The sequence below is a fragment of the Zalophus californianus genome, chromosome 6, assembly GCF_009762305.2.
Source record: "Zalophus californianus isolate mZalCal1 chromosome 6, mZalCal1.pri.v2, whole genome shotgun sequence".
Taxonomy (NCBI): Eukaryota; Metazoa; Chordata; class Mammalia; order Carnivora; family Otariidae; genus Zalophus; species Zalophus californianus.
Genome location: NC_045600.1, coordinates 96,042,242 through 96,114,330, shown reverse-complemented (window position 1 = coordinate 96,114,330; position 72,089 = coordinate 96,042,242). Strand labels below are relative to the sequence as shown.

At 39.0% G+C, this 72,089-nt stretch overlaps 1 non-coding gene across 1 annotated transcript; it reads left to right on the top strand.

Moving 5' to 3' along the window:
• Nucleotides 1–35,552: 35,552 nt before the first annotated feature.
• On the top strand, nt 35,553–35,664 carry LOC113910793. Its single transcript, XR_003516279.1, has one exon. It is a non-coding gene; the product is annotated as a small nucleolar RNA SNORA51 (small nucleolar RNA).
• The last annotated feature ends 36,425 nt before the right edge of the window (nt 35,665–72,089 follow it).

Here is a 72,089-nt window from a genome sequence, read left to right as displayed (position 1 = left end):
AGGGTTGTAATTATTTGGTTTTACTGAGACTGGATGCTTCTTGAGGACAGGCCCTGTATTTGATTTACTCTCGCACCCCATAATCTGGTTCATTGTCTGTTATAGATTGAGGGCATGCAAATATTTGAAGGAATAAATGAGGAATACCCATCTTCTACATCCCCTTCTTCCAGTAATAGCTATTCAGGAGATTTAGACCTATGGTTGTCAGTTGAGGTCATACATTGTCCTCCTGAAGGAGTAGGGGGTCCCACTTCATGTATCATGAGAGGCTGGGAATGGTGCTTGGGAATGAAGTTTTAAGTTAGGACCATATTTTTTGTTGATGGAAAAAGGGGTGTCTTCCAGATCAGTTCTGTGAGGTTCTGTTGTGCTGGCTGGTTCTCATTTTCTCTTTGATTGGTTTAAAAGCAGATTCAAGTTGAGTAGTACAGCAGAAACCCATAGAGCTAATTCCCTTAGAGGCAGCCAGCAAGATTGCTGTGTGATGATGCAATTGTATAATCCTTTTAAACATAAGATTTTCATTTGTAGTGATTTGTAATGATCAGATAAGCCAGTAAAACACCTAGTGTCCATTTTCTCTTCAAATGTTTAATGAAGTAGACATGGCATCAAAGAGGTATAATTAAACAGAGTTGTTTACAATGTATGTTTACTGTTTTTGGTCAGTTATTTCAGGGTCATTGTTTCTGCCAGATTATTTTGCCAGTGGTGTAAACCTGCTGAGACTGCTGTTGACAGTACTGGGATGAACTATGGATATGGTATATAGATAATAATTTTGTCACACTTGCAGGTTTGTCACTAGATTTCAATAATTCTCCTACCTTAACTAAACTTGGAGGTGGTCTAAATTCATTTTGGAAGTCCTTTAGAAATAGTTGATAGGGAAGCCTGAGTGGTTCAGATGGTTAAGCGTCTGCCTTTGGCTCAGGGCATGGTCCCAGGGTCCTAGGATCAAGCCCCACATCGGGCTCCTGGCTCAGCGGGGAGCCTGCTTCTCCGTCTGCCTCTCCCCCTGCTCATGCTCTCTCTCTCTGTATCTCAAATGAACAAATAAAATCTTAAAAAAAAAAAAGAAATAGTTGATGTTTTGTGTGGTCATAGGGGTGCTGAATGGTAGAGAAATCAGTGTAAAATATATGACTCTATCACCATTTTTGGTCTGATTGCTCTTGCTGTCAATTCATTTGAGTATTTCTATCAGATTGGTTAATGTTATTTTACCTTAGCCTCATGGTGTTTGATTTGTATGCATCCTAAGAACATTACGGCCTTAGGGTAGTTCTGAGTCAAATGTAGCAGGAGAGGATAAAAATAGCTTTACTTATGCAATTTACTTTCTCTCTCTTTTTTAAGACTTTATTTATTTGATAGAGAGAGAGAGAGAGCACACAAGTAGGGGAGCAGTAGGCAGAGGGAGGGGGAGAAGCAGGCTCCCCTCTGAGCAGCAAGCCCAATGCGGGGCTTGATCCCAGGACCCTGGAATCATGACCTGAGCCGAAGGCAGCCACTTAACCAACTGAACCACCCAGGAGCCCCACAGTTTACTTTCATAATCAACATTTATGGGTAAAAAAATAAAAAGACGAAACCATGAGTGATTCCCTGGAGTTTGTCCTGAGGCTTAATTTCTTAATCATTTGGTGAAAGTCAAATCTGAGAATTATCTACAGCAGAAAAATCCTACAAAAAGTGAAGTGGTTGGTATATGTATTAGTCAGGGTTCTCCAGAGAAACAGAACCAGTAGGATGGATATTTTTATATACTTCTAAATATATCTATCTATAACTATAATGTAAAACTATACAGAGATTTGTTATAGGGAATTGTCTCATGTGTTTATAGAGTCTGAGAAGTCCCAAGATCTTCAGCTGGCAAGCTGGAGACCCAGGAGAGTGGATGTGTATTTCCAAGTCCAAAGCCAGAAAGCTTGACACTCAAAATAGATCCACTGTTTCAGTCTGAGTCTGAGGTTGGAAGAGACCAGTGTTCCAGCTCAAGAAGTCAGGAAGGGAGAGGTCCCCTCTTACTCAGTTTTTTGTTCTATTCAGGTGTTTAGTTGATTGAATGAGGCCCCTCCACACTATGGAGGGGAATCTGCTTTACTTAGTTGACACATAAAATTAATCATCACAGGATGCAAGATGGCATTCCTTCAAGAATCCCCTGGTTCCACTAGAATTTGGTTCAACAGTGATCAAGAGCCTCACCTGACACAGATACTTTCTACAGAGTAAAAATAAGCATAGATCTGTACTTATCCACTTGTCAATTTTAACTGGATAACAGAAGATACCTGATGATCAGGCATTCAGTTAAGAAAGATGTGACAACTTTAAGATGCAACTAAAGCAAATTTAAATTTGCTTTTTAAGAAAAGAAGGCAGCTGTTAGGCATCCCTTCTGGGATGGCATTTGAAGAGTTCTGTGGATCTACTCCTCAGTGAAGCAAGGATAACTACTGGAAACTATAGCATAAAGCCCAAACATTTAAATTCTACGTATTTTTCTAAGGGCATACAGCTAATGAAGAAACGTTTATTCAAGAAAATCTCCTAAAACTGAGTAAGAGCCCTGAGAGTCTGTGGCACTTGAGCCATGACCAGTCTTCTCCCCATCATCTTGACAGAAGCTCTACTGCTAGTGGGTGTGGCCAAGAAGATGGGGCTCTCTTTCCCCTGAGTTCCTGATCAAGGGATGTATTTCATCAGGAGGGGAAGGTATACAGCACTTTTCATCCCTTCAAATTCTGAGTTGAAGAAGTTAACTTACTGTTGAGTGTGACTGGGAAATCAGAGAATTCCCTTCATCTACCCAATCACAACTCATAAGGCAGAAGATCTCTTCCCGATGTGGCAGACCAAGAATACTGAGGTCCCAAATGCCCTTGTCCCATTTCACTTTTTGAGCAGAGATTCCAAGCCAGGAGAGGTAAGCCAAGAAAATCAGAGTCTACCATACCTGCCCAGTGCTTGGAATACAAGCTTGAAAATTTTGCCCAAGGAGAGAAGCAATCCATATGGAAAGATGAACCTGAAGTTCTCTCCAAAGATATTGTTCTTATTTGAAAAAAAAAAATGTGGGGAAGTTTAAACCTAAGTATAGTCTCAAAAACAATGGAAATTTCTTAAAAATGGAAATTTTGGTGGCGCAGGTAGTTGCTCTAAATTAAGGGCAATAACACAAGTCACAAGCCAGCTAGTTTACCAGTGAGAACTGGAGAGGCACAGCTAAGAAAGAGCCTTCTTCAGGTTAGAACAAACCTCAAAGACTGGTCCTAAGCACTACTACTGCCTGAATTTAATTGAGTGAAATTATAGAACAATTTATGCCCAAGCGCACTGTTGAAAACAGTAGAGCCATCAGATGGCAATTAGTGGAATGGAACAGTTGGGAATAATACCAAATGAGATAGACATTTTAACAGAGAGATCAGGGAAAGAGACAAAGAGAGCCCTGCTAAAACCACTGTCATCCAAGAGGCTTTGTCTCTGGTGGGGAAATAGACCTTACTAAAATTGTCTATCCAAGTGTCTAAACATGTAAAAAAGCAAACAACAATAAGAACAAGCCCCAGAGAAGGGGGATAGGAATCAGTATCCAGGGTTTCTACAATATGTTACCTAAAACATCCAGTTTTTAACAAAAAATTATGAGACATGCAAAGAAATAGGAAAGTGTGACCCATGTACAGGGAAAAAAGTAGGCAACAGATGCTGCCTGTGTGAGGGCCCAGATGTCAGATTTAACAGACACACTTCGAGGCAGCCATTATATATGTCCAAAGAACTAAAGGAAACCATGGTTAAGGAAGTAAAGGAAGGCATGATAACAATGTTTCATCAAATAGAGAGTATCAATAAAGTATATAAATAATAAAAATGAATCAAATTGAAATTCTGGAGTTGAAAGTACAATAATTGAAATGAAAAATTGACTCAGGTTCAATAGCAGTTTTGAACTGGCAGAAGAAAGAATCATCAAACTTAGAGATAGATTGATAGAGATTATACAATATGAAAAACAGAGACCAAAAAAAAGAAAAAAAAGTGAACAGAGCCTCAGAAAAGTGTGGGAAACCACCAAGCACACCTACATATATGTAATGGGAGTACCAGAAAGAGAGGCAAGAGAAAGAAGAAAAAAAATTCCAAAGAAAAATGGCTGAAAACTCCCTAAATTTGATGGAAATCATTAACCTACATACCTAAGAAGCACAACAAATTCCAAGTAAAATATACCCAAAGACTCATAACAACACATCATTGTAAATATGATAAAATCCAGAGAAAATCTTGAAATTATCAAAAGAAAAACGATTTCTTATGTACAAGGGGGCACCCATAAGATTAACTGCTGACAGAAACAATGGAGGCTATAATAAAGCAACTGTCCTGATTCAGTAATGCCGAAGTACATAAGTCATAAGTTTATAGACTGCAGCCCCAGAAAAGAACTTCCACTTATGATGAATTACATGTCAATACTTCCTAATCATTGTGTGCATTGCAGGCATCACTAATCAATAGCAATCCTCTTTCCCTTTGAATTTAGTTTCAGCCTTTGAAGCCTCACAAATAACCATCCAGGTTCCCACTGCCAGTCAACCAGAGCATGCATAAGAGTTGAAATACAGTTTTTATCATCCTAGCTTCATTTCACAGGTGAGGAAATCAAGGGCTAGAAGTTGTAGAGTTAAAGGCAGATGCAGAAGTAGCTCCCAAGTCTCCTGACAACTGGTCCACAATACCTCTCTACATTTGTTCATATTCAGCCAGCATCATAGGTCCTTTTTCTATCTCAGGAGCTTTGTGAGCCAACCTTGTTAGTTTGTTCTATTCCATATAAATGAAGAGCTTGAGAACTAGAACATTTATGTTTGAAAAGAAATGATTAATCAGTACTGAGGGAAGTTATATTTCTCTCTCTCTCTCTCTCTCTCTCTCTATATATATATATATAGAGAGAGAGAGAGGTTATATATATATACCTTAGAAAGGTATATTCCCTCTCATATTTTGGGCTTCCCAGGGATTTCCCTGGGGTTCAAAGCTTTGTTCCTGAAGCACGACTTTCAGTCTTTCTGAAGGTAGTAGAATTGGCTGAGATAAGAAAGTAGCTTCCTGCCTTTCTCCCCTCGCACAGGGAGCATCCTGCCAGTGAGACTAATCTTTACTAGTACTTCAGAGGGAATTCTAAATTTCCATGGGTAAAGGCTTTCATTTGTCTGAGGTTAGCAAACTACAGCAAGTGTGTATTTAGTTCATACTTATTAATACACCTACCAACAGGAATTTGACAACTGAATGTACCTGTCTTTGGGTTTTTATTTATTTAGTTAGGTTTCCTCCTCTTGGTTTGAAGAATCCAGCTCTGAGAGCTCAGCTAGCTTGGTAAATTAGTTATGTAACAAAGAGCCTCCTGCCCCAGCCCAAATTGATGGGAGATATCAGTGGTTGAGTTATCACAGCTTCCAAGGATAATTCAACAAAGCCTCTTTCCACTATCTCCACCTATCCTCTTCTCATGCAGTTCTCTGCCTCTCCCAAACCAATCCCTGCCTCCTGGAACCTTTCCTCCTTTGACAGGCCTACCATCTGGGTGAGGTTGATGTTGGCATTCCAGAAAGCTAGGACTGCACCTGTTTTCTCTTGATGACACTAATGTGAGGTACTGCTACCACTGCATTCTACTCTCCAATCTCCTACCCATCTTACTGATTTTGCTGAGACTAGCTTATCGTGAGAACTTCTAGATAATATCTATCTTGAAGGATTGCCTTCAAGTACTTTGTAAACAGTTAAGTGTTATAGTTTATTTATGTAGCTAAATCCACTCAGATTGTTCCTACAAACACATGTGTGTGAAATTTGGTAGATGGAAATGTAAAAATTTGTCTCATCTGTTGGTTTCTTTTTTTTAAATAATTTTTATTGTTATGTTAATCACCATACATTACATCATTAGTTTTGGATGTAGTGTTCCATGATTCATTGTTTGTGCATAACACCCAGTGCTCCACGCAGAATGTGCTCTCTTTAATACCCATCACCAGGCTAACCCATCCCCCTACGCCCCTCCCCTCTAGAACCCTCAGTTTGTTTTCCAGAGTCCATCATCACTAATGGTTCGTCTCCCCCTCCAACTTACTCCCCTTCATTCTTCCCCTCCGGCTATCTTCTTCTTTTTTTTTTCTTAACATATGTTGCATTATTTGTTTCAGAAGTACAGATCCGTGATTCATCAGTCTTGTACAAATTACAGTGCTCACCATAGCACATACCCTCCCCAATGTCTATCACCCAGCCACCCCATCCCTCCCACCCCCCACCACTCCAGCAACCCTCAGTTTGTTTCCTGAGATTAAGAATTCCTCATATCAGGGAGGTCATATGATACATGTCTTTCTCTGATTGACTTATTTCACTCAGCATAACACCCTCCAGTTCCATCCACGCCGTTGCAAATGGCAAGATCTCATTGCTTTTGATGGCTGCATAATATTCCATTGTGTATATATACCACTTCTTCTTTATCCATTCATCTGTCGATGGACATCTTGGCTCTTCCCACAGTTTGGCTATTGTGGACATTGCTACTATAAACATTGGGGTGCACGTACCCCTTCGGATCCCTACATTTGTATCTTTGTGGTAAATACCCAGTAGTGCAATTGCTGGATCATATGGTAGCTATATTTTCAACTGTTTGAGGAACCTCCATACTGTTTTCCAGAGTGGCTGCACCAGCTTGCATTCCCAAAAACAGTGTGGGAGGGTTCCCCTTTCTCCACATCCCCGCCAACATCTGTCGTTTCCTGACTTGTTAATTTTAGCCATTCTGACGGGTGTGAGGTGGTATCTCATTGAGGTTTTGATTTGGATTTCCCTGATGCCGAGCGATGTTGAGCACTTTTTCATGTGTCTGTTGGCCATTTGGATGTCTTCTTTGGAAAAATGTCTGTTCATGTCTTCTGCCCATTTCTTGATTGGATTATTTGTTCTTTGGGTGTTGAGTTTGATAAGTTCTTTATAGATTTTGGATACTAGCCCTTTATCTGATATGTCATTTGCAAATATTTTCTCCCATTCTGTCGGTTGTCTTTTGGTTTTGTGGACTGTTTCTTTTGCTGTGCAAAAGCTTTTTATCTTGATGAAATCCCAATAGTTCATTTTTGCCCTGGCTTCCCTTGCCTTTGGCGATGTTCCTAGGAAGAAGTTGCTGCGGCTGAGGTCGAAGAGGTTGCTGCCTGTGTTCTCCTTTAGGATGTTGATGGACTCCTGTCTCACATTTAGGTCTTTCAACCATTTGGAGTCTATTTTTGTGTGTGGTGTAAGGAAATGGTCCAGTTTCATTCTTCTGCATGTGGCTGTCCAATTTTCCCAACAGCATTTGTTGAAGAGACTGTCTTTTTTCCATTGGATATTCTTTGCTACTTTGTCAAAGATGAGTTGACCATAGAGTTGAGGGTCCATTTCTGGGCTCTCTCTTCTGTTCCAATGATCTATGTGTCTGTTTTTGTTCCAGTACCATACTCTCTTGATGATGACAGCTTTGTAATAGAGCTGGAAGTCTGGAATTGGGATGCCGCCAGCTTTGCTTTTCTTTTTCAACATGCCTCTGGCTATTTGGGGTCTTTTCTGGTTCCATACAAATTATAGGATTATCTGTTCCATTTCTTTGAAAAAGTGGATGGTATTTTGATGGGGATTGCATTGAATGTGTAGATTGCTCTAGGTAGCATTGACATCTTCATAATGTTTGTTCTTCCAATCCATGAGCATGGTACGTTTTTCCATTTCTTTGTGTCTTCCTCAATTTCTTTCATGAGTATCTTATAGTTTTCTGAGTACAGATCCTTTGCCTTTTTGGTTAGATTTATTCCTAGGTATCTTATGTTTTTGGGTGCAATTGTAAATGGGATCAACTCCTTAATTTCTCTCTCTTCTGTCTTGTTGTTGGTGTATAGGAATGACACTGATTTCTGTGCATTGATTTTATATCCTGCCACTTGACTGAATTCCTGTATGAGTTCTAGCAGTTTTGGGGTGGAGTCTTTTGGGTTTTCCACATAAAGTGCCATATCATCTGCAAACCGTGAGAGTTTGACTTCTTCTTTGCCTATTTGGATGCCTTTGATTTCTTTTTGTTGTCTGATTGCTGTGGCTAGGACTTCTAATACTGTGTTGAATAGCAGTAGTGAGAGTGGACATCCCTGTTGCGTTCCTGACCTTAGGGGGAAAGCTCTCAGTTTTTCCCCATTGAGAATGATATTCGCTGTAGGTTTTTCATAGATGGCTTTTATGATATTGAGGTATGTACCCTCTATGTCTATACTCTGAAGAGTTTTGATCAAGAAAGGATGCTGTACTTTGTCAAATGCTTTTTCTGCATTTATTGAGAGGATCATATGATTCTTGTTCTTTCTTTTGTTAATATATGTACCACATTGATTGATTTGCGGATGTTGAACCAACCTTGCAGCCCAGGGATAAATCCCACTTGGTCGTGGTGAATAATCCTTTTAAAGGACTGTTGGATCCTATTGGCTAGTATTTTGGTGAGAATTTTTGCATCCATGTTCATCAAAGATGTTGGTGTGTAATTCTCCTTTCTGATGGGGTCTTTGTCTGGTTTGGGGATCAAGGTAATGGTGGTCTTATAAGATGAGTTTGGAAGTTTTCCTTCCATTTCTATTTTTTGGAACAGTTTCAGGAGAATAGGTATTAATTCTTCTTTAAATGTCTGATAGAATTCCCCTGGGAAGCCATCTGACCCTGGGCTTTTGTTTGTTGGGAGATTTTTGATGACTGCTTCAATTTCCTTAGTGGTTATAGGTCTGTTCAGGTTTTCTATTTCTTCCTGGTTCAATTTTGGTAGTTGATACATCTCTAGGAATGCACCCATTTCTTCCAGGTTATCTAATTTGCTGGCATAGAGTTGCTCATAATATGTTCTTATAATTGTTTGTATTTCTTTGGTCTTGGTTGTGATCTCTCCTCTTTCATTCATGATTTTGTTGATTTGGGTCATTTCTCTTTTCTTTGTGATAAGTCTGGCCAGGGGTTTATCTATCTTGTTAATTCTTTCAAAGAACCAGCTCCTAGTTTCGTTGATCTGTTCTACTGTTCTTTTGGTTTCTAGTTCATTGATTTCTGCTCTGATCTTGATGATTTCTCTTCTCCTGCTGAGTTTAGGCTTCATTTGCTGTTCTTTCTCCAGCTCCTTTAGGTGTAGGGTTAGGTTGTGTATTTGAGACCTTTCTTGTTTCTTGAGAAAGGCTTGTATTGCTATATACTTTCCTCTCAGGACTGCCTTTGCTGTATCCCAAAGATTTTGAACAGTTGTGTTTTCATTTTCATTGGTTTCCATGAATTTTTTTTAATTCTTCTTTAATTTCCTGGTTGACCCATTCATTCTTTAGTAGGATGCTCTTTAGCCTCCATGTATTCGAATTCTTTCTGATTTTCCTCTTGTGATTGAGTTCTAGTTTCAAAACATTGTGGTCTGAAAATATGCAGGACTAATCCCAATCTTTTGGTACCGGTTGAGATCTGATTTGTGATCTAGGATGTGATGTATTCTGGAGAATGTTCCTTGGGCATAAGAGAAGAATGTGTATTCCGTTGCTTTGGGATGGAATGTTCTGAATATGTCTGTGAAGTCCATTTGGTCCAGTGTGTCATTTAAAGACTTCATTTCCTTGTTGATCTTTTGCTTAGATGATCTGTCCATTTCAGTCAGGGGGGTGTTAAAGTCCCCCACTATTATTGTATTGTTGTCAATGTGTTTCTTTGCTTTTGTTATTAATTGCCTTATATAATTGGCTGCTCCCATGTTAGGGGCATAACTATTTACAATTGTTAGATCTTCTTGTTGGATAGACCCTTTAAGTAGGATACAATGTCCTTCCTCATCTCTTATTACAGTCTTTGGTTTAAAATCTACTTTGTCTGGTATAAAGATTGCCACCCCAGCTTTCTTTTGGTGTCCATTAGCATGGTAAATGGTTTTCCACCCCCTCACTGTCAATCTGGGGGTATCTTTGGGTCTAAAATGAGTCTCTTGCAGACAGCATGTAGATGGGTCTTGTTTTTTAATCCAATCTGATACCATGTGTCTTTTGATTGGGGCATTTAGCCCATTGACATTCAGGGTAACTATTGAAAGATATGAATTTAGTGCCATTGTATTGCCTGTAAGGTGACTGTTAGTGTATATTGTCTGTGTTCCTTTCTGTCTATGTTGCTTTTAGGCTCTCTCTTTGCTTAGAGGACCCCTTTCAATATTTCTTGGAGGGCTGATTTCGTGTTTGGAAATTCCTTTAGCTTTTTTTTCCCTGGAAACTTTTTATCTCTCCTTCTATTTTCAATGACAGGCTAGCTGGATATAGTATTCTTGACTGCATATTTTTCTCATTTAGTACTCTGAAGTTATCATGCCAGTCCTTTCTGCCCTGCCAGGTCTCTGTGGATAGGTCTGTTGCCAATCTAATGTTTCTACCATTATAGGTTACATATCTCTTCTCCCGCACTGCTTTCAGGATTTTCTCTTTGTCACTGAGACTCATAAGTTTTAGTATTAGATGTCGGAGTGTTGACCTATTTTTATTGATTTTGAGACGGGATCTCTGTGCCTCCTGGATTTTGATGCCTGTTTCCTTCCCCACATTAAGGAAGTTCTCTGCTATAATTTGCTCCAATATACCTTCTGCCTCTCTCTCTCTTTCTTCTTCTTCTGGGATCCCAATTATTCTGATTTTGTTTCATCTTATCGTATCTCTTATCTCTTGAATTCTGCCCTCGTGATTCAGTAGTTGTTTATCTCTCTTTTTCTCAGCTTCTTTATTTTCCATCATTTGGTCTTCTATATCGCTGATTCTCTCTTCTGCCTCATTTATCCTAGCAGTTAGTGCCCCCATTTTTGATTGCACCTCATTAATAGCCTTTTTGATTTTGACTTGGTTAGATTTTAATTCTTTTATTTCTCCAGAAAGGTTTTCTCTAATAACTTCCACACTTTTTTCAAGCCCAGCTAGTATCTTTAAAATCATGATTCTGAACTCTAGGTCCGAGATCGCACTAATGCCCATATTGCATAGGTCCCTGGCAGACGGTACTACCTCTTGTTCTTTTTGTTGAGGGGATTTTTTTCGTCTTGTCATTTTGTCCAGAGGAGAATAGATGAATGAGAGAAAAAAATGCTAACAGGTTAACAACATCCCCAGAAAATATACTCTAAACAAATCAGAAAAGACCTGAAACCAGGGGAAAAGAAAGGGAAAGAAAGAGAAAAGAAAGAGAGAAAAAAGAGAGATAAAAACAAAAACAGAACAAAATAAAAAAAACAGAATATGATCAAATATGATCAGGCTGGTGCATAGATCAGTGCCACACACTAGATTTTGGGTGTATTTTGGTCTGTTAGATGAACGTGCCTCCTAAAATTTTAAAGAAAGAAAGACTTATAAATGTATAAAATAAGGGTTGATATGATGAAGGGATGGAATATGACTGTAAAGATGAAAATTATAAACAATTTTAAAAAAGGAGTTGATCAGAAGGTGTTTGAAAAAATAAAGAAGAGGATTTAAAAAAAGGAAAGAGAGAAAGAAAAAAAAGGGGATAGAATGTGATCAGGCAGGAGACTGGAAAAAAGCCATACACTAGAGATTTAGGTCATATTTTTATCTGTTAGAAGAAACTGTATCTAAAAATTTTAAAGAGAGAACAACTTATATATATATGCCAAAAATAAGAGTAACTACTATGAAGGGTTAGAATATGACTCTAAAAATGAAAAATAATTTTTTTTTTAAAAAGGATTGATAATATGTTGGTTGAAAAAGGGAAAAAGAAAAATTCAAAAAAAAAAGTTAAAAAATTAACTTTGAAAGACTAATGAATCATGGTAAAAACCATGAATTCTATGTGTAGTATTCCCCTAGCGCTGGAGTTCTCCTGTTCTCCTTGATCAGTAAACTTGGTCTTGGCTGGCTGTTCATGCTGATATTCTGGGGGGGTGGGTGGCTGTTGCCATCGTTTCCAAATGTCTTTGCCGGAGGTGGAATTGCCCCGCCCTTGCCGGGTCCGGGCTAAGTACTCTGCTCGGGTTTGCTCTCAGGAGCTTTTGTTCCCTGCAAGCTTTCTGTACAGCGTTGGAGGACGAGAGTGAAAATGGTGGCCTCCCATTCTCCGCTCCGGAGGAGCCGAGAACTCAGGGTCCCACTCCTCAGTGCACCCCCAGAGAAGGGCAGTCAATCACTCCCGTCTCTCCCGGTCTCTGGCCGCACTCCGTGCTCACCCGGCCTGTGACCGAGCATTTCTATCTCTGGCACCCGACCCCGTGTGGAGTCTCCAAACCCAGCAGATCCATACGGTGTGCTTCTGCACCACTCCTCCTGGGGGAGGAAGGGGAGTCTTCTTGGCTCTGCTGCTTGTTGGGTCCTTGCTGGAGGAGCAGTGGCCCGACTGTTTCGCCGATCACAGTTTATGCTGACCCCAAGCTGAGAGCTTGCTCCTCGGCTCCGTCTCTGAAGCCGGCTTCCCCACCCCAATATCTGGGAGCTCTGCTGCACTCAGGCACCCCCCAGTCTTTCTGTGACTGCGAGGGTCTTGAGACCACACTGTCACGCGAGGGTTCCAACCCCCGCTTAGCCACTGGAGTGACGTCCCTCAGCGGAGCCGACTTCTAAAATTTCCGATTTTGTGCTCTGCAGCTCTATCACTTGCTAGAAGCAGCTGACGGAGGTCCCCTCCCCCACTGTCTATCCTCCCGAATATCGCCTCGGATTCACTTCTCCGCACGTCCTACCTTCCAGTAAGTGGTCGCTTTTCTGTTCACAGAGTTGTTGCTATTCTTTTCTTCAATCTTCTGTTGAGTTCGTAAGTGTTCAGAATGGTTTGATCCCTATCCAGCTGAATTCCTGAGACCAGACGAAATCCAGGTCTCCTACTCCTCCGCCATCTTGCTCCGCCCCCCTGCAATCATCTACTTCTGATCTCTTTATGCAAAGGCCAATAGTCATAGGATTCAGAAAAACATCTGGACCAAGGAATGATTTCCTAAAAAAATTCTAATAATAAAGCAGTCTTTTGATAATAATATTTTTATTGGGAGCAATTGAAGTTTTTGTCACTCTTTTTTGAGTGCTGTTTTAAACATGAACTTTAGTTATAAGTGTCAAACTTGTCTTTCCTTAAGTTCAAACCATGATGGAGAGGTGGCTGGAAGATGATCTAAAAATAAAACACTATATTTAGAAGTCATCTCTTGGTTTTGTTTGGAAGGCCATACATTTCCATACCTTTTTGCCTTTTACTGCTCATAGCTCCCTGGTCTGTAATTTATGCTCTGCCTAGTAGACAAGGTTAGGGTAGCCAGATGTCCCAGATTTTGATGTAGATAAATGGTGAGGTTTTACCCAGCACCATAACAAAGAACCACTCTCTGATTTGCAAAGTTATTACTGGGGGTCATAAGATTAGCAATTTTCCATAGTGGAGTTGAGAATATTCTCCCCTTCCCCCAAGGTGATTAACTTCTGAGGTGTTATTTGTTTGGACACTGTTAATAACCTTGAGCTAACATTTCCTCATGGATTATTTTAAATGGATAAAAGACAGCTGACAAACTGTGAACCGTGACCTCTTAGTTAAATAGGATTCCAAAAGGAAATGAAGAGAGGCATTCAGAATCTTCACAGATTATCACAGTGGTTTACTTATTCTAAAATTACAGTCTATTTCTTATTAAAAAATTTTTGCCTTTGTTTCTATCTTATTTGTTCCCCTTCCTGAAAGTAATTTACGACTTTTTACTTCTGTCCTTTTGACTCTTGTTGGGTCTTTCTGTTCTTACCAGCTCACTGTCATCCCACCTGCCCACTTCTCTCACTTTTTTTTTTTTTTTTTTGAGGCTGAAATCCCAATCCTGGTACAGTGCCCTAACAATTGACTGTTTATCATAAGGGAACATTTAAGAATTTTCATAGTCTGAAACCTGAGGAGAAAGAAAGGAACAGATTCTCTATTGGAGACTTTGTGGTGCCTCAGATGCCTCTTAAAGTCTGGAGACTGTGGCTAGGGGCGGGAAATCTTCCTGTGTCTTGGCTTGCTGTCTTTAGTCAGCTTCTGCCACTTCCTCTTGTATCATTTCTATATCTTGAAGTGAGTGGTTGAGAGCACTATTCATTTAGACAAATGGCAGCTCAAATCTCTTTTCAAGGTAAAAAAGAAAGTGAGATTTGTAAATGAAACCCAGGTAGGCAACGTAGTTATTGTAGTAGCAATTATTTCTATAGTTCTTAGAAGTTGGGAAGACTGTCAATGTGAATTTTATAGGATAGTCAGTATGTAACTGGTAATTTGAACTAGCATGATGTGTGGGATGTGACCTATGGCTGAGACACAACTTTGCTTTTGTCTCCCAACTTCCTTATAAAATTTATTGAGTGGGAGTAATCTGCACCTACACCTGGATGAAAATTCCAGCCAACCTATGGCTCTTCTGGTTACTCTCAGGTAATAACATTGCCATAGTCACTTTAAGTTGCAAACACAATCTCAATTCAGCAAATGGAATGCCTAATGCTAGCAGTTGGAATAAATCAAAATGCTGACAGTTTAAAACATAAAGTAATTTCACCTGTACCATTAAATTCTTATTATGGTGTTACATTTTTCTACCTTTACTCTCCATTTTGGCTGCTTGCAGGGGGAAAAGGGGATATACGTTTTCACTTCTCACAAAAGTGAAAGGTATTTATTTTTGTGGATAGTGCCCTTTTGCTTCCCAGACTCACCAACAATGTTTTCTTTTTGAGAGATCTATTTCTTGCTCCCAGAAAGGTAGAATAGTGTAGTCTGGTTAAGAATGTGGAATTTTGTGTCAGATTTGGGATTAAGCTTCTTACCTGGGGAAGTTTCTCTCCTCTAAACTTCAGTGTCTGATATGTTAAGTAAAAAACACCTCACAGAATTGTTGTGAAGATTAAATGAGTTCATGGGTAAGAACAGCCAAATACAATGTCTGGCAGATATTATTTACTCAATTAATGTTTGATATATGGTCACTCTTTGGGTTCCAACCCCAAATCCCTTCCTGATTGTGGTAGGTATTTCTAGTGCTCTTCATATCTGGTTTTTTTCTGTAGCATCATTAATCTGGGAAGATGATTCCACTCAGTCCTAAACTGGAGCAGGTATCTATAAGAGGACCCTGTCAGAGCCTACTCATATTCCACGGACACCTCTCATTTCTGTGTGCTCCAGCCCAACTGCTAACCAAACACCAGCCCCATGACTCTTCCTGAGGGCTGCTTCTGGCAGCTGCAGCCTGCTCTGATGTGCACAGGACAGGCCAGTTGTAGAAGAATTATGTCATCAAACAATGAATACCTTAGATCTTTTACTCCTCAGGTAAGATATTTGTGAGGCACATATTCCACATTGTTTCTCAAAGTTTTCTGGTGTGATTTCGCTCAATCATAGTGGTAAATTGCTTGATAATATACCGTATATTGGCTTCCTTCCTTTTCCTGTAGTTGTAGATGGGTTCATTAGCATGCAGGATGTTTATTAAGGGTTCTTTTGGGATCAATACCTATGGAAGGGAGGGGAAAGAAGTAGAGTAGCAGAGGGAGAAGTTGGACTATAATGCAGTCCAAACAGAGGCCTCAGTTGACCGTTTGGGGAGCTCTGGAGCTGGAATGCCCTTTAGAGTCATCCTGAATTGGGGGAGAAGTTTGGGCATTTTTAACCTCACAGCGATTAGTCACTGGGTGTGAGTTGTGCCTGGAAGGAACCTAACGTGGGAGAGGCAATTTTCTTTAGCCAAGGCAGTCTCCAAAGAGGGCTGATAGCTGAGGCTCTTTTGGTAACATCTGCAGCCTTCCTTTCTGAGGGAATCTGGATGCATCACAGTGCCAACCATACCTAGGCTTCCCATTCCTCCACCAGTGTTTTCTGAGCTAATCTCCCAATAAACAACCTGATCTTGAATCCTCGTCTCAGTGTTTGCTTCTAGGGGAACTGAAAACAAGACAGGGCTTTCACAGTGGAGAAAGCTCTAATGGGAGAGCTCACAATGTGTCCACTGATGCTGCCGGTATAGGAAACAGGGATGTGACTCCTGCCCAGGGAATCTGAAAGAATATATTGCTTTGCTGATGGGGGCAACAGAAATGTTACTGCCTAGAGATTAACCTGTACCCCATTGTTTACTGAGGCAAAGAAAAGTGAGTGTGAGTGTTTTCCATGGAGCAGAGATAGACCTTGGGTGAGAAAGGGCCTGTGTGGGCTTGGCTAGGTCCTGACCAGCTGGCAAAGGGACCCCTGTAGTAAGAAGCTAGGGATGGACACCAGATTCCTGGGGGCTATGGAGAGAGCACGTGTGCCTACTCAATGTAATAAAACCAAGAAAATTTAAAAAAGTCTCAAATCCAATTCCTCCTGCCTACATTAATTACAGAAAACCTAATTTATCTGCACTATAAAGTAACAGTGTCCAGGGGTTTATCTGGACTGCTGATCTTTTCACATTCATCACTCTAGCTATTTGCATTCTGGCAGCCAATCCAGACTCTTCTTGTGGAGGATTAACTATTCCATCTCAGGGCTATGCTTTCTAATTTTACATTCCCTTTTGACTGAACACACCACAGAGGATAATAGAATAATCAAAGTTATACTACCTCTGGTCATGATTGTATTATTTTCCTTAATCAGGGCACCATGAAAGACCATATTAATGATTTATATTTTCTACAGTAGATATCACCAAACAACGAATTTCGTAACAATCCAGTAATTCTAATTGTATATATTAGAATTGTATGATGTTCAATCAAACATTTGGCATCTTATTTTTCACCTGGGTTGGTCAGGCCGGGTTAAGTGGAGTCTTTAAGTGTTCAATCCTTGTGCATAATATGTGTTCATTCTGGGTGGTACTCCCCTTGGCCAACAGTTCAAATGTGTCATTCTGGAACATCATATAAAAACAAAATTCAGCAATGCCACAGAAGAAAAAAAATTTTTTTCAAGTAAAACTTTATTCTCCATCTCCCAAACTTTGGTATTAATGTTATGTGGTTTCCTGAGATTTTGATTTGCATGTAAAATTATATTAATCCCCAGATACATCATAAATGTTTAAAGATTTTAATGAATCAACTTAATCCCAGTTTGTCATTATATATTTTTTAAAGGATTTTATTTATTCATTTGTTAGGGAGAGAGAGAGAGTGCAGAGGGAGTGGCAGGCAGAGGGAGAAGCCGGCTCCCCACTGAGCAGGGAGCCCAGATACGGGACTCGATCCCAGGACCCTGATTTCATGACTTGAACCGAAGGCAGACGCTTAATTGACTGAGCCCCCCAGGCATCCCTGCCATTATATGTGTATATATATATATATATATATATATTTAAAGATTTTATTTATTTATTTGACAGAGTGAGAGAGCACAAGCAGGGAGAACAGTAGAGGGAGAGGGAGAAGCAGGCTCCCCGCCAAGCAGGGAACTGATGCAGGACTCAATCCCAGGACCCTGGGATCATGACCCTGAGCCAAAGGCAGATGCTTAACCATCTGAGCCACCCAGGCACCCTGCTGCCATTATATTTTTAATGAAAGAATACAATTTTGGTGAGTAGTTGAGGAAATGAATCCAAACTCCAATCATACCAGTATCCTCAACTTAAAAAAAAAATCTAAACAAAAAAGTGGAACAGTGCTTTTCAAACTTGACTATACACACAAATTGCCTAGAAGCCTTGTTACGATGAGGGTTTTGATTTGATAGATCTGGGGTAGGGTCTGAGATTCTGCATTTCTCACAAGATCCCAGGTGTTGCTGACGCTGCTGTTTGTGACTGTATTATGAGTAGCAAGGACCCAGAAGACTTTTTTAAGCACTTATGAATTTAAGCACAACATTCATTTTAACATTTCTCCATAAGCCAATTTGCTAAAGCTAGGCTACTTACCCAACTGCTCCAGGGTTAGGGACGAACTCTCTCATTAAACACTAAGATGCCATTGATTGTTAGATGAGTCATTATTTTAAGTGCTGCTAAGGGAAAATGCTGATAATTAACTATAATGCACCTTATTTCAGAAATGCTCAAATATGGTTTTAAAATTGAAGAAATATGGTGGTTTCTTTGACTTCTTTCCAGCTTCCAAAATGAGTGTTTATTCTCTAGGTACTTTTTCTACGAGGTAATTACTATGATTATCTAATTTTATAGATGCTTGGAGTGAAATTACTTTAAATAGCACAACTAGAATTTGAACCCAGATCTCTATGACTGGGGAGCCCATACTCTCAACTTCCACTGTATACGAAGGGCTATTGTCCCTGAGGAAGATGCTTCCCTGCGCTGTCTTCCATGGCATTCACTTAAGGTAACAGCACCTATAATACTATCTGTGACTGCTGTATTTCCTATTATTTATTTTTTTAAATTTTTATTGTTATGTTAATCATCATAGATTACATCATTAGTTTTTGATGTAGTGTTCCATGATTCATTGTTTGTGCATAACACCCAGTGCTCCATGCAGAACGTGCCCTCTTTAATACCCATCACCAGGCTAACCCATCCCCCACCCTCCTCCCCTCTAGAACCCTCAGTTTGTTTTTCAGAGTCCATCGTCTCTCATGGTTTGTCTCTCCCTCAGATTTCCCCCCCTTCATTCGTCCCCTCCTGCTATCTTCTTCTTTTTTTTTCTTAACATATATTGCATTATTTGTTTCAGAGGTACAAATCTGTGATTCAACAGTCTTGCACAATTCACAGCACTAGCCATAGCACATACCCTTCCCAATGTCTATCACCCAGCCACCCCATCCCCCCTATCCCCCCACCACCCCAGCAACCCTCAGTTTGTTTCCTGAGATTAAGAATTCCTCATATCGGGGGGCGGAGCAAGATGGCGGAGGAGCAGGAGACCTAGATTTCGTCTGGTCTCAGGAATTCAGCTGAATAGGGATCAAACCATTCTGAACACCTACGAACTCAACAGGAGATCTAAGAGGAGAGTAGCAACAACTATCTGAACAGAGAAGCGACCACTTACTGGAAGGTAGGACGTGCGGAGAAGTGAATCCGAGGCGATATTCGGGAGGATAGACGGCGGGGGAGGGGCCTCCGTCCGCCGCTTCTGGCAAGTGCTAGAGCCGCGGAGCACAAAATCGGACCTTTTAGAAGTCGGCTCCGCTGAGGGACGTCGCTCCAGTGGCTAAGCGGGGGTGGAACCCTCGTGGGACAGTGGGGTCTCAGGACCCTTGGGGTCACAGAAAGACCGGGGGAGCCTGAGTGCGCCAGAGCTCCCAGGTATCGGAGCGGGGAAGCCGGCTGCAGAGGCGGAGCTGAGGCGCGGGCTCTCAGCTTGGGGTTGCCATAAACTGTGATCCGCGGCCCAGTCGGGCCACTGCTCCTGCAGCAGGGACCCAGCAGGCGGCAGATCCGGGGAGACTCCCCTTCCTTCCCGGGGAGGAGCGGCGTGGGAACGCACCGCAGGGATCTGCTGGGTTTGGAGACTCCACACGGGGTCGGGTGCCACAGATACAAACGCTCGGTCACAGCCCGGGTGAGCACGGAGTGCGGCCGGAGACCAGGGACAAGGGAGTGACTGCTTTTCTCTGGAGGCGCACTGAGGAGCGGGGCCCCGAGTTCTCGGCTCCTCCGGGTGGAGATTGGGGGCCACCATTTTTGCCCTGGTACTCTAAGGCTGTACGGAGAGCTTGCAGGGAACAAAAGCTCCTGAGATCAAACCCGAGCAGCTTGCTTAGCCCGGACCGACAAGGGCGGGGCAGTTCAGCCTCCAGCAAAGACATTTGGAAACCACAGCAACAGGCCCCTCCCCCAGAAGATCAGCACGAACAGCCAGCAAGCCAAGACCAAGTTTACCGATCAAGGAGAACGGGAGAACTCCAGTGCTAGGGGAATACTGCACATAGAATTCATGGCTTTTTTTTACCATGATTCATTAGTTCATCAAAGTTAATTTTTGTTAACTGTTTTTTTTCTTTTTCTTTTTCCCTTTTTCAACCAAAATCTTATCAATCTCTTTAAAAAAAAACATTTTTTATTTTTTTTTTCATTTTTAGAGTCATATTTTATCCCTTCATAGTAGTTACCCTTATTTTTGGCATATATATATATAAGATGTTCTCTCTTTAAAATTTTGAGATACAGTTTCTTCTAACAGATAAAAATATACCCTAAATCACTAGTGTATGGCTCTGTTCTAGTCTCCTGCCTGATCACATTCTCTCCCTTTTTTCTTCTTTTTTTTAAATCTTCTTTCTTTTTTCAAACAACTTCTTATCTTATCAAGTCTTTTTATAAAATCTTTTATAATTTTCATCTTTACAGTCATCTTCTATCCCTTCATTGTATCAAACCTTATTTTGTACATATATGTCTTTCTTCCTTTAAAATTTTAGGAGGCACTTTTTTCTAATAGACCAAAATACGCCCAAAATCTAGTGTGTGGCACTGATCTATGCACTAGCCTGATCATATTTGATCACATTCTGCTTTTTTTGTATTGTTCTGTTTTTGTTTTTATCTTTTTTTCTTTTTTTTTCCTTTTCTCTTTCTTTTTTCTTTCTTTCCCTCTCTTTTCCCCTGGTTTTAGGTCTTTTCGGATTTGTATACAGTATATTTGCTGGGGACGTTGTAAACCTGTTAGCATTTTGTTCTCTCATTCATCTATTCTCCTCTGGACAAAATGACAAGACAAAAAAAATCACCTCAGCAAAAAGAACAAGAGGTAGTACCGTCAGCCACGGACCTACTCAATACGGACATTAGTACGATGTCGGACCTAGAGTTCAGAATCATGACTTTAAAGATACGAGCTGGGCTTGAAAAAAGCGTGGAAGTTATTAGAGAAACGCTTTCTGGAGAAATAAAAGAACTAAAATCTAACCAAGTCGAAATCAAAAAGGCTATTGATGAGGTGCAATCAAAAATGGGGACACTAACTGGTAGGATAAATGAGGCAGAAGAGAGAATCAGTGATATAGAAGACCAAATGATGGAAAGTAAAGAGGCTGAGAAAAAGAGGGAGAAACAACTACAGGATCACGAGGGCAGAATTTGAGAGATAAGTGATTCGATAAGATGAAACAACATTAAAATAATTGGGATCCCAGAAGAAGAAGAAAGAGAGAGGGGCAGAAGGTATATTGGAGCAAATAATAGCAGAGAACTTCCCTAATGTGAGGAAGGAAACAGGCATCAAAATCCAGGCGGCACAGAGAACCCCTCTCAAAATCAATAAAAATAGGTCAACACCCCGATATCTAATAGTAAAACTTACGAGTCTCAGAGACAAAGAGAAAATCCTGAAAGCAGCTCGGGAGAAGAGATATGTAACCTACAATGGTAGAAACATTAGATTGGCAACAGACCTATCCACAGAGACCTGGCAGGCCAGAAAGGACTGGCAAGATATCTTCAGAGCACTAAACGAGAAAAATATGCAGCCAAGAATACTATATCCAGCTAGGCTGTCATTGAAAATAGGAGAGATAAAAAGCTTCCAGAACAAACAAAAACTAAAGGAATTTGCAAACATGAAACCAGCCCTCCAAGAAATATTGAAAGGGGTCCTCTAAGCAAAGAGAGAGCCTAAAAGCAGCAAAGATCAGAAAGAAACACAGACAATATACACTAACAGTCACCTTACAGGCAATACAATGGCACTAAATTCATACCTTTCAATAGTTACCCTGAATGTAAATAGGCTCAATGCCCCAATCAAAAGACACAGGTTATCAGATTGGATTAAAAAATAAGACCCATCCATATGCTGTCTGCAAGAGAATCATTTTAGACCCAAAGACACCCCCAGATTGAAAGTGAGGGGGTGGAAAACCATTTACCATGCTAATGGACACCAAAAGAAAGCTGGGGTGGCAATCCTTATATCAGACAAACTAGATTTTAAAACAAAGACTGTAATAAGAGATGAGGAACGACACTATATCCTACTTAAAGGGTCTATCCAACAAGAAGATCTAACATTGTAAATATCTATGCCCCTAACATGGGAGCAGCCAATTATATAAGGCAATTAATAACAAAAGCAAAGAAACACATTGACAACAATACAGTAATAGTGGGGGACTTTAACACCCCCCTGACTGAAATGGACAGATCATCTAAGCAAAAGATCAACAAGGAAATAAAGATTTTAAATGACACACTGGACCAAATGGACTTCACAGACATATTCAGAACATTCCACCCCAAAGCAACGGAATACACATTCTTCTCTAGTGCCCATGGAACATTCTCCAGAATTGATCACATCCTAGGTCACAAATCAGGTCTCAACCGGTACCAAAAGATTGGGATCATTCCCTGCATATTTTCAGACCACAATGCTTTGAAACTAGAACTCAATCACAAGAGGAAAGTCGGAAAGAACTCAAATACATGGAGGCTAAAGAGCATCCTACTAAAGAATGAATGGGTCAACCAGGAAATTAAAGAAGAATTAAAAAAATTCATGGAAACAATGAAAATGAAAACACAACTGTTCAAAATCTTTGGGATACAGCAAAGGCAGTCCTGAGAGGAAAGTATATAGCAATACAAACCTTTCTCAAGAAACAAGAAAAGTCTCAAATACACAATCTAACCCTACACCTAAAGGAGCTGGAGAAAGAACAGCAAATAAAGCCTAAACCCAGCAGGAGAAGAGAAATCATCAAGATCAGAGCAGAAATCAATGAACTAGAAACCAAAAGAACAGTAGAACAGATCAACGAAACTAGGAGCTACTTCTTTGAAAGAATTAACAAGATTGATAAACCCCTGGCCAGACTTATCAAAAAGAAAAGAGAAATGACCCAAATCAACAAAATCATGAATGAAAGAGGGGAGATCACAACCAAGACCAAAGAAATACAAACAATTATAAGAACATATTATGAGCAACGCTATGCCAGCAAATTAGATAACCTGGAAGAAATGGGTGCATTCCTAGAGATGTATCAACTACCAAAACTGAACCAGGAAGAAATAGAAAACCTGAACAGACCTATAACCACTAACGAAATTGAAGCAGTCATCAAAAATCTCCCAACAAACAAAAGCCCAGGGCCAGATGGCTTCCCAGGGGAATTCTATCAGACATTTAAAGAAGAATTAATACCTATTCTCCTGAAACTGTTCCAAAAAATAGAAATGGAAGGAAAACTTCCAAATTCATTTTATGAGGCCACCATTACCTTGATCCCCAAACCAGACAAAGACCCCATCAAAAAAGAGAATTACACACCAATATCCTTGATGAACATGGATGCAAAAATTCTCACCAAAATACTAGCCAATAGGATCCAACAGTACATTAAAAGGATTATTCACCATGACCAAGTGGGATTTATCCCTGGGCTGCAAGGCTGGTTCAACATCCGCAAATCAATCAACGTGATACAATACATTAACAAAAGAAAGAACAAGAATCATATGATCCTCTCAATAGATGTAGAAAAAGCATTTGACAAAGTACAGCATCCTTTCTTGATCAAAACTCTTCAGAGTATAGGGATAGAGGGTACATACCTCAATATCATAAAAGCCATCTACGAAAAACCTACAGCGAATATCATTCTCAATGGGGAAAAGCTGAGAGCTTTTCCCCTAAGGTCAGGAACGAGGCAGGGGTGTCCACTCTCACCACTGCTATTCAAGATAGTATTAGAAGTCCTAGCCACAGCAATCAGACAACAAAAAGAAATCAAAGGCATCCAAATCGGCAAAGAGGAAGTCAAACTCTCACGGTTTGCAGATGATATGATACTTTATGTGGAAAACCCAAAAGACTCCACCCCAAAACTGCTAGAACTCATACAGGAATTCAGTCAAGTAGCAGGGTATAAAATCAATGCACAGAAATCAGTGGCATTCCTATACACCAACAAGACAGAAGAGAGACAAATCAAGGAGTCGATCCCATTCACAATTGCACCCAAAACCATAAGATACCTAGGAATAAATTTAACCAAAGAGGCAAAGGATCTGTACTCAGAAAACTATGAAATACTCAGGAAAGAAATTGAAGAAGACACGAAGAAATGGAAAAACGTTCCATGTTCATGGATTGGAAGAACAAACATTGTGAAGATGTCAATGCTACCTAGAGCAATCTACACATTCAGTGCAATCCCCATCAAAATACCATCCACTTTTTTCAAATAAATGGAACAAATAATCCTAAAATTTGTATGGAACCAGAAGAGACCCCGAATAGCCAGAGGAATATTGAAAAAGAAAAGCAAAGCTGGCGGCATCCCAATTCCGGACTTCCAGCTCTATTACAAAGCTGTCATCATCAAGACAGTATGGTACTGGCACAAAAACAGACACATAGATCAATGGAACAGAATCGAGAGCCCAGAAATGGACCCTCAACTCTATGGTCAACTTATCTTTGACAAAGCAGGAAAGAATGTCCAATGGAAAAAAGACAGTCTCTTCAACAAATGGTGTTGGGAAAATTGGACAGCCACATGCAGAAGAATGAAACTGGACCATTTCCTTACGCCACACACAAAAATAGACTCCAAATGGTTGAAAGACCTAAACGTGAGACAGGAGTCCATCCAAATCCTAAAGGAGAACACAGGCAGCAACCTCTTCGACCTCAGCCACAGCAACTTCTTCCTAGAAACATCACCAAAGGCACAGGAAGCCAGGGCAAAAATGAACTATTGGGATTTCATCAAGATAAAAAGCTTTTGCACAGCAAAAGAAACAGTCCACAAAACCAAAAGACAACCGACAGAATGGGAGAAAATATTTGCAAATGACATATCAGATAAAGGGCTAGTATCCAAAATCTATAAAGAACTTATCAAACTCAACACCCAAAGAACAAATAATCCAATCAAGAAATGGGCAGAAGACATGAACAGACATTTTTCCAAAGAAGACATCCAAATGGCCAACAGGCACATGAAAAAAAGTGCTCAACATCGCTCGGCATCAGGGAAATCCAAATCAAAACCTCAATGAGATACCAACTCACACCCGTCAGAATGGCTAAAATTAACAAGTCAGGGAATGACAGATATTGGCGGGGATGTGGAGAAAGGGGAACCCTCCTACACTGTTGGTGGGAATGCAAGCTGGTGCAACCCCTCTGGAAAACAGTATGGAGGTTCCTCAAACAGTTGAAATTAGAGCTACCATTCAATCCAGCAATTGCATTTCTGGGTATTTACCCCAAAGATACAAATGTAGGGACCCGAAGGGGTACATGCACCCCAATGTTTATAGCAGCAATGTCCACAATAGCCAAACTGTGGAAAGAGCCAAGATGTCCATCAAAAGATGAATGGATAAAGAAGAAGTGGTATATATACACAATGGAATATTATGCAGCCATCAAAAGGAATGAGATCTTGCCTTTTGCAACGACGTGGATGGAACTGGAGGGTGTTATGCTGAGTGAAATAAGTCAATCAGAGAAAGACATGTATCATATGACCTCACTGATATGAGGAATTCTTAATCTCAGGAACAAACTGAGGGTTGCTGGAGTGGTCGGGGGTGGGAGGGATGGGGTGGCTGGGTGATGGACATTGGGGAAGATATGTGCTACGGTGAGCGCTGTGAATTGTGTAAGACTGTTGAATCACAGATCTGTACTTCTGAAACAAACAACGCAACATATTTTAAGAAAAAAGAAAAAGAAGAAGATAGCAGGAGAGGAAGAATGAAGGGGAGTAAGTCAGAGGGGGAGACGAACCAGGAGAGATGATGGACTCTGAAAAACAAACTGAGGTTTCTGGAGGGGAGGAGGGTGGGGGGATGGGTTAGCCTGGTGATGGGTATTGAGGAGGGCACATTCTGCATGGAGCACTGGGTGTTATGAACAAACAATGAATCATGGAACAGTACACCAAAACAAATTATGTAATATATGGTGATTAACATAACAATAAAAAAATCTAAAAAAAAAAGATGATAGCAGGAGGGGAAAAATGAAGGGGGGGAAATTGGAGGGGGAGACGAACCATGAGAGACGATGGACTCTGAAAAACAAACTGAGGGTCCTAGAGGGGAGGGGGTTGGGGGATGGGTTAGCCTGGTGATGGGTATTAAAGAGGGCACGTTCTGCATGGAGCACTGGGTGTTAAATGCAAACAATGAATCATGGAACACTACATCAAAAACGAATGATGTAATGTATGGTGATTAACATAATAAAAAAATAAAATAATGGTAAAAAAATTAAAAAAAAAGAATTCCTCATATCAGTGAGATAATATGATACATGTCTTTCTCTGACTGACTTATTTTGCTCAGCATAATACCCTCCAGCTCCACCCACATCGTTGCAAATGGCAAGATCTCATTCCTTTTAATGGATGCGTAATATTCCATTGTATATATATACCACACCTTCTTTATCCATTCATCTGTCGATGAACATTTTGGCTCTTTCCACAGTTTGGCTATTGTGGACATTGCTGCTATAAACATCGGGGTGCATGTACCCCTTCGGATCCCTACATTTGTATCTTTGGGGTATATACCCAGTAGTGCAATTACTGGATTGTATGGTAGCTCTATTTTCTCTTTTTGAGAAACCTCCACACTGTTTTCCAGAGTGGCTGTACAAGCTTTCATTCCCATCAACAGTGTAGGAGGGTTCCCCTTCTCCGCATCCCCGCCAACATCTGTCGTTTCCTGACTTGTATTTTTTTTTCTGACTTGTTAATTTTAGCCATTCTGACGGGTGTGAGGTGGTATCTCATTGAGGTTTTGATTTGAATTTCCCTGATGCCGAGCGATGTTGAGCACTTTTTCATGTGTCTGTTGGCCATTTGGATGTCTTCTTTGGAAAAATGTCTGTTCATGTCTTCTGCCCATTTCTTGATTGGATCATTTGTTCTTTGGGTGTTGAGTTTGATAAGTTCTTTATAGATTTTGGATACTAGCCCTTTATCTGATATGTCATTTGTAAATATCTTCTCCCATACTGTCGGTTGTCTTTTGGTTTTGTGGACTGTTTCTTTTGCTGTGTAAAAGCTTTTTATCTTGATGAAGTCCCAATAGTTCATTTTTGCCCTGGCTTCCCTTGCCTTTGGCAATGTTTCTAGGAAGAAGTTGCTGTGGCTGAGGTCAAAGAGGTTGCTGCCTGTGTTCTCCTTTAGGATGTTGATGGACTCCTGTCTCACATTTAGGTCTTTCAACCATTTGGAGTCTATTTTTGTGTGTGGCATAAGGAAATGGTCCAGTTTCATTCTTCTGCATGTGGCTGTCCAATTTTCCCAACATCATTTGTTGAAAAGACCGTCTTTTTTCCATTGGACATTCTCTGTTGCTTTGTCAAAGATTAGTTGACCATAGAGTTGAGGGTCCATTTCTGGGCTCTCTCTTCTGTTCCAATGATCTATGTGTCTGTTTTTGTTCCAGTACCATACTCTCTTGATGATGACAGCTTTGTAATAGAGCTGGAAGTCTGGAATTGGGATGCCGCCAGCTTTACTTTTCTTTTTCAACATGCCTCTGGCTATTTGGGGTCTTTTCTGGTTCCATACAAATTTTAGGATTATCTGTTCCATTTCTTTGAAAAAAGTGGATGGTATTTTGATGGGGATTGCATTGAATGTGTAGATTGCTCTAGGTAGCATTGACATCTTCACAATGTTTGTTCTTCCAATCCATGAGCATGGAACGTTTTTCCATTTCTTTGTGTCTTCCTCAGTTTCTTTCATGAGTATTTCATAGTTTTCTGAGTATAGATCCTTTGCCTCTTTGGTTAGATTTATTCCTAGGTATCTTATGTTTTTGGGTGCAATTGTAAATGGGATCAACTCCTTAATTTCTCTCTCTTCTGTCTTGTTGTTGGTGTATAGGAATGACACTGATTTCTGTGCATTGATTTTATACCCTGCCACTTGACTGAATTCCTGTATGAGTTCTAGCAGTTTTCGGGTGGAGTCTTTTGGGTTTTCCACATAATGTGTCATATCATCTGCAAACCGTGAGAGTTTGACTTCTTCTTTGCCTATTCTTTTTGTTGTCTGATTTCTGTGGCTGGGACTTCTAATACTATCTTGAATAGCAGTGGTGATAATGGACATCCCTGCTGCATTCCTGACCTTAGGGGGAAAGTTCTCAGCATTGAGAATGATATTCGCTGTAGGTTTTTCATAGATGGCTTTTATGATATTGAGGTATGTACCCTCTATGTCTATACTCTGAAGAGTTTTGATCAAGAAAGGATGCTGTACTTTGTCAAATGCTTTTTCTTCATCTATTGAGATCTATTGAAAGGATCATATGATTCTTGTTCTTTCTTTTGTTAATGTATTGTATCACGTTGATTGATTTGAAGATGTTGAACCAACCTTGCAGCCCAGGGATAAATCCTACTTGGTCATGGTGAATAATTCCTTTAATGTACTGTTGGATCCTATTGGCTAGTATTTTGGTGAGAATTTTTGCATCCATGTTCATCAAGGATATTGGTGTGTAATTCTTTCTGATGGGGTCTTTGTCTGGTTTTGGGATCAAGGTAATGGTGGCCTCATAAAATGAGTTTGGAAGTTTTCCTTCCATTTCTATTTTTTGGAACAGTTTCAGAAGAATAGGTATTAATTCTTCTTTAAATGTTTGATAGAATTCCCCTGGGAAGCCATCTGGCCCTGGGCTTTCGTTTTTTCGGAGATTTTTGATGACTGCTTCAATTTCCTTAGTGGTTATAGGTCCGTTCAGGTTTTCTATTTCTTCCTGGTTCAGTTTTGGTAGTTGATACATCACTAGGAATGCATCCATTTCTTCCAGGTTATCTAATTTGCTGGCATAGAGTTGCTCATAATATGTTTTCATAATTGTTTGTATATCTTTGGTGTTGGTTGTGATCTCTCTTCTTTCATTCATTATTTTGTTGAGTTGGGTCATTTCTCTTTTCTTTTTGATAATTCTGGCCAGGAGTTTATCAATCTTATTAATTCTTTCAAAGAACTAGCTCTTAGTTTCGTTGATCTGTTCTACTGTTCTTTTGCTTTCTATTTTACTGATTTCTGCTCTGATCTTTATTATTTCGCTTCTCCTGCTAGATTTAAGCTTTATTTGCTGTTTTTTCTCTAGCTCCTTTAAGTGTCGGGTTAGGTTGTATATTTGAAAACTTTTTTGTTTCTTGAGAAAGGTTTGTATTGCTATATACTTTCCTCTCAGGACTGCCTTTGCTGCGTCCCAAAGATTTTGAGCAGTTGTGTTTTCATTTTCATTGCGTTCCATAAATTTTTTAAATTCTTCTTCAATTTCCTGGTTGACCCATTCATTCTTTAGTAGGATGCTCTTTAGCCTCCATGTATTTGAGTTCTTTCTGACTTTCCTCTTGTGACTGAGTTCTAGTTTCAAGGCATTGTGGTCTGAAAATATGCAGGGAATAATCCCAATCTTTTGGTACCGGTTGAGACCTGATTTGTGACCTATGATGTGATCTATTCTGGAGAATGTTCCATGGGCACTAGAGAAGAATATGTATTCTGTTGCTTTGGGATGGAATGTTCTGAATATGTCTGTGAAGTCCATTTGGTCCAGTGTGTCATTTAAAGTCTTTATTTCCTTGTGATCTTTTGCTTAGTTGATCTGTGCATGTCAGTGAAGGGGGTGTTAATGTCCCCCACTATTATTGTATTGTTGTCAATGTGTTTCTTTGCTTTTGTTATTAATTGCCTTATATAATTGGCTGCTCCCATGTTAGGGGCATAGATATTTACAATTGTTAGATCTTCTTGTTGGATAGACCCTTTAAGTAGGATATAGTGTCCTTCCTCATCTTTTATTACAGTCTTTGGTTTAAAATCTACTTTGTCTGATATAAGGATTGCCACCCCAGCTTTCTTTTGGTGTCCATTAGCATGGTAAATGGCTTTCTACCCCTTCACTTTCAATCTGGGGGTGTCTTTAGGTCTAAAATGAGTCTCTTGCAGACAGCATATCGATGGGTCTTGTTTCTTAATCCAATCTGATACCCTGTGTCTTTTGATTGGTGCATTTAGCCCATTTACATTCAGGGTAACTATTGAAAGATATGAATTTAGTGCCACTGTGTTGCCTGTAAGGTGACTGTTACTGTATATTGTCTGTGTTTCTTTCTGATCTTTGCTGCTTTTAGGCTCTCTCTTTGCTTAGAGGACCCCTTTCAATATTTATGGTAGGGCTGGTTTTGTGTTTATAAATTCCTTTAGTGTTTTTCCTGGAAGCTTTTTATCTCTCCTTCTATTTTCAATGACAGCCTATCTGGATATGGTATTCCTGGCTGCATATTTTTCTCATTTAGTGCTCTGAAGTTATCATGCCAGTCCTTTCTTGCCTGCCAGGTCTCTGTGGATAGGTCTATTGCCAATCTCATGTTTCTATGATTGTAGGTTACAGATCTCTTCTGCCGAGTTGTTTTCAGTATTTTCTTTTTGTCTCTAAGACTTGTTTTACTATTAGATGTTGGGGTGTTGACCTCTTTTTACTGATTTTGAGAGGGGTTCTCTGTGCCTCTTGGATTTTGATGCCTATTTCCTTCCCCAAATTAGGGAAGATCTCTGCTATTATTTGCTCCAATATACCTTCTGCCCCCCTCTCTCTTCTTCTTCTGGGATCCCAATTATTCTAATGTTGTTTCGTCTTATCGTATCGCTTATCTCTCAAATTCTGCCCTCTTGACCCAGTAGTTGTTTATCTCTCCTTTTCTCAGCTTCTTTATTTTCCATCATTTGGTCTTCCATATCACTGATTCTCTCTTCTGCCTCATTTATCCTAGCAGTTAGCGCCCCCATTTTTCATTGCACCTCATTAATATCCTTTTGATTATGACTTGGTTAGATTTTAGTTCTTTTATTTCTCCAGAAAGGGTTTCTCTAATAAATTCCATGCTTTTTCAAGCCCAGCTGGTATCTTTAAAATCATGATTCTGAACTCTAGGTCTGACATTGTACTAATGTCCATATTGAGTAGGTCCCTGGCAGTTGGTACTACCTCTTGTTCTTTTTGTTGAGGTGATTTTTCCATTTTGTCATTTTGTCCAGAGGAGAATAGATGAATGAGAGAACAAAATGCTAACAGGGTAACAACGTCCCCAGAAAATATACTCTAAACAAATCAGAAAAGTCCTTCCAGAAAGTGGTCACTTTTCTGTTCAGAGAGTTGTTGCTTTTCTTTTCTTCAATCTCCTGTTGAGTTCGTAGGTGTTCAGAATCTGTATTTCCTATTTAAACACATCTTTTTCAGCCTAGCTTCTTGTATTCATCACTCTACTGAAGTGGTTTGTTTTGAATTCAGCAGTGACCTCTTTACTGCCAAATCTAGCAGTCCGTTCTTTCAGTTTGAATTTTCCTTACCCTAATCGCTATCTAACATAACCTACTCTCCTTGAAACTCCCTCTTCTGTGTTTTTGAGTAGGTTGCTATTTATGTTGGATGCTTCTCTGGGTATGAGCAAATCATATTTTGTCATATTTTGGCTAATGTATTTATCATCAGCTCTTTTCCTTTGAAACCTGTATCAGAAATGTACAGACCTGTACCTCTGAAACAAATAATACATATGTAAAATAAAAGAAGAAGATAGTAGGAAGGGTAAAATGAAGTGGGGGAAATCGGAGGGGGAGATGAACCATGAGACTATGGACTCTGAGAAACAAACTGAGGGTTCTGGGGGGTTGAGGTGATGGGTTAGCCTGGTGATGGGTATTAAAGAGGGTACGTATTGAATGGAGCACTGGGTGTTATGTGCAAACAATGAATCATGGAACACTACATCAAAAACTAATGATGTATTGTATGTGATTAATATACCATAATAAAATTTTAAAAAAGTAGAAGAGACTTCACAGGATATCTGTAAGGATGATATCACTTAAAAAAATTTTACCTGCAAAAAAAAAGCCCCCCAAAGTAGTACAATCAGTTTAGTAGTCCAGCAAAAATAAATAAAACAATAAAAAGAAAAAAAAAAGAAATGTATGAGAAGAATCCAGGTGGTCTCCAAATCCTCACTGAATGAAAATGATGAATTTGGGGACACAAAACAAACTTTGATTTTGAAATCATGGATCTTGTTAGAACCCTCTCTTCTTAGCTCCTACTTTGTGCATATTTTTATTAGTGTTTACAGTGTTATATTCTAATTATGTTCACTTGTCTTTGTATCCGACTTGATTGAAATCCTTGTGGGTAGAGACTGTGTTTTATTTATTTCTGTTCCTCCAACCTGTGTCCAATTCCTGGCACATAAATGACTCAACACTCCTATACAGGACCATAGTTCATTATTTTAGTAGCAAAAGAAACCATTTCCTGATATCTTGTTTTGCAAGGGAATGTCACTTACAAGGTCTCTAGCCCCAGGAACAGACTAGTCAGAATGGAGCAGGGGGCTGTGGGGATGTCCTTTCTCTTTTTCACAGGGAGACCTCATAGATCCCAGATTGAAATTACTCTTGGATTATTTGATAGTTTTTGGTAGCAAATATGGAGGTTCTGATTTTTTCACATATGAGGATAAAATGAACCTTTGCGTGGTGGACAAAGTCTTCTATTGGAAACCCCCCACCCCACCAACAAGGGTCACCCTATAATGTCATTTAAAAAGCTGCTGGATCAAGGACTGTAGGGTTAAAGGTTCTGTCAAGAAATGGTTCTCAAGATGTTTGAAAGGGTTGCTTTCTGGAAGAGCTCAACTCTTCCTTCACAAGGAGCTTTGTTTTCTCATAACATCTGACTCCCTTAGCCCATTCTCAGCTCAGACTAAGAGGATGTAAACCTGGAGAAAATTAGCTTCCTCCCATTATGGCCTAGCATGATGCTCTCTTATCACTCCCCTGCTTGCTGGATCACTTTGGTTAGATTTGGTTCAGTTCATTGTCTGTTTCTGAAGCCAGTCACGTAAATCCACAATTAATGGTAATTCAGTCATGTAACAAGGCTGTTTTTTTAAAAAATCAAATTGAATATTTTTTTGAAAGAGGACAATGACATAATCATTGCCCCTGCCATAAATAATTGTACTGCTTGATTTTAGAGTCCATTATACCTATTTCTCCTTCCGTTTGTCAAATGATTTGTGTTCAATCCAAACAGCACTTTTCTTAAGCCACTAATTTATCTTCGGAGCTGTAGATGCAGAATGTTTAAAAACAACCTAGGTAGCCGCAGAGGCTAGAGAAGCAGTGCGACGGGAACACCACTAGAGGGCACTGGGCTATTGGCGATAACTTTGGAAGGGCTGGAGAAGTCTGTTAACCAGCCTTTCAGTGAGGAGAAAAAAAAAGGTACACAACATTTTTTATCTCGCTAATTCTGTAGGAGAACAATGGAATTTTAAAAAAGTGAAAATGGAAAAATTCATCTTTAGGTGTGAATTCTACATAATGAATGTTTTCAATGCTGGCTGTTGATCAGTTAGGAAGAGTTTATACAACCTAATGTGCACACACTCTCTTGATACACTTTTCCTGATAGATTTCAGTTTGCCTGCGGGGTGATTGTAAAGTAGTTAAATTATTCAAAGATCAGGTTTTGGAAGTAATTTGACTCTTAACTTTGTGGGAGACAGTTGGAATAAGAGAAATGCTGATTATGCAATATTTGGTTTCTAAAGAATATTGTTTTTCCCTCTGGAATTCTGATTCCCTTCCTCCATTCTTTCCTTTCTATCTTCCTTTGGAAGTTCAAGTGGGTGCTTTGTTACTATAATCTTCTTTGGGGGAACTGATTGATAAGCTTATTATTCTTGTTCCTTCTTGTTCTTTCCTGTTCCTTCCCTTGGTGTCTTTGGATACTGAGATTGACTCTTGTCCCTTGCCCTTGCCTATCTCAGATACCTCAGTTGGAAAAATTTAGGAAGGAGTTTGGAGATGGAGGAAGCTGGGGCAGTGGAGGTTGACTGAGTTTGGAAAACATATTCCATGGCTTTCCGGTTGGTTACTTGGGTTCTCTCAACTCCTTCACTCCCCACCTGCATCCCCCTCCCCACCCCCAGGGCACCTGCTTCAGTCACATAGCCAAATGTCTTTATTTTAGCCCTAAGAACTCTCCCCCCTTTCACTCCATACACATCTGTCCAATTCATTTTTAGGCCTCTGATATTTGTTGTCTCCTAAAATTGTTTCAGATTTCTCTCTTCAGATAATGCATCATGGTTACAGCTCACTGGGTAAGTAGGCGATTTTCACTGCTAAAGGTTTAAAGCATCTAATAAAAACAACTTAAAATATTATATATTATATATTATATAATCAAAGAAAAACAATAACGTAATTATCTCAGGACTTTCAAATTTGTTATAGCAATATAAAAGTGCTCTTACATAGGGAATGTCTTCCCTTTGAATTCATCTGTAGTTTGCTTTTAGTTAAACCAATTTCACCTGTTCTGAAACAGTTAAAAATTTATAAAGACTCACTCATGTAACTTCAGCGGATTCTTGGACTCAAGTTCTTTAGGGATAATTTATTTTGAATAATTTACTTTGAAAAGAGTCATAAGACTTAAGACAGGATGGTTGTAAGGTAATTTATTCATGTAAAATTAATGGCAGATATGTTGGTTAGGTCAAGTCAGCTGAAGCAGAGATTGAGAATATCCATAAGGGAAAAGGTTGAGAAAAGAAAAATTTGACCCCCAGAGTAAGCAGCAGGAAGAAGGATGGAGAACAGGGAAAAGCAAATAAGAGATATATAGTAAGATTTGTTTTTGAGAATTTATCTTAAGAGTTTACCTGTGAAATAAGTATAAGAGAGATAATTTATGGAACATGTAAATAAATATAAAAAGTCAAGGACAGATGAACTATTCCCTTCTTCTGAGACAGTAAGAAATGGGAAAAGGGAATAAAGTAATGTTAAACTTAGGACTTTCTGTAAATTTCCTCCATTCCTCAAGCATATCTATGCTTTGCTTTGAAAACCTAACGTATTTTGACTCTCTAGCTATAAATGCCTTAATACAGGTTTTATAATGAATTTCCAAAGATATCCTTTACTATACTTCAGAGTTCTGTATTCTATAGACAATCAAATCATTATTGGTCAGATTGATATACAAAGGGGACCTCTTCTTTGGATTACATATGATTGAGACTTGGTGTAAGCTCTTTAAATCTGAATTCTTCTCCTCAATAGAATTCCATTTTGGATGCATCTTTTTACTAATAATTACTGGATAAGAATTGTGTCAGACTTTTGTGCTCAGTCTGGGCCTATGTAGAAGGGCAGCCATAAAAAGCCTGTTGTGACTTGAGTCTTTGGCTGTGGAACAGGGGAGTTTAATCTTTCCCCTGCTTCATTTATTCGCAGGGCCTGTAAACCTGTTTCAGGCATGATTGTCGCAGATATTAGTATCTTATAGATGCTCTGGGAGGGGTGTTGCCCTGCACGCAGTAGGTCTACCACAAGACCCGTGTCCTAAGATGTACATGGTTCAGTGATAAGCAGGGTAACACAGTGTTGGAGCCACTTAGCAAGGTTTCAATTTTAGAGATCTAGGAGAGTTGCCCAAAACCTGAGGGTTCTTACCACAGGCTGTTCTTACACTGACTGTACAGAAAAAGGAGGCAGAGTAAATCCACCCATATATAGCCCAGGCCCTTTGCCGGTATTGTGAATAGGGGGACATGAATTAAGGAAAAAAAATAATTTAAAAAAGAAAGAAGAAAAAAGAAAAATGCTGAGGCTTTCAGCTCAGTGGCCTCAGGTAATCTGCATATTGTCTTTGGGAGGCTGGGACATTGAGTGAAGTGGTTGTAGGAGAGAGGTAGAGGGAAGCTGATTGTAGGAACCAGAGAGGTTTCCCTCTTGGTGGAAGCTTGGAAGATTTGGGGGATATGACAGATGCTTTGGTTTTGGAAGTAAGACCTACAGTAGATAGAATTGACTACAGCCCTTCAGCTAAGAAAGTTGAATGCTGGGGAGGTGGGGGGGGGATTGGAGTCATTGATTGGCATTTTTGTAGGAATATATACTGTGTAGGCAGTAACACTAATAACTTCATTCTTTGGCCCCTTCCTTCTCCTGAAGGCTTGGGAGAGCTGTCTTGAAAATGCAATAAGAAATGAGTAGAGCCAAGAGTTCTACCTTTAGGTAGGAAAGAAGACTTTTTGTGAAATTGTCACCATTTCCAAGGAAGTCATGAGTGGCAGAACAATAAAGAAATATGCAAGACTGGTAGTGTGAGAAGATAAAGCAGAAGAGAAAGCAGAATGTCTTTGGGGGGGTGGTTCTGGTGCCTATAGCTCCTCCTCCTCCTGCCCTTGGCAGAGTGTGTCTGACTTTGGCTGCTTGCAGCTGTGGGTAGTTGGCAGTAAAGAAGCAATAGAAGACCACTGGGCTGCTACAGCAGCAACAAGCAACCTCTACTTTTTGTACCCAAGACCTTGACCTTCAATTACTTGTGGGTTCTTATCTTCAACCCAGATGGCTGAAGCTACTTTACATATGACCTTTGCATAAATGTGATACTATTGTGCATATTTTAAGGATTTTTATAGGATTTGAAAAATACATACATCTATTCCTATCTGCTAGATACTCAAACTTATTACTTTGGTATATGGGATGAAAGCTAAAAGTTGACACAATCAAAAGAAATGCATATCTGATTTCAGATTAATTGAATGGAAGGTAGAAAAATGAAAATGCATTAACTCTAACAGTAGCTTTAAACAGAATAAACTATGGACTTTTCAAAGGATTATGATTACCCTTAAGCATGCCAAAATGAAGTAATATAGATGTATTATTAATACCAGCTGAAACCCAGGTTTTGCTTATATAAGAAAACAGACTTTTGGCAGATGGTGAACTTAAAAGTTCAAGAAAAGCTGAGTTTTTAAATACGGAAGATGTAGGGAGCATTTCTGCTTGATGAACCCAGATTTTTTTCTCCACAGGGAATACATTGAAACTGGAATTATCTCAGTGATCTCCAAGTGTGATTCTGTTCTTTAGAAAGTAACTGTGCCTTTATTTTTCTGAATCCTCAAGTTTATAATTTTTCCAATGCATTGGGTTTGTCAGTTTTTTTGGAGTCTTTTTTTTTTTTTGACATATGCAGACTTCCATTAGTTTTTCTTTTCCTTTCTTAAGCTTTCTTTTTTATTTTTAGAGATTTATTTATTTATTTTAGAGGGGAGGGACAAATGGAGAGGGAGAGAGGATCCCAAGCTGACTTACTGCTGAGCATGGAGCCTGACATGGGGCTCGATTTCGTGATCCTGAGATCATGACCTGAGGTGAAATCAAGAGTCGCACACTTAACCGACTGAGCCACCCAGGTGCCACTCCCCTTTAGTAATCTTTCTTGATTCTCCTTCTACAGGAAGTCCCTGGATTGCAGTAGTGCAAATGGGCACCATGGTGAATGGGAGATTCTCTCTTGCTATAGCAGTGTGATCCCCAGATGAATCTAGGGCATGGAAGCAGGACAAATGAATGGACTGAAGTTGGTGGACGTTAACAGAGTGGTTTCTTATAGTTCAACAAGGGCAAGAAAGAATCTTTGATTTGTTTAGTCGAACTGCAGACCAAGGTTAAGGATGTCAGCACTATTGTCTCACCTTTTGGCTTCAGTATTATAGAGCAGGGTGTCTGCCCTGCTTTTTTCCCATTCCTGCTAATAAGAGGAGCAGCATTTTGACTATTTAGGAAGCGGAACGGGTGAAGAGACCAGAGCCCTGCCTTGGGAAATCACATTTTTCATCAATTAGGCCATTGTATTTTATGAGAGACTATGATTTGAATTTCATGTGAGTATAAAACAAACTAGTGGAAGAGTTTGGTTGCAAATATCCAGTGTAACTTTTTGGAGTAAGGGAATGAAATAGAAAATGACAGCAAGATTGAAAGAAGGAGAGAAATAGACAAAAAGATGATAGGGATCAGAATATTACCTGAAAATAACACACATGTGCATACTAACCACCTGTAAATTCATGAGATCTTTCTAATAGCTTCACAACTGGATGCTATCTTTAGGAAAATATAAGTGGAGATTACTGATTGAGGATGAAGGGAATTCCCTAAAGTGAGTACACACATTTTATTTTAGAACACTTTATTAGTTAAAATGAATCATTATCAAGGAGAAAGAAGACATAGTTTCTTCTTTTAAGAAGTTTATCCTGTCAAAGGAGAAAAAAAGGACAAATACAAAAAGACAGAAAAGATCTAACATTCATTAAACACTTTCTGGGAACTAGACTAAATATACCATTTTGACACTAGGTTTGCTTATACAATATACCATATTTTTTGCATATACCATATTTGTTACAACACTATGAACTAGGTATTATTATCATATATTTTATTGATAAAAACTGAGAGTTAAGCAGTTAAATAGCTTGCCCAAAGTCCACATCAATTAAAAGACAGACTTCAGATCCTGAACTCTTAGTCACTGTGCTTTACTATCTCATTGGCACCTTCAGTGCCCTTTAATTGCTCATTAGGGAATAAACCCATCTTTATATATGTCTAATGGTTGAACAGCTGGAACATGAAGTCTTGTCAACTTGGCTTGGCTGATAAGAGTCAGATGGGGCTGAAGAGGGGTGGTTTAAAGAGGCAGGAAGAAAATATGAATTGGTCCTATACAGAGGCAGTTGAATAATTTCCTGGACTGATTCCATGTCTTAATTTCCTCTTTTTTAAAAAGTAATTTTCTTAGTTTGCTAGACCATCCTCTAATTAAGGGGCTCACAGATGTTTATTCATTATATTAAAAATGCCAGTTTTAATGGTGCAGTCTTAAGAGACTCAAACAAGTAATAATTAGCTCTGTGGCTCTTGGCCAAGCAGTGCTAATGCCTAAATTCATCTAATATTTCACTTGGCCAGACTGTAGGATGGCATTTTCCTACAGTAATTTTCTTTGCATCTTGACTCTCTGCAGTAAATGGCTCCACCAAGGAAATGAGCCACTAACCGAGCCTTTTCCCCTGTACCAGTTGGTTTTAATGACACTTTCAGTCTTTCCCATAATTTCCTAAAGTTGCTTAAATAGAACTTGTTCATTTCTTCATTCATTTAGCCATTTAGTCCTTCCTTCTTCCTTCTTTCCTCTTTCCTTCCCTCTTCCTTCCACTTATCCTTCTCTCCTCTTTCATGACCTACTACCATTTTTTCCCTTTCTTCCCTTCAACAATAATTACTAGGTTCTCAAGAAATGCTAGGCTTTGTTCTATGTACTGTGGGGGATAGATAGATATTATGATTGATTTTTTCATCCATTTAATGAATATTTATTCAGTGCCTACCATATGCCAGGCTCTATTTTATAAGCTAGGAACAGAGCTGGGTACACAATAAAGTTTCTTTTTCTCAGTGAGTCATATTCCTGGGTATGTACTGGGGAGACAGATAAAAAATATATATCATATGTCAAGTAGTGATAAGAGCTCTGAATAAAAATGAAGAAGAAAATGGAGAGAGATGTGATGGGGAATATATTATTTTTACATAGGCTGGTCAGGGAAGGGCTTTCTGACAAGATTACATTTGATCAGAAAAACATTTATCTGAGAGAAAAGTACCAAGGACCTGAGGGAATTAATTTCTAACAGGGAGAAAAGATGTAAAGGTAAATAACTGTAACAGAAGGTAGAAAGGGTAAGTGCCATAAGGGGGTATCGATGAAGAGCTACTGAACTGGGTAAGTTCGGAGGAAGGGGACATAACTGCCTGCTGGGGAGGGGGTGCTATGGAGAGCAAGCCCCACTTCCTAGGGGGTAACTCACACACTCTGATGCCTCATTGTAGAGCCTTTTCCCTAGGCCTTCTCTTGAAGGACCATTCTCCTTGGTTATGAGCCAGTTGGGCTGCACACCTAACCAAGGTGCCTTTGGTTAAGATGCTGAGATTCTAAGTATGAAACAAGTTATATCATGTGTTCAATTTTTCTTTTAATTGTATACTTCTCGAAATCGTGTTTTCTTTTTATAAGAAGACTAATCTTCTATGCCGAATGTTGGCCACCAAAGGCAAGAAGGCAAAGGGAGTACTCTTGTTTTTAGCTTTGTGCTCAAGATTAGGATGCCCTCATTTTTACTTGTTTTGGTCAGTGCGGCAAGTTCCTGGCTCTTCTACTAGAATGTAAATACCGCAGTGAAAAAGAAAACACCTAACACAGCATCAGCTAACATTTAGCTATTAGCAAGACAGAGTGCAAACAAGGAAGTATGAAAATGAAACATAGAAGTTTATATAATAGTTTAATTTTTAAAATGGAAGGTTGCAAGGACAGGATATAGGACACTAAATGGGGAAATAATGGATGGAAAAAGTACAGGGTGGAGGGAAAGATGAAGGAAAGAGAAAAAGGATATTACTTAATTACACAGAATAGATGTATCCAATTTGTGAAATTGATCTAATTGAGACCTCTTGAGATATAGTTATAGGTAAGTTTAGAAGAGCAAGATATTTTTATACCTTGATAAGCTACTTGAAGAAAAGGAGACCATAGAGTGGGGCATGGGCTGTACAAGAGCCCAGGCAAACTTGTGATAACTGAAGTAGTGTGCCTTAGAAACAAACAGGGGTTTAGAGGGGGCTGAGGGTGTTGGGAGAGACAAAAGAGGAAGGGGAAAGAGGAGAGAGAAGCAACAATATGAAGGGTGGCTGATGCTGAAGTCAAGGAAATAGCAACACAAATACCTTTTTTTTGTTGTTTCTTTGCCATGAGCTAACCAAATATATATATACATACATACATACATACATACATACATACATACATACATACATATTATTATCATTATCATCATCATTATTATTATTTTCAGGGGTAGAATTTAGTGATTCATCAGTTGCATATAACACCCAGTGCTCATTACATCAAGTGCCCTCATTAATGTCCATTACCCAATTATCCCTTTCCCTCACCCACTTCCCCTCCCGCAATCCTGTTTCCTAGAGTTTATGGTTTGCCTCCCTCTCAATTTTCATTTTATTTTATTTTATTTTATTTTTCCTTCCCTTCCCCTATGTTTGTTTTGTTTCTTAAATTCCACATATGAGTGAAATCATATGGTATTGTCTTCCTCTGACTGACTTATTTCACTTAGATAATACCTTCTAGTTCCATCCATGTTGTTAGCAACACAAATATCTTTTATTGAATTCTTAAATCATTTCTATTGCTGCAATGTAGATCCTCCCACCCCCCCCAAAAAACCCTTTAGTAATATTTTCTATTCACTCAAAATATCTTGATGGGAGGGTGTACTGGGTGGAAATTAAGGATAAGAGCAAACTAAGGCAGAGAGCATGGTTGGGCTGGCTGGGAGTGAATAATGAGAGGACCCATGGATCTCAATATTCACTCAGCAGAGGCAGAGAGGCAGAGGCAACCATTAGAGAATGTCACCCCCCACCCTCCAAAATGGGCAGAAATCCTGAGAATGCCACTGCATTTTTCTACAATCCATAACATGGAGATTTAAATCCATCTTTATCTAGATATTAAGAAATAGGTCAATGCCAACTGATATCTGGATTACATATACTTTAAAAACTACTATAAATTTTCATTAGGATGTTAGTGAATCAGAACTTCAGATGTGAAGATGAAAGCTGAAATTCCAGTGTTCAACATGAAGGGGGAGTGAATGTTTGAAGTTTAGCAGTAAGTGGCTCATCCTTTAAAAGATGGGAATAAAACTCTTTGGTCAAGAATTATCTTATCTGTCTGTATCTCAGGAGGATCTTTCACAGAAGTGGGTCTTTGCTACCAGGATTCTGGGAGTAGGGGGGATTCTATGCTATTATTTCTTTTCATAGCTCTGAGTACACATTTGAACCTTTGAATGTCCCACTCAATTTCTCTGTTTTTGAAGCTGTGGAAAACCCCAACTATCAATAGAGGGAAAATATACGTAAGACTGAGCAGGGAGATGACTGAATCATTACAGTGCTTTTTAATTTGAATACTGACTAGCCAAGAACAGTGAGTGTTCAAAAACCTTCCAGTCCTGTTAGGAGACTTCTGATTTCTGATAAGATGATTCACTCAGCCCAGGTTGCTTTCTCCTTCTCCCTGCCAATGCTAAATCGCTGCAGATATCAGAGGGAAGTCAGCGGGACTGGCAGACTAATGAAAAAAACATAAGCAAACAAATTCAGAAACACTGAGCAAAGAGCGTGTCTGGGTTTCAAGGTGTGGGAAATGTCAACCCTACTCCCCAAAAGTCCTAGACAAAGTTGACTTTATGGGAGAGTTTTACCAAATTTTCAGTGAAAGAAAATTACTGTTTTATATAAGTTTTATAAATAAAGAGAAAAACTTCCAAACTCATTTTTTTAGTCTAGTATGACCTTAAACCAGATAAAGACAGCATAAGGAAAGATAATTAAAGGTCCACTTTACTTATGACTTGCATGTGAAAATCCCAAATAACATATACAACAGTATATTACAAATATCAGATCAAGTAATAATGGTTAACTTCAGAAATTCTATCAGTGTACTTCACTATATTAATTGACTAAACAAGACTTTTTTCATGGTTATCTTGATAAATGCAGAACAAACTTTTGATAAATTTCAACATCTATTAATGATTTTTTTTTTTTTGAAGATTTTGTTGAACTTTATTATTATTATTTTTTTTAGTTTGCATTAGGAAACCAATAGGTCACCCTCCCCCCCCAATTTAAAATATGAAATGTACTTTTTCAAATTGTACTTGTTTCTTTTTTTTTTTTTTTTAATTTTTTATTGTTATGTTAATCACCATATATTACATCATTAGTTTTTGGTGCAGTGTTCCATGATTCATTGTTTGTTCATAACACCCAGTGCTCCATGCAGAACGTGCCCTCCTCAATACCCATCACCAGGCTAACCCATCCCCCCACCCCCCTCCCCTCTAGACCCCTCAGTTTGTTTTTCAGAGTCCATCATCTCTCATGGTTCGTTTCCCCCTCTGACATACTCCCCTTTTCTTCCTCTCCTGTTATCTTCTTTTTCTTTTTTCTTAAAATATGTTGCGTTATTTGTTTCAGAAGTACAGATCTGTGATTCAACAGTCTTGCACAATTCACAGCGCTCACCGTAGCACATACCCTCCCCAATGTCTATCACCCAGCCACCCCATCCCTCCCACCCCCAACCACTCCAGTAACACTCAGTTTCTTTCCTGAGATTAAGAATTCCTCATATCAGTGAGGTCATGTGATACATGTCTTTCTCTGATTGACTTATTTCACTCAGCATAACACCCTCCAGTTCCATCCACGTCGTTGCAAATGGCAAGATCTCATTCCTTTTGATGGCTGCATAATATTCCATTGTGTATATATACCACTTCTTCTTTATCCATTCATCTGTCGATGGGCATCTTGGCTCTTTCCACAGTTTGGCTATGGTGGACATTGCTGCTATAAACATTGGGGTACACGTACCCCTTCGGGTCCCTACATTTGTATCTTTGTGGTAAATACCCAGTAGTGCAATTGCTGGATCGAACGGTAGCTCTAATTTCAACTGTTTGAGGAACCTCCATACTGTTTTCCAGAGGGGTTGCACCAGCTTGCATTCCCACCAACAGTGTAGGAGGGTTCCCCTTTCTCCACATCCCCGCCAACATCTGTCGTTCCCTGACTTGTTAATTTTAGCCATTCTGACGGGTGTGAGGTGGTATCTCATTGAGGTTTTGATTTGGATTTCCCTGATGCCAAGCGATGTTGAGCACTTTTTCATGTGCCTGTTGGCCATTTGGATGTCTTCTTTGGAGAAATGTCTGTTCATGTCTTCTGCCCATTTCTTGATTGGATTATTTGTTCTTTGGGTGTTGAGTTTGATAAGTTCTTTATAAATTTTGGATACTAGCCCTTTATCTGATATGTCATTTGCAAATATTTTCTCCCATTCTGTCGGTTGTCTTTTGGTTTTGTGGACTGTTTCTTTTGCTGTGCAGAAGCTTTTTATCTTGATGAAATCCCAATAGTTCATTTTTGCCCTGGCTTCCCGTGCCTTTGGCGATGTTTCTAGGAAGAAGTTGCTGCGGCTAAGGTCGAAAAGGTTGCTACCTGTGTTCTCCTTTAGGATTTGGATGGACTCCTGTCTCACGTTTAGGTCTTTCAACCATTTGGAGTCTATTTTTGTGTGTGGTGTAAGGAAATGGTCCAGTTTCATTCTTCTGCATGTGGCTGTCCAATTTTCCCAACACCATTTGTTGAAGAGACTGTCTTTTTGCCATTGGACATTCTTTCCTGCTTTGTCAAAAATAAGTTGACCATAGAGTTGAGGGTCCATTTCTGGGCTCTCGATTCTGTTCCATTGATCTATGTGTCTGTTTTTGTGCCAGTACCATACTGTCTTGATGATGACAGCTTTGTAATAGAGCTGGAAGTCCGGAATTGTGATGCCGCCAGCTTTGCTTTTCTTTTTCAGTATTCCTCTGGCTATTCTGGGTCTCTTCTAGTTCCATACAAATTTTAGGATTATTTGTTCCATTTCTTTGAAAAAAGTGGATGGTATTTTGATGGGGATTGCATTGAATGTGTAGATTGCTCTAGGTAGCATTGACATCTTCACAATGTTGATTCTCCCAATCCATGAGCATGGAACGTTTTTCCATTTCTTTGTGTCTTCTTCAATTTCTTTCCTGAGTATTTTATAGTTTTCTGTGTACAGATCCTTTGCCTCTTTGGTTAGATTTATTCCTAGGTATCTAATGGTTTTGGGTGCAATTGTAAATGGGATCGACTCCTTGATTTGTCTCTCTTCTGTCTTGTTGTTGGTGTATAGGAATGCCACTGATTTCTGTGCATTGATTTTATATCCTGCTACTTTACTGAATTCCTGTATGAGTTCTAGCAGTTTTGGGGTGGAGTCTTTTGGGTTTTCCACATACAGTATCATATCATCTGCAAAGAGTGAGAGTTTGACTTCCTCTTTGCCGATTTGGATGCCTTTGATTTCTTTTTGTTGTCTGATTGCTGTGGCTAGGACTTCTAATACTATGTTGAATAGCAGTGGTGAGAGTGGACATCCCTGCCGCGTTCCTGACCTTAGGGGAAAAGCTCTCAGCCTTTCCCCATTGAGAATGATATTCGCTGTAGGTTTTTCATAGATGGCTTTTATGATATTGAGGTATGTACCCTCTATCCCTATACTCTGAAGAGTTTTGATCAAGAAAGGATGTTGTACTTTGTCAAATGCTTTTTCTGCATCTATTGAGAGGATCATATGATTCTTGTTCTTTCTTTTGTTAATGTATTGTATCACGTTGATTGATTTGCGGATGTTGAACCAGCCTTGCAGCCCAGGAATAAATCCCACTTGGTCGTGGTGAATAATCCTTTTAATGTACTGTTGGATCCTATTGGCTAGTATTTTGGTGAGAATTTTTGCATCCATGTTCATCAAGGATATTGGTGTGTAATTCTCTTTTTTGATGGGGTCTTTGTCTGGTTTTGGGATCAAGGTAATGCTGGCCTCATAAAATGAGTTTGGAAGTTTCCCTTCCATTTCTATTTTTTGGAACAATTTCAGAAGAATAGGTATTAATTCTTCTTTAAATGTCTGATAGAATTCCCCTGGGAAGCCATCTGGCCCTGGGCTTTTGTTTCTTGGGAGATTTTTGATGACTGTTTCAATTTCCTTAGTGGTTATAGGTCTGTTCAGGTTTTCTATTTCTTCCTGGTTCAATTTTGGTAGTTGATACATCTCTAGGAATGCACCCATTTCTTCCAGGTTATCTAATTTGCTGGCATAGAGTTGCTCATAATATGTTCTTATAATTGTTTGTATTTCTTTGGTGTTGCTTGTGATCTCTCCTCTTTCATTCATGATTTTGTTGATTTGGGTCATTTCTCTTTTCTTTTTGATCAGTCTGGCCAGGGGTTTATCAATCTTGTTAATTCTTTCAAAGAACCAGCTCCTAGTTTCGTTGATCTGTTCTACTGTTCTTTTGCTTTCTAGTTCATTGATTTCTGCTCTGATCTTTATGATTTCTCTTCTCCTGCTGGGTTTAGGCTTTCTTTGCTGTTCTTTCTCCAGCTCCTTTAGGTGTAGGGTTAGGTTGTGTATTTGAGAACATCTATTAATGATTATATAAAACTTCTGCATGCTCTGTTCCTGCCAGTTGAGTTATATGCTTCCCATGAGTCTGTTGTGTTTGTTCCCAAAGCTCTTAATACCAGTTGTACTTGCTATTGTAATTATGTAATTTAGTTAAATATTATGTAAACCAAAGAATTATATGTGTGAAAAGAGAATTATTTCTCTGAAAGTTCAATTGTAAGTTTTTGAAAGACTTGCTAAAGGAAAGTTGCTAATAAATATTGCTATCAGACAGTTTTAATTCCTATCATATTAAAAGTGCAGGCCTTGGTCCTACATCAAAAGACTGGTGAATGAACATGGATTTGTATGTTTCAAGTTAAAACAAAAATTTCAATGAGTACATCACTTTGTATGCTTCCTTTTTACTGACTTACTTTGTTCATTTACCAATTGGTCCCAGTTACTTCAGATAAGAGGGTTCCTATTGCATTATTTTGAAAAACAGTACTGATACTGAATTCCCAATATCACCTCTTCCATTCTTTTCAGCCTCTCATTTGATTATGAAGAGGACTTGTAAGTGAATTACTATGCTTTCATCCTACCTACCCAGCTGTGTCACCGCATGAGTAGAAAAGATGTGTTGGACTGCCTATGTTAGGATTCTCTCCCCCCCAAATAATTAAATCTACAAGAGGCCATAGATTTAGGGATTCTAAACTCTCCTGTTTCTTTTTTTTTTTTCATTTCTGAAACTCTTTTCTCATCCTCTCTCAACCATGTATTCCCGAGTATGAATAAATATGATATATTAAACCTCTCTCTGTTCCCCTCTGCCCTAGATCTCAGCCACTGGAAATATTTTTTTGTTGTTGTGGGAATGCACTGGCATACAATTCTAGTTTGTCTTTCTTAGAGTTGTACAAATTGAAATAGCATTCTAGAACCCAGATTTCTGGAGAAATAACAATAATGTTGCAACTTTTTAAAATTTGTTTGCTATGGTATAAGAGAATTTTGGAGGAAAAGATCACAGAAAGGTGCTAAATATGATTAATTTATGGGCACATACATATATTGAACTTCTAATGCCCATCACTTTCTTGCTTATGTGAAAACTGTATATTTTTCTTTTAACAGTATAAAGAAAATCAGAAATCAATGTAAAACAGGAAATGGTTAAGGTGCAGAGTTTCTTGTAGGGATTTTCGTGTTTCCTTTTATGAGAAATATGTTAAGAAATTACCAAGAATATATATTTTATATACTTTATTTTCATTCAGGGTTATTGAGGTATAATATGCATACAACAAATGTCACTATGTCATTGTGACAACAACAAATGTCACTATGTTTAAATGTATAGTTTAATGAGTCTTAGTAAATTTGTTGTCATATAAAAACCACCACTGTTAAGTTATAGTATATTTCCACTACATCAAAAAGTTTCTTTTGCCCCTTTGCAGTCTTTCCTGCTTCCCAGTCCCTGTAACCATGGATCTGATTTCTATCCCTATAGTTTTGCCTTTTCTAGAATGTCATGTAAATGAAATAATAAAAAATATATCTTTTTTTTTGGTTGGGTTTTATTCTTTAGCATAATGCTTTGGATATTTATCCAAGTTGTTGCATATATTAGTACATACATTCTTTTTATTGCTGAGTGGTATACCATTGTATGATGTACCTCAACTTGTTTATCCATTTACTTGTTTTTTTTAATAAGTTTTTATTTTAATTCCAGCTAGTTAACATACAGTGTTATATTAGTTTCAGGTGTACGATATAGTAATTCAACAGTTTCATACATCACCCTGGGTTTATCAGAAGTGCACTCCTTAATTTCTATCACCCATTTACCCATCCCCCATGCCCCTCCCCTCTGGTAACCATCAGATTGTTCTCTATAATTAAAAGTCCATTTCTTGTTTGACCCTCTCTCATCTTTTTCCTTTGCTTGTTTGTTTTGTTTTTTAAATTCCACATATGAGTGAAATCATACAGTATTTTTCTTTCTCTGTCTGACTTATTTTGTGTAGCATTATACTCTGTAGCTCTATGCACGTCATTGCAAAGGCAGGATTTCATGGGCTTCTTTCATATCTTGCCTATTGTAAATAATGCTGCAGTAAACATAGGTGTGCATGTATCCCTTTGAATTAGTGTTTTTGTATTCTTTAGGTAAGAATATGACCCAGTGATGCTGGATCATAGGGTAGTTCTACTTTTCACTTTTTGAGGAACCTCCATACTGTTTTCCACAGTGGCTGTACCAGTTTGCATTCCCACCAACAGTGCAAGAGGGTTTCCCTCTTTCCACATCCTCACTGACACCTGTTATTTCTTGTGTTTTTGATTTTCGCCATTCTGACAGGTGCAAGGTGATGTCTCATTGTAGTTTTGATTTGCATTTCCATGATGATGAGTGATATTGAGCATATTTTCAGGTGCCTGTTGGCCATCTATATTTCTTCTTTGGAGAAAAATCTATTCATGTCTTCTGCCCATTTTTAAAGTGGATCATTTGTTTTTTGGGTGTTGAGTTTTGTAAGTTCTTTATATATTTTGGATACTAACCTTTTATTGGTTACGTCATTTGCAAATGTCTTCTCCTACTCCATAGGTTGCCTTTTAGTTTGGCTGATTGTTTCCTTTGCTGTGCAGAAGATTTTATTTTGATGTAGTCCTAAGAGTTTATTTTTGCTTTTGTTTCCCTAGCCTCAGGAAACATATCTAGAAAAAAGTTGCTATAGCTAATGTCAAAGAAGTTACTGCTTATATTCTCTTCTAGGATTTTTGTGGTTTCAGGTCTCACATTTAGATCTTTAATGCATTTTGAATTTGTTTTTGTGTGTGGTGTAAGAAAGTGGTCCATTTTGATTCTTCTGCAGGTTGCTGTCCATTGTTCCCAACACCATTTGTTGAAGAAACTGTCTTTTTTTCATTGGATATTCTTTCCTACTTCATTGAAGATTAGTTGACCATATAATTGTGGGTTTATTTTTGGATTTTCTGTTCTGTTCTATTGATCTATGTGTCTATTTTTTAAAAGTTTTTATTTATTTGAGAGAGAGAGAGAGAGAGAGGGAGCCAAGAGGGGGGGAGGGGCAAAGGGGGAGGGATAGGAAAATTCCCTGCTGAGCAGGGAGCCCAATATAAGGCTCAATCCCAGGACCCCAGCATCATGACCTGAGCTGAAGGCAGCTGCTTAACTGACTTAACCACCTAGGTGCCCCTCTATGTGTCTATTTTTGTGGCAGCAACATACTGTTTCGATGACTACAGCTTTGTAATATAACTTAAGTCCGGAATTGTGATGCCTCCAGTTTTGCTTTTCTTTTTCAAGGATACTTGGGCTATCTGGGGTCTTTTGTGGTTTCATACAAATTTTAGAATTGTTTGCTCTAGTTCTGTGAAAAATGCTCTTGGTATTTTGATAAGAATTACATTAAAAGGGTAGATTGCTTTGCGTAGTATAGACATTTTAACAATATTTGTTCCAGTCCATGAGTATGGACTATTCTTTGTGTTGACTTGAATTTCTTTCATCAGTTTTTTATAGTTTTCAGATTACAGGTCGTTCCTTTCTTTGGTTAGATTTATTCCCAGGTATCTTATTATTTTGGGTGCAGTTGCAAATGGGATTGTTTATTTATTATTTTGGGTCTAGTTGCAAATGGGATTGTTTTATACATTTCTCTTTCTATTACTTCATTGTTGTAGAAAAATCAACAGATTTTTGTGCATGGGTTTTGTATTCTCCTTATCAAATTCATTGATCAGTTCTAGTAGTTTTTTGGTAGAGTCTTTAGGATTTTCTGTATAGAGTATCATGTCATCTGCAAATAATGAAACTTTTACTTTTTCCTTACCAATTTGGATGCTTTTATTCCTTTTTCTTGTCTGATTGCTGTGGCTTGGACTTCCAGGACTATGTTCAATAAAAATTGTGAGTTTACATTCTTATCTTGTTCCTGATCTTAGGGGAAAAACTCTGTGTTTCCCCATTGAGTATGATATTTACTGTGGGTTTTTCACATAAGGGCTTTAATATGTTGAAGTATGTTCCCTCTAAACCTACCTTGGTTTTTTTTTTTTTAAAGAGTTTTTTTATTTATTTATTCATGAGAGACAGAGGGGGAGAGAGAGAGACAGAGAGAGAGAGAAGCAGAGGGAGAAGCAGGCTCCCAAGGAGCAGGGAGCCCAATGTGGGACTCGATCCCAGGACCCTGGGATCATGACCTGAGCCGAAGGCAGACACTTAACCATCTGAGCCACCCAGGCGCCCTAAACCTTGTTGAGGGTTTTTATTGAGAATGAATGTTGTACTTTTTAAAATATATTGTTGAATTCAGTTTGCTAGTATTTTATTGGGAATTTTTACATCTATGTTCATCAGAGTTGTTGATCTATAGTTCTCTTTTTTAGTGGTGTCTTTATCTGGTTTTGGTATCAGGGTAGTGCTGGCCTCATCGTGAACTTGGAAGTTTTCCTTTATTTTATATTTTTTTGAATAGTTTAGGAAGAATAGGTATTGGGGCACATGGGTGGCTCAGTCGTTAAGTGTCTGCCTTCAGCTCAGGTCATGATCTCAGAGTTCTGGGACCAAGCCCCGCATCAGGCTCCCTGCTCTGCGGGAAGCCTGCTTCTCCCTCTCCTACTCCCCTTGCTTATGTTCCCTCTCTTGCTGTCTCTCTCTCTCTCTATCAAAATAAATAAATAAATAAATAAATAAATAAATAAATAAATAAATAAATAAATAAATAAATAAAATCTTAAAAAGAATGGATATTAACTCTTCCTTAAATGTTTGATAGAATTCATCTGTGAAGCCATCTGGTCCTGGACTTTTGTTTGTTAGGAGTTTTTTGATTACTGACAATTTCTTTACTGGTTATCAGTCTGTTCAAATTTTCTATTTCCTTCTGTTTTAGCTTTGGGCATCTATATGTTGCTAGGAATTTATCCATTTCTTGTAAATTGTCCAATTAGTTGGCATATAATTTTTCATAACAGTCTCTTATGATTGTATTTCTGTGGTGTTGGTTGTTATTTCTCCTCTCTCACTTGTGATTTTTTTATTTTTATTTATTTATTTTATTTTATTATGTTATGTTAATCACCATACATAACATCATTAGTTTTTGATGTAGTGTTCCATGATTCATTGTTTGCATATAACACCCAGTGCTCCATTCAGTACGTGCCCTCTAATACCCATCACCAGGCTAACCCATCCCCCCACCCCCCCCAGAACCCTCAGTTTGTTTCTCAGAGTCCATAGTCTCTCATGGTTCATCTCCCCCTCCGATTCTCCCCTCCATTTTTCCCTTCCTGTTATCTTCTTCTTCTTCTTCTTTTTTTTACATATAATGTATTATTTGTTTCAGAGGTACAGGTCTGTGATTCAACAGTCTTACACAGTGCTCACCATAGCACGTACCCTCCCCAATGTCTATCATCCAGCCACTCCATCCCTCCCACCCCCACCACTCAAGCAATCCTCTGTTTGTTTACTGAGATTAAGAATTCCTCATATCAGTGAGGTCATATGATACATGTCTTTCTCTGATTGACTTATTTCACTCATCATAATACCCTCCAGTTCCATCTATGTCATTGCAAATGGCAAGATTTCATTCCTTTTGATGGCTGCATAATATTCCATTGTTTATATATATAACCCATCTTCTTTATCCATTCATCTGTCAATGGACGTCTTGGCTCTTTCCATAGTTTGGCTATTGTGGACATTGCTGCTATAAACATTGGGGTGCACGTACCCCTTTGCTTCCCTACATTTGTATCTTTGGGGTAAATACCCAGTAGTGCAATTGCTGGGTCGTAGGGTAGCTCTATTTTCAACTTTTTGAGGAACCTTCATACTGTTTTCCAGAGTGGTTGCACCAGCTTGCATTCCCACCAACAGTGTAGGAGGGTTCCCCCTTCTCCGCATCCCCGCCAACATCTGTCGTTTCCTGACTTGTTAATTTTAGCCATTCTGACTGGTGTCAGGTGGTATCTCATCGAGGTTTTGATTTGGATTTCCCTGATGCTGAGCGATGTTGAGCACTTTTTCATGTGTCTGTTGGCCATTTGGATGTCTTCTTTGGAAAAATGTCTGTTCATGTCTTCTGCCCATTTCTTTGGGTCTAGAATGAGTCTCTTGCAGACAGCATATCGATGGGTCTTGTTTTTTAATCCAATCTAATAGCCTGTGTCTTTTGATTGGGGCATTTAGCCCATTTACATTCAGGGTAACTATTGAAAGATAGGAATTTAGTACCATTGTATTGCCTATAAGGTTACCGTTACTGTATAGTGTCTGTGTTCCTTTCTGGTCTATGTTACTTTTAGGCTCTCTCTTTGCTTAGAGGACCCCTTTCAATATTTCTTGTAGGGCTGGTTTTGTGTTTGCAAATTCCTTTAGTTTTTGTTTGTCCTGGAAGCTTTTTATCTCTCCTATTTTCAATGACAGCCTAGATGGATATAGTATTCTTGGCTGCATATTTTTCTCGTTTAGTGCTCTGAATATATCATGCGGGTCCTTTCTGGCCTGCCAGGTCTCTGTGGATAGGTCTGTTGCCAATCTAATGTTTCTACCATTGTAGGTTACATATCTCTCCTCCCGAGCTGCTGTCGGGATTTTCTCTTTGTCTCTGAGACTCGTAAGTTTTACTATTAGATGTCGAGGTGTTGACCTATTTTTATTGATTTTGAGAGGGGTTCTCTGTGCCTCCTGGATTTTGATGCCTGTTTCCTTCCCCAAATTAGGGAAGTTCTCTGCTATAATTTGCTCCAGTATAACTTCTGTCCCCCCCTCTCTCTCTTCTTCTTCTTCTGGGATCCCAATTATTCTAATATTGTTTCATCTTATGGTATCGCTTATCTCTTGAATTCTGCTCTCATGACCCAGTAGTTGTTTATCTCTCTTTTTCTCAGCTTCTTTATTTTCCATCATTTGGTCTTCTATATCACTAATTCTCTCTTCTGCCTCATTTATCCTAGCAGTTAGAGCCTTCATTTTTGATTGCACCTCATTAATACCTTCTTTGATTTTGACTTGGTTAGATTTTAGTTCTTTTATTTCTCCAGAAAGGGTTTCTCTAATATCTTCCATGCTTTTTTTAAGCCCAGCTAGTATCTTTAAAATTGTCAGTCTGAACTCTGGTCCTGACATCTTACTAATATCTGTATTGATTAGGTCCCTAGCAGTCGATATTGCCTCTAGTTCTTTTTCTTGAGGTGATTTTTTCCATCTTGTCATTTTGTCCAGCAGAGAATAGATGAATGAGAGGACAAAATGCTAACAGGGTAACAACTGTTATATACACTATATATATATACAACTGATATATACACTAAATATACACTAAATATACAAAACAAAAATATACACTAAACAAATCAGAAGAGACCTGAAACCGGGAGAAAAGAAAGGGAAAGAAAGAAAAAAGAAAAAAAAAAGAAAAAGAAAAAGATAAAAACAAACAAACAGAAAAACCAGAATAGGATCAAATATGATAAGGCTGGTGCATAGATCAGTGCCACACACTAGATTTTGGGTGCATTTTGGTCTGTTAGAAGATAGTGCCTCCCAACATTTTAAAGAAAAATAGCTTATATATGTACAAAAATAAGGGTAAATATGATGAAGAGATGGGATATGACTGTAAAGATGAAAATTATAAAAGATTTTATAAAAGGAATTGATAAGAAGTTGTTTGAAAAAAGAAAGAAGAGGATTTAAAAAAAGAAAAAAGAAAGGGCGAGAGAATGTGATCAGGCAGGAGACTAGAACAAAGCCATACACTAGAGATTTAGGGTATATTTTGATCTGTTAGAAGAAACTGTATCCAAAAATTTTAAAGAGAGAACAACTTACATCTATATATACCAAAAATAAGGTTAACTACTATGAAGGGATAGAATATGACTCTAAAAATGAAAAATAAAAAAAATTTTTTTAAAAAGGGATTGATGAGATGTTGGTTGAAAAAGGGAAAAAGAAAACTTCAAAAAAAAAGAAAAAGAAAATTTAAAAAATTAACTTTGAAAGACTAAAGAATCAGGGGGACAAAAGCCATGAATTCTATGTGCTGTATTCCCTGAGCACTGGAGTTCTGTGGTTCTCATTGATCAGTAAACTTGGTCTTGGCTGGCTGATCTTGCTATCTTCTGGGGGAGGGGCCTGTTGCTGTGGTTCCCAAATGTCTTTGCCAGAGGCGGAATTGCCCCGCCCTTTGCAGTCCGGGCTAATTAATCTGCATGGGTTTGCTCTCGGGAGCTTTTGCCTGCAAGCTTTCCGTACAGGTTTGGAGGATGAGAGAGAAAATGGCAGCCTCCCAATCTCTGCCCCGGAGGAGCCGAGAACTTGGGGCCCTGATCCTCAGTGCGCCACCAGAGAAAAGCAGTCAGTCACTCCCGTCTCCCTGGTCTCCGGCCGCACTCCGTGCTCCCCCGGCCTTTAACCAAGGGTTTCTATCTCTGGCACCCGACCCAGTTTGGAGTATCCAAACCCAGCAGATCCCTGCGGTGCGCTTCCGCGCTTCTCCTCCCGGGGGAGGAAGGGGAGTCTCCCCGGCTCTGCCGCTTATTGGGTCCCTGCTGGAGGAGCAGTGGCCTGACTGTGCCGCAGATCACGGTTTATGGCAACCCCGAGCTGAGAGCCCACTCCTTGGCTCTGTCTCTGCAGCCGGCTTCCCTGCTCCGATACCTGGGAGCTCAGCCGTACTCAGGCACCCCTGGTCTTTCTGTGACCCTGAGGGTCCTGAGCCCACACTGTCACAGAGAGGCTTCTACCCCCCACTTAGCCACTGGCGTGACATCCCTCAGCAGAGCCGACTTTTATTTTTTTTTAAGATTTTCTTTGACAGAGACAGTGAGAGAGGGAACACAAGTAGGGGGAATGGGAGAGAGAGAAGCAGGCCTCCAGCTGAGCAGGGAGCCTGATGCAGAGCTCGATCCCAGGACCCTGGGATCATGACCTGAGCCGAAGGCAAACACTTAACAACTGAGCCACCCAGGCGCCCCAGCAAAGCCAACTTCTAAAACTTCCAATTTTGTGCTCTGCTGCTCTATCACTTGCCAGTAGTGGCTGATGGAGGCCCCCTCCCCCGCCATCAATCTTCCCCAATATCACCTTGGATTCACATCACCACATATCCTACCTTCCAGAAAGTGGTCGCTTTTCTGTTCAGAGAATTGCTGCTATTCTTTTCTTTGATCTCCTGTTGAATTCGTAGGTGTTCAGAATGGTTTGATCCTGGGAGGGGGGTGGGGGGATGGGTTAGCCTGGTGATGGGTGTTAAAGAGGGCACGTTCTGCATAGAACATTGGGTGTTATGCACAAACAGTGAATCATGGAACACTACATCAAAAACTAATGATGTTATGTATGGTGATTAACATAACAATAAAAAGAAAAAAAAAGAATGGTTTGATCCCTATCTAGTTGAATTCCTGGGACCAGAGGATATTTAGGTCTCCTACTCCTCCACCGTCTTCCCCTCACTCGTGATTTTATTTGAGTCTTTTTTCCTTTTTTCTTGATTAGTCCAGCCAGAGGTTTATTAATTTTATTGATTTTTTTCAAATAACCAGCTCCCAGTTTCATTGATCTGTTCTATTTTTTAGTTTTATATCATTTATTTCTGTTCTAATCTTTATTATTTCTTCCATTCTGCTGGTTTTAGGTTTTGTTTGCTGTTCTTTTTTCTAGCTCCTTTAGGTACAAGGTTAGGTTGTTTATTTGAGATTTTTCTTGCTTTTTGGACGTAGGGCTTGTGTTGCAATAAACTTCCTTCTTAGAACTGCTTTCTGCTGCATCCCAGAAGTTTTGGACCATTGTGTCTTCATTATCCATTTACTTGATGAAAATCTGAATTATTTCCAGTTTTGTGAAATAAAGCTGCTATGAACATTCACATGTTTAGAATCCTTTAGAAATATGTTTTCAATTTTCTTGGCTTAATACCTAGGAATAAAATTGATGAACAACGTGATAAATATATATAAGTTTAACAAACTACGAAAATATTTTCCAACGTAGCTGTACTATTCTGTATTCTTATCAGCAATATATGAGAATTTTAAATTTTAGCAAAAATGGTAGATATGTTCATGAGTGATATTTGAAGTTATTCTTTCTTATTATTTCTTTGTCTGGTTTTCGTATAAAGTTAATGCTGGCCTCACCAAATGACTTGTGGAGGGGTTCCTCCTCATATTTTCTTCAAGAGTTTACTTTTTTAACTGTTTGATAGAATTCACCAGTGAAACCATCTGAGCTTGGCTTTTTTTTTGTCCAGAAAAATTTTAAACTATGGGTTAAATTTCACTGAGGGATATAGGGCTATTCAAATCCTGTATTTCTTCTTGAGTGAGCTTTGGTAGTTTGTTTATCTCAAGAAATTTTTTCTACGTCATCTAAATTGGTGGATTTTTGGCATAAAGTTGTTCATTTACATTTCCTTATTATCGTTAATGTCCATAGAATCTATAGTGATATCGCTTCTTTCATTCCTGATATTTGTAATTTGTGTTTTTCTTCTTGGTCTGGTTTTTTAATTTATCGATCTTTTCAAAGAAACAGCTTTTTGTTTCACCAATTTTTCTCTAGTATGAGAGCTAAAATAAGAAGTAGGGGAGTGCTTTGTTCAACCTTAGCAAAGAACTAGCCCATGATATGACTCAAATTTTTTATGGTTCTGTGCTTGTCCATGAATGACCCCCAAAGTGCCCTGAGTACTGATTTGGGTATTGCAAATAAATTTAGTGAGTAGATGAATTTGCAAATATGGATTCTGTGGATGATGAGGATTGATTGTAATTGAGTCTACTATTAATAGAGAGGGATTTTGGCAAGGCATGATTTGGGGAAAGAAAGTGGGATACAGTGCATTCTAGCATCCATAATAAAATAAACAGAATATTACTCATTTCCTTCTCAGGGCTGAGGTGGAGAAGAGGAAGAACTGTAGGTATTCTTTAATAGAACCCAGGCTATAGATCTTTGGATTAGGTGGATTTTTTTTGCCTTAGCTTCATATGCATAAAAGTCTCCACATTTAGATTTTTGATGTTATTTTCAAATAAATTTATTCATTTAGTAACAAAAATACTTGGATGGGATTGAAATAAGATGTTTGTTCATCCATAGTTTAAAATATGTGTTTGAAACTTGTTCTAGAATTTCTTCATTTTTAAAATGAACCTCAAAATTATAAATAGCCAGACCTTGCTTGACTTCTGAGAGACCATCCTTTTCCCTTTGGATGCAGAAAAAGAAGAGGGAAGGGGATGAATAGAAAGGTCAGGTAGTGAATGTTTGAGATAGAAAGCTCAGCCGAAGATGACCTTAAACTCCCACAGAAGTGTACATTATGGCTTTCTGAAATCAGAGGTGGGCTGAGGGGCTGTGAGGTTGGACACCTGAAGCAGCTGCCATAGTATTTAGTACCCCCAGGGCTTAGAGAGTTTAAGCAACTTGGCCAAGATCACAGTAAATAAGTGTTAGAGCAATACTGTGTAGAAATCTTTGTATTTTAACCAGAAGTAAAAAACCTTGGATCCAGTTGTAATTTGCCACTACTTAGCTATATGACCCTGCACAAATCATTTAAGCTCTGCTGGCCTGTGTCTTTATCTGTAAGATATGAAGCTGGAATACTCAAGGTCCTTTGCGTGATATAAATTCATTTAATGTTAAAAGTAGTAGAATTTAAGGGCACTTGGGTAGCTCAGTCAGTGAAGTGTCTGCCTTTGGCTCAGGTTATGATCTCAGGGTCCCGGGATGGAGCCCCTCGTTGGGGTCCCTGCTCAGTGAGGAGTCTGATTATCCTTCACCCTCTGCCTCTCCCCCCACACCCACTCATGCTCTCTCTCTGTCTCAAATAAATAAATAAAATCTAAAAAAAGTAGTAGAATCTAGAAAACAGAGGAAACAAGGAAGATACTTGTTTCTTTTTGAATAAAAAGAATATGTTTTTCTAGTGAAGTCCCAATGATTTTCTATTTTTAAATAGAGAAAGTAGATCTTATCAAGTATTTATAGAAACTGCAGATTGCTCAGAGATACAATCCAATATCTCATTTGATACTGGCAAGAGACAAATGATGCCTCAAACTTTAACAAATGCTTAAGCCAATTCAGTGAATAAAGGAATATCTGAAAGTGGCTCAAGTTTAAAGGAATCCATCCATACATTTCTTGAATGATAAAATTTTGGGGGCTACTTGAGAAAATTAAGTTTTTCTAAAATCTTTATAGCTGAGGTCTAAACCATGCACCCACCTATTTTTTTTTTTTTAAGTAGGCTCCACACCCAGCATGGAGCCCAATATGGGACTTGAACTTTTGACCTAAAGATCAAGACCTGAGCTGAGATCAGGAGTCATATGCTTAACCACCTGAGCCAGCCAGGCACCCCATCCATGCATCCTTCTAAATGTAAGTTCTTTCTGTCATCAATGTTATGTCTTGACTCTATAATAACTATAGAAGGAAGAAAAAGGGGGCAACTAGAGATTGTAGCTAGTAATTCTTAGCAAGGACTCATTACAGCACGGAATTCCATATTTTCTTTTGCATCTGTTTATTTTGAAAAATTTTAAGCACCAGAAAAGTTGAAAGAATACTTCAGTGAATAGCCATACACCCTCTACTTATATGCAACAATCGTTAATATTTTGTCATATTTTCCTTATTTCTTCTACATTGAATTTGTGGTGGAACCATTTGAAAGTAAGATGCAGATATCATAAATCACTCCTATATACGTCAGCATGCATCACTTTAAGAATAAGAACATTCTCCTACACATATATAATACTGTTATCTAAATTAGCAGTGGTTCTATATTATTTGATATTGAATCCATATCCATATTCTGTTATACTAAATAACAAACATCTAATATCCAGTTCAACATTTAATATCCAGTCCAATTTTTCCAACTGTCCCAAGAATGTCATTTATATTTTTATTTTTTTGAATCATGATGTCATTGAGATTCATGCATTGCATTTGGTTATTATGGATATTTAGTATTTCTTAATCTAGAACATTTACTTTTTTGTTGTTATCATCGACTTTTAAAGAGTTCAGGCAGTTGTCATGTAAAAACCCCCAAATTCTGGATTTTTCTAATTTCTCCCTTACAGTGTTATTGAACTTGTCCTGCTATTTCCTATATTGTCTATAAATTGTAAAGTTAAGTCTTAGGCTTGACTAGATACAGGTTAAACATTTTGGCACAAATATTTCCACATATTATATATTTTATATTCCATCATATGATGAGACACTGAAGTTCGGGTTGTCTTGCTATTAGAAACTCAAGGTTGTTCCCTTAGTTAAGGTTGTAATTACTAGGTTGCTGTATTATAAAGGTATATATTTTGCTTTGGAATCTGTAAGTAATCTGTGGGGAAAGACTTGGTACCAGAAGACAATTTTTAACTCACTGGTTTTAGTGTTCATTGAAGATCCCAAATCAATTTTTACAGTAGGGATAGAAATGTGGTAAGATTCTGATTTCCATGATTACTTTTATGTTTATTATGAAATAAAAGCTTTCTTTTTTCACTCCTTTGTCTTTCTTCCTTAAGTTTAATTATGGGTTCATGGATACTTATTTATTCAGTGCATTACAACCATTACAACCATTACATTACAGTCATTGTTTTTGAGGTATGTATTTGTTTCAGAGGCCAATGGAAGCCCCTTCAAGCTGGCCTCTGGGTCTTTTTATTATGACTCTTAGTCTTTGAGTGCTTTCTTACACTTTTTGACATAACAAGATGCCCTTGTCTTGTCTTGTGCATTTCCTTTCCAAGACCTAAAATAAGCTTTGTTTTTGCAAGGAATTCCAGTGTATATATTAGTGGAGACTTAGAAATCAAGACCTAGGGGCTAGATAGCTTCATTCCTACTGGACTGTTCTTGCATTCTGACTCATTTCAATGGACAGAGATAGGAATATATTTTTAAAAAGTTATGAGTTCATATCAATGTTTGTAATTAAAATTTAACATTACAGCATTTTTCTCTATTTTGTTTCTATTTATTTATTATTTATTATTTTTTTCTTCCAAGTTTTAATTTAAATTCAAGTTAGTTAGCATATAGTGTAGTGTTGGTTTTTAAGAGTAGAATTTAGTGATTCATCACTTACATATAATGCCCCATGCTCATCACAAGTGCTATCCATAATGCCTATCACCCATTTAGCCCATTCAACCTACCCCCCCTCTAGCAATCCTCAGCTTTTTCTCTATAGTTAAGAGTCTCTAATGGCTTGCCTCCCTCTCTGTTTTTATACTATTTTATTTTTCCTTCTCTTCCCCTATGTTCATCTGTTTTGTTTCTTAAATTCCACATGGGTGAAATTGTATGGTATTTGTCTTTCTCTGACTGACTTATTTTGCTTAACATAATACACTCTAGTTCCCTCCACATTGTAGCAAATGGTAAGATGTCATTCTTTTTGATGGCTGAGTAATATTCCATTGTATATATATGTATATACACACCACCTCTTTTTTATCCATTCATCAGTTGTTGGACATTTGGTTTCTTTCCATAATTTGGCTATTGTTGACAGTGCTAATATAAACATTGGGGCACATGTATCCCTTTGAATTAGTGTTTTTGTATCATTTGTGTAAATACCTAGTAGTGCAATTGCTGGGTCATCAGGTAATTCTATTTTTAACTTTTTAAAAAAGATTTTATTATTTATTTATTTATTTATTTATTTTTCAGAGAGAGAGAGAGAGAGAGAGTACATGCATGTGTGAGAACAAGCAGGGGGAGCAGCAGGCAGAGGGAAAAGCAGGCTCCCTGCTGAGCAAGGAGCCCAATGTGGGACTTGATCCCAGGATCCTGGGTTCATGACGTGAGCTGAAGAAGTGGCTGTACTAGTTTGCATTCCTAAGAGTGTAAGAGAATTCCCCTTTCTCTGCATCCTTGCCAACATCTGTTGTTTCCTGCATTGTTAATTTTAGCCATTTTGACAGGTGTGAGGTGTTATCTCATTGTGGTTTTGATCTATATTTCCCTGATGATGAGTGGTGTTGAGCATTTTTTCATGTGTCTGTTAGCCATTTGTATGTCTTTGGACGAGTGTCTGTTCATGTCTTCTGCCCATTTCTTAACCGGATTATTAATTTTTTGGATGTTGAGTTTGATAAGTTCTTTATAGATTTTGGATACTGGCCCTTTATCCAACGTCATTTGCAAATATCTTCTCCCATTCTGTAGGTTGCCTTTTTGTTTTGTTGATTGTTTCCTTCACTGTGCAGAAGATTTTATCTTGATGAAGTCCCAATAGTTCATTTTTGCTTTGGTTTTCCTTCCCTCTGGAGACATGTCTAGTGAAAAGTTGTGACAGCCGAGGTCAAAGAGGTTGCTGCCCATGTCCTCCTCTACGATTTTGATGGATTCCTGTCTCATATTTAGGTCTTTCATTTATTTTGAATTTATTTTTATGTATGGTGTAATAAAGTGGTCTAGTTTGATTCTTCTGCATGCTGTCCAGTTTTCCCAACACCATTTGTTGAAGAGACAGTCTTTCTCCATTGGATATTCTTTCCTGCCATGTTGAAGATTAGTTGACCATATAGCTTTGGGTCAATTTCTTTGTTCTCTATTCTGTTCCATTGATCTATGTGTCTGCTTTTGTGCCAGTACCATACTGTCTTGATGATTAAAGCTTTGTAATACAGCTTGAAGTCCTGAATTGTGATGCCTTTAGCTTTATTTTTCATTTTCAACGTTCCTTTGGCTATTTGGGGTCTCTCTGGTTTCATACAAATTTTAGAATTGTTTTTTCTAGCTCTGTGAAAAATGCTGTTTTTGATATATTGATAAGGATTGCTTTGAATGTGTAAATTGCTCTGGGTAGTATAGACATTTTTTATTGTTATGTTAATCACCATACATTACATCATTAGTTTTGGATGTAGTGCTCCATGATTCATTGTTTGTGCATAACGCCCAGTGCTCCACGCAGAACGTGCCCTCCCTAATACCCATCACCAGGCTAACCCATTCCCCCACCCCCGTCCCGTCTAGAACCCTCAGTTTGCTTTTCAGAGTCCATCGTCTCCCATGGTTGGTCTCCCCCTCCGATTTCCCCCCCTTCATTCTTCCCCTCCTGCTATCTTCTTCTTTTTTTTTTCCTTAATATATGTTGCATTATTTGTTTCAGAGGTACAGATCTGTGATTCAACAGTCTTGCACAATTCACAGTACTAGCCATAGCACATACTCTCCCCAATGTCTATCATCCAGCCACCCCATCCCTCCCACCCCCCACCACTCCAGCAACCCTCAGTTTGTTTCCTGAGATTAAGAATTCCTCATATCAGTGAGGTCATGATACATGTCTTTCTCTGATTGACTTATTTCGCTCAGCATAACACCCTCCAGTTCCATCCACGTCATTGCAAATGGCAAGATCTCATTCCTTTTGATGGCTGCATAATATTCCATTGTGTATATATACCACGTTTTCTTTAGCCCTTCATCTGTCGATAGACATCTTGGCTCTTTCCACAGTTTGGCTATTGTGGACATTGCTGCTATAAACATTGGGATGCACGTACCCCTTCAGATCCCTACATTTGTATCTTTGTGGTAAATACCCAGTAGTGCAATTGCCGGATCGAATGGTAGCTCTATTTTCAACTGTTTGAGGAACCTCCATACAGTTTTCCAGAGTGGTTGCACCAACATGCATTCCCACCAAAGGTGTAAGAGGGTTCCCCTTTCTCCGCATCCCCGCCAAAATCTGTCGTTTCCTGACTTGTTAACTTTCGCCATTCTGACTGGTGTGAAGTGGTATCTCATTGAGGTTTTGATTTGGATTTCCCTGATGCCGAGCGATGTTGAGCACTTTTTCATGTGCCTGTTGGCCATTTGGATGTCTTCTTTGGAATAATGTCTGTTCATGTCTTCTGCCCATTTCTTGATTGGATTATTTGTTCTTGGGGTGTTGAGTTTGATACATTCTTTATAGATTTTGGATACTAGCCCTTTATCTGATATGTCATTTGCAAATATTTTCTCCCTTTCTGTCGGTTGTCTTTTGGTTTTGTGGACTGTTTCTTTTGCTGTGCAAAAGCTTTTTATCTTGATGAAATCCCAATAGTTCATTTTTGCCCTGGCTTCCCATGCCTTTGGCGATGTGTCTAGGAAGAAGTTGCTGCGGCTGAGGTCGAAGAGGTTGCTACCTGTGTTCTCCTTTAGGATTTTGATGGACTCCTGTCTCACGTTTAGGTCTTTCAACCATTTGGAGTCTATTTTTGTGTGTGGCGTAAGGAAATGGTCCAGTTTCATTCTTCTGCATGTGGCTGTCCAATTTTCCCAACACCATTTGTTGAAGAGACTGTCTTTTTTCCATTGGACATTCTTTCCTGTTTTGTCAAAGATAAGTTGAACATAGAGTTGAGGGTCCATTTCTGGGCTCTCGATTCTGTTCCATTGATCTATGTGTCTGTTTTTGTGCCAGTACCATACTGTCTTGATGATGACAGCTTTGTAATAGAGTTGGAAGTCCGGAATTGGAATGCCGCCAGCTTTGCTTTTCTTTTTCAACATGACTCTGGCTATTCGGGGTCTCTTCAGGTTCCATACAAATTTTAGGATTATCTGTTCCATTTCTTTGAAAAAAGTGGATGGTATTTTGATGGGGATTGCATTGAATGTGTAGATTGCTCTAGGTAGCATTGACATCTTCACAATGTTGGTTCTCCCAATCCATGAGCATGGAACGTTTTTCCATTTCTTTGTGTCTTCTTCAATTTCTTTCATGAGTATTTTATAGTTTTCTGAGTACAGATCCTTTGCCTCTTTGGTTAAATTTATTCCTAGGTATCTAATGGTTTTGGGTGCAATTGTAAAGGGGATCGACTCCTTGATTTGTCTCTCTTCTGTCTTGTTGTTGGTGTATAGGAATGCCACTGATTTCTGTGCATTGATTTTATATCCTACCACTTGACTGAATTCCTGTATGAGTTCTAGCAGTTTTTGGTGGAGTCTTTTGGGTTTTCCACATAAAGTGCCATATCATCTGCAAACCGTGAGAGTTTGACTTCTTCTTTGCCTATTTGGATGCCTTTGATTTCTTTTTGTTGTCTGATTGCTGTGGCTAGGACTTCTAATACTATGTTGAATAGCAGTGGTGAGAGTGGACATCCCTGCCGCGTTCCTGACCTTAGGGGAAAAGCTCTCAGCTTTTCCCCATTGAGAATGATATTCGCTGTATGTTTTTCATAGATGGCTTTTATGATATTGAGGTATGTACCCTCTATCCCTATACTCTGAAGAGTTTTGATCAAGAAAGGATGCTGTAGTTTGTCAAATGCTTTTTCTGCATCTATTGAGAGGATCATATGATTCTTGTTCTTTCTTTTGTTAATGTATTGTATCACGTTGATTGATTTGTGGATGTTGAACCAGCCTTGCAGCCCAGGGATAAATCCCACTTGGTCGTGGTGAATAATCCTTTTAATGTACTGTTGGATCCTATTGGCTAGTATTTTGGTGAGAATTTTTGCATCCATGTTCATTAAGGGTATTGGTCTGTAATTCTCCTTTTTGATGGGGTCTTTGTCTGGTTTTGGGATCAAGGTAATGCTGGCCTCATAAAATGAGTTTGGAAGTTTTCCTTCCATTTCTATTTTTTGGAACAGTTTCAGGAGAATAGGTATTAATTCTTCTTTAAATGTCTGATAGAATTCCCCTGGGAAGCCATCTGGCCCTGGGCTTTTGTTTGTTGGGAGATTTTTGATGACTGCTACAATTTTCTTAGTGGTTATAGGTCTGTTCAGGTTTTCTATTTCTTCCTGGTTCAATTTTGGTAGTTGATACATCTCTAGGAATGCACCCATTTCTTTCAGGTTATCTAATTTGCTGGCATAGAGTTGCTCATAATATGTTCTTATAATTGTTTGTATTTCTTTGGTGTTGGTTGTGATCTCTCCTCTTTCATTCATGATTTTGTTGATTTGGGTCATTTCTCTTTTCTTTTTGATCAGTCTGGCCAGAGGTTTATCAATCTTGGTAATTCTTTCAAAGAACCAGCTCCTAGTTTCGTTGATCTGTTCTACTGTTCTTTTGGTTTCTAGTTCATTGATTTCTGCTCTGATCTTGATGATTTCTCTTCTCCTGCTGGGTTTAGGCTTTCTTTGCTGTTCTTTCTCCAGCTCCTTTAGGTGTAGGGTTAGGTTGTGTATTTGAGACCTTTCTTGTTTCTTGAGAAAGGCTTGTATTGGTATATACTTTCCTCTCAGGACTGCCTTTGCTGTATCCCAAAGATTTTGAACAGTTGTGTTTTCATTTTCATTGGTTTCCATGAATTTTTTTAATTTTTCTTTAATTTCCTGGTTGACCCATTCATTCTTTAGTAGGATGCTCTTTAGCCTCCATGTATTTGAGTTCTTTCCGACTTTCCTCTTGTGATTGAGTTCTAGTTTCAAGGCATTGTGGTCTGAAAATATGCAGGGAATGATCCCAATCTTTTGGTACCGGTTGAGACCTGATTTGTGACCTAGGATGTGGTCAATTCTGGAGAATGTCCGTGGGCACTAGAGAAGAATGTGTATTCCGTTGCTTTGGGATGGAATGTTCTGAATATGTCTGTGAAGTCCATTTGGTCTGGTGTGTCATTTAAAATCTTTATTTCCTTGTTGATCTTTTGCTTAGATGATCTGTCCATTTCAGTCAGGGGGGTGTTAAAGTCCCCCACTATTACTGTATTGTTGTCAATGTGTTTCTTTGCTTTTGTTATTAATTGCCTTATATAATTTGCTGCTCCCATGTTTGGGGCATAGATATTTACAATTGTTAGATCTTCTTGTTGGATAGACCCTTTAAGTAGGATATAGTATCCTTCGTCATCTCTTATTACAGTCTTTGTTTTAAAATCTAGTTTGTCTGATATAAGGATTGCCACCCCAGCTTTCTTTTGGTGTCCATTAGCATGGTAAATGGTTTTCCACCCCCTCACTTTCAATCTGGGGGTGTCTTTGGGTCTAAAATGAGTCTCTTGCAGACAGCATATTGATGGGTCTTGTTTTTTAATCCAATCTGATAGCCTGTGTCTTTTGATTGGTGCATTTAGCCCATTTACATTCAGGGTAACTATTGAAAGGTATGAATTTAGTGCCATTGTATTGCCTGTAGGGTGACTGTTAACTGTATGTTGTCTGTGTTCCTTTCTGATCTTTGCTGCTTTTAGGCTCTCTCTTTGCTTAGAGGACCCCTTTCAATATTTCTTGGAGGGCTGGTTTCGTGTTTGCAAATTCCTTTAGTTTTTGTTTGTTCTGGAAGCTTTTTATCTCTTCTTCTATTTTCAATGACAGCCTAGCTGGATATAGTATTCTTGGCTGCATATTTTTCTCGTTTAGTGCTCTGAAGATATCTTGCCAGCCCTTTCTGACCTGCCAGGTCTCTGTGGATAGGTCTGTTGCCAATCTAATGTTTCTACCATTGTAGGTTACATATCTCTTCTCCCGAGCTGCTTTCAAGATTTTCTCTTTGTCTCTGAGACTCGTAAGTTTTACTATTAGATGTCGGGGTGTTGACTTATTATTATTGATTTTGAGAGGGGTTCTCTGTGCCTCCTGGATTTTGATGCCAGTTTCCTTCCTCACATTAGGGAAGTTCTCTGCTATTATTTGCTCCAATATACCTTCTGCCCCCCCCTCTCTCTCTCTCTTCTTTCTGGGCTCCCAATTATTCTAATGTTGTTTCATCTTATCGTATCACTTATCTCTCGAATTCTGCCCTCATGATCCTGTCGTTGTTTCTCTCTCTTTTTCTCAGCCTCTTTATTTTCCATCATTTGGTCTTCTATATCACTGATTCTCTCTTCTGCCTCATTTATCCTAGCATTTAGTGCCCCCAATTTTTATTGCACTTCATCAATAGCCTTTTTGATTTCGACTTGGTTAGAATTTAGTTCTTTTATTTCTCCAGAAAGGGTTTCTCTAATAACTTCCACGCTTTTTTCAAGCCCAGCTAGTATCTTTAAAGTCATGATTCTGAACTCTAGGTCCGACATTGTACTAATGTCCGTATTGAGTAGGTCCCTGGCTGACGGTACTACCTCTTGTTCTTTTTGCTGAGGTGATTTTTTCGTCTTGTCATTTTGTCCAGAGGAGAATAGATGAATGAGAGAACAAAATGCTAATAGGTTTACAACCTCCCCAGCAAATATACTGTATACAAATCAGAAAAGGCCTGAAACCAGGGGAAAAGAAAGGGAAAGAAAGAAAAAAGAAAGAGAAAAGAAAAAGAAAAAAAAAGATAAAAACAAAAACAGAACAATACAAAAAAGCAGAATATGATCAAAATGATCAGGCTAGTGCATAGATCAGTGCCACACACTAGATTTTGGGCATATTTTGGTCTGTTTGAAAAAAGTGCCTCCTAAAATTTTAAAGGAGGAAAGACATATATGTACAAAATAAGGGTTGATACAATGAAGGGATGGAAGATGAGTGTAAAGATGAAAATTATAAAAGATTTTATAAAAGGACTTGATAAGATAAGAAGTTGTTTGAAAAAAGAAAGAAAATTTAAGAAAAAAAAAAAGGAAAAAGGGAGAGAATGTGATCAGGCAGGAGACTAGAACAAAGCCATACACTAGTGATTTAGGTTATATTTTGATCTGTTAGAAGAAACTGTATCTCAAAATTTTAAAGAGAGAACAACTTATATATATATATGCCAAAAATAAGGGTAACTACTATGAAGGGATAAAATATGACTCTAAAAATGAAAAATAAAAAATGTTTTTTTTTTTTAAAAAGGATTGATAAGATGTTGGTTGAAAAAGGGAAAAAGAAAAATAAAAAAAAACAGTTAAAAAAATTAACTTTGATGAACTAATGAATCATGGTAAAAAAAAAGCCAGCAAGTGTTTCTCTGGTGTCTTGTATGCTTCTTTCAAGCCCAGCTAATGTTCTCATGACTGTTGTCCTAAATTCTTGTTCAGATATATTGCTTATATCTGCTTTGAGTAAATAGTTGGCTGTGATTTCTTTCTTTCTTTTTTTTTTTAAAGGTTTGTTTATTTATTTTTAGAGTGAGAGAGTGAGCATGAGCAGGGGGAGAGACAGAGGAAGAAGGAGAGAGAGATTCTCCAGGAGCTCATGACCCTGAGATCATGACCTGAGCTGAAACCAAGAGTCAGATGCTGAACTTACTGAGCCACCCAAGTGCCCTCCCCCCACCCCACCCCAGCTGTGATTTCTTCTTGATCTTTATTTTGGGGAGTATTCCTCCATCTTGTCATTTTGTCTAGGTTTATGTCTTTGCATGTAATGAAAACTTGTTATGTTTCCTCTTCCTGAGAGTTATTCTATATTAAGAAGTGGCCATATACTGTCCAGGGCCTGGCACTTCCGGAAGTGTTTCTGGTGTATGCTGTGTGCACTTTACTATTGTATTTTGGCTGCTCTTTTCTATAGGTCAGTTCTCTGCCGAGTTCCTTCTTGCTTGCGGTGGGTAGCATTTGGATCTCTAATTAGGTGTGCTTTGATTTGTTAAAATAAGCCTGGGGGAAAAAAAGCCAGATCCAAAAAAAGAGAAAAGGAAAAGGAACAGAACAAACAGACAAACAAAAAAATTATAAGCCTGATTGCAAAGAAAAAGAAAGAAAGAAAAAAAAAGAAGCCTGATCCAAAAAAAGAGAAAAGAAAATGAGAAGAACAAACAAACAAAAAAGTATACATCTGATTCCAAAGGGTGGAGGGGGGGGGTGGGGAAGAAAAGAAAAGAAAAAGAAAGCCTGGTCCTATTTCCACCAAAACTGAAGCTGACGCTTGGAGCACTCTGTGATCAGTAGATTTGGTGCATGCAGGGGTCTGTGGTGGTCTGGGGGAGAGGCCTACTGTGCTGGCTCACAGTCCACCTGCCCTAATAAAGATGCACCTGCCAGGTGCAGGGGAGCAGGGTTTGGTGTAAGCAGCTCCAGCCTCCACTGGGGACACTGTTTTCTCTCTGAAGTCTGACCATGCTGGTGGTGGAGTGGTGGGGGTGGGGAATGGCATCACACTGCTTTCTCCTTCCTAGAGAGGGGAGCCCAGGCCTGCTGCTGTTTAGGAAGCCCTCACAGGTAAGCGAACAATCTCCCCTCTTGCGTCCCAGGCTTCCATTAGATCCCTGCCCTCACCCTGTTTGTGCCTGGGATGTTGGCATGCCTGGGGCCACAGTTCTCCTGTGTTTTATTTCTGGTGTGTGGCTGGGATTCAAAACTCCAAATCTTAAAGGATCCTGCACGGTGAGGACCCACTCCCCACCTCCGGAGAAGAGCCTTGCTGAGCTGTGTGGGGGCTGTTTCATCCTAGAAAAGCAGTCGCCTGGTGCTCAGGTGCTTGGAGTTTATGGTGAAGCACAGCAAAAAGCAGGGACAAGGTTACCTGCTTTCTGTGTGCATCTCTGTCCCCTCCCTATGAATAGCTGCTCAGTGGTGCCCTGCAGGTCTTTTGTCCTTAGAGAGGCAATATATCCTCTTCCAAATGTATGTCAAGAAGGGGAACATTCTCTCCCAGTGCAAACCAGGGGATCCCTATACCTCACAGCCTGCTCCAGGCCTCCAGCCTCCTCCCCAGGTGCACCACCATGCCCACCTGGCTCAACTCCAGCAAATGGTGGGGACTTTGAAAACCTCAGAATTTAAGCTCCATTGCTTGCAAAAGCTTGCAATAGTCAGTTCCTCTCAACTCCCCAGTCAATGGTTTTGGGCAAGTGTTTAAGTTCTATCCCTCTAATTGTGCAGATTGTTCTCTTAATCCTTAGATCTATTTCCTAGGTGTTCAAAATGATTTGATGTTAATCTATCTGTGTTTGGGAGGTGGGTGGGGGGATGGGACAACAATGCCATCCTTGATGGGCATTAAGGAGGGCACGTGATGTGATGAGCTCTGGCTGTTATATGCAACTGACGAATTACTGAACTCGACATCTGAAACCCAATGATGTACTATATGGCTAATTTGATTTAATTTAAGTAAAAAATGTAGCTGTGTTTGAGAGATGAGGCAAGCCCAGAGTCCCCCTACTACTCTGCCATTGTAACTCCCTTTCTAATATATTATCTCTCTTAGTTTCTATGTTTTCTCCTACATATGGAGTGGGGGAAGAAAAATAGGGAAGAGGTGGGAGCCATTTAAGGGTGTGGTTTCAGGCAAAGTCCCTCCAGGAGAATCCTATAGGGGAGCCCTGGAGGTGTTTTTTTTTTTAATTTTATTTTATTATGTTAAGTTAGTCCCCATACCATACATCATTAGTTTTTGATGTAGTGTTCCATTGATTCATTGTTTGCATATAACACCCAGTGCTCCATGCAATACATGCCCTCCTTAATACCCATCACTGGGCTAACCCATCCTCCCAACTTCCTCCCCTCTAAAACCCTCAGTTTGTTTCTTGGAGTCCATAGTCTCCCATGGTTCATCTCTCCCTCCAATTCCCCCCCCTTCATTTTTCCCTTCCTTCTCCTAATGTCCTCCATGCTATTCCTTATGTTCCACAAGTAAGTGAAACCATATGATGATTGACTTTCTCTCCTTGACTTATTTCACTTAGCATAATCTCCTCCAGTCCCATCCATGTTGATGTGAAAATTGGGTATTCATCCTTTCTAATGGCTGAGTAATAGTCCATTGTATACATGGACCACATCTTCTTTATCCATTCATCTGTTGAAGGGCATCTCGGCTCTTTCCACAGTTTGGCTATTGCGGACATTGCTGCTATGAACATTGGGGTGCATATGGCCCTTCTTTTCACTACATCTGTGTCTTTGGGGTAAATACCCAGTAGAGCAATTGCTGGGTCATAGGGTAGCTCTACTTTTAATTTTTTGAGGAAACTCGACACTGTTTTCCAAAGTGGCTGTACCAACTTGCATTCCCACCAACAGTGTAAGAGGGTTCCCCTTTCTCCACAACCTCTCCAACATTTGTTGTTTCTTGCCTTGTCAATTTTTGCCATTCTAACTGGTGTAAGGTGGTATCTCAATGTGGTTTTGATTTGGATTTCCCTGATGGCTAATGATGGTGAACATTTTTTCATGTGTCTGTTAGCCATTTGTATGTCTTCTTTGGAGAAGTGTCTTTTCATGTCTTCTGCCCATTTATTGACTTAATTATTTGTTTTTTGGGTGTTGAGTTTGAGAAGTTCTTTATAGATCCTGAACATCAGCACTTTGTCTGTAGTGTCATTTGCAAAAATCTCTCATTCTGTGGGTTGCCTCTTTGTTTTGTTGACTATTTCCTTTGCTGTGGAGCCCTGAGGTTAAGTTAACTATGGGAGTGGGAGTGTGTCCAGCTTTTACTCCCACCCTCAGGCAAGGAGCTGGGCTTTTTTTTATTCTACATTTTTCCATAGTTGGTCAAAGACTGCTCCAGAAGAAAGTAAATACTAGGCAGTCTGGTTCTCTGCATCTGCAGGTAAGAGTCTGACACTGTCTGCTATAAATTATCACCCTGGTTTAAAATGGAGTTATTTTCCTAGCCAACATTTTATAAAAGCAGCCATAAACATTGATAACAATCAACTATAAATGATAGTTCTATATTTAGTAAGACCCTCTAAAGTGTGTTTAAACTGAATACCAAATAAATATATATTTCAGATGGTGCCCATCATTGTGTGCAATACAAAGTTCTTTTTAATTCCTGCTTTATTTCTACTGCAACAAATCAGAATCCACCTTCAATAAGGTCATGATAATCATAAGGGGTTCTCTCTGAGGAGAAATTTTGTGTGGGGGACTTAGGACAACCTGGTGGGTTCTGAGAAATGGATTCAGAAATTTGTTTGGCTGTCCTATTCCCATTGTTGATTTCCCTGTAGAAAAGAGGCAGTAAAGATCACTCAAGAGCTCTTCTATATTGCCTTGCAAACAGCCTTTACATTTCCTTGAGCTGCCCTCTCATCAGCAATGGCAGGTTTACCTTATTCTTTGACATGAAACAAGCAGATCCATCTTCAACTTGTACCAGTTGACTGATT